This window comes from Aedes albopictus, chromosome 3 (genome assembly GCF_035046485.1).
Source record: "Aedes albopictus strain Foshan chromosome 3, AalbF5, whole genome shotgun sequence".
NCBI classification, from domain to species: Eukaryota; Metazoa; Arthropoda; class Insecta; order Diptera; family Culicidae; genus Aedes; species Aedes albopictus.
Window position 1 is genome coordinate 211472250 of NC_085138.1, and position 72089 is coordinate 211544338.

Consider the following 72089-nt stretch of genomic DNA (forward strand, 5'->3'; position numbering starts at 1 on the left):
CTCCCAATATGCGTGTTGTGGCCTTTCAGTTAGCCAAAACCTTAGCCTCCAATTTTTTGTGGGGGCTTGTGCTTGAAAATCAGATAAATCTAGGAACAAAATTGCAAAATCCGTATTTCATGAATTTTTTCCAGTAAACCAACAATAATTTACAAAAGCTTAGGAGCAATCGCTTCCTTAGGATCCCAGCCAACTCCCAAAATGCGGGTTGTGACCTTTGGGTTTGCCAAAACCTTAGCCTCCAAACTTTTATGGGGGCTTGTGCTTGAAAATCAGATCAATCTACGAACAAAATTGCAAAATCAGTATTTCATGATTTTTTTTCAGTAAACCAACATGGATTTTCAAATACTTGGGCGCAAACGCTTCCTTAGGGTCCCAGCCAACTCCCAATATGCGGGTTGTGACCTTTCAGTTAGCCAAAACCTTAGCCTCCAAACTTTTGTGGGGGCTTGTGCTTGAAAATCAGATCAATCTACGAACAAAATTGCAAAATCCGTATTTCATGAAATTTTTTCAGTAAACCAACAATAATTTGCAAAAGCTTAGGAGCAATCGCTTCCTTAGGATCCCAGCCAACTCCCAAAATGCGGGTTGTGACCTTCCAGTTAGCCAAAACCTTAGCCTCCAAATTTTTGTGGGGGCTTGTGCTTGAAAATCAGATCAATCTACGAACAAAATTGCAAAATCCGTATTTCATGAATTTTTTTCAGTAAACCAACAATAATTTACAAAAGCTTAGGAGCAATCGCTTCCTTAGGATCCCAGCCAACTCCCAAAATGCGGGTTGTGACCTTTGGGTTTGCCAAAACCTTAGCCTCCAAACTTTTGTGGGGGCTTGTGCTTGAAAATCAGATAAATCTAAGAACAAAATTGCAAAATCCGTATTTCATGATTTTTTTTTACAGTAAACCAACATGGATTTTAGAATACTCAGGTGCAAACGCTTCCTTAACTTCCAAACTTTTGTGGGGGCTTGTGCTTGAAAATCAGATAAATCTAAGAACAAAATTGCAAAATCCGTATTTCAAGAATTTTTTTCAGTAAACCAACATGCATTTTCAAATACTTGGGCGCAAACGCTTCCTTAGGGTCCCAGCTAACTCCCAATATGCGGGTTGTGACCTTTCGGTTTGCCAAAACCTTAGCCTCCAAACTTTTGTGGGGGCTTGTGCTTGAAAATCAGATCAATCTACGAACAAAATTGCAAAATCCGTATTTCATGATATTTTTTTCAGTAAACCAACATTCATTTTCAAATACTTGAGCGCAAACGCTTCCTTAGGGTACCAGCTAACTCCCAAAATGTGGGTTGTGCCCTTTGGGTTTGCCAAAACCTTAGCCTCCAAACTTTTGCGGGGTCTTGTGCTTGAAAATCAGATAAATCTAAGAACAAAATTGCAAAATCAGTATTTCATGATTTTTTTTCAGTAAACCAACATGGATTTTCAAATACTTGGGCGCAAACGCTTCCTTAGGGTCCCAGCCAACTCCCAATATGCGGGTTGTGACCTTTCAGTTAGCCAAAACCTTAGCCTCCAAACTTTTGTGGGGGCTTCTGCTTGAAAATCAGATAAATCTAAGAACAAAATTGCAAAATCCGTATTTCATGATTTATTTTCAGTAAACCAACATGGATTTTTGTGGGGGCTTGTGCTTGAAAATCAGATAAATCTAGGAACAAAATTGCAAAATCCGTATTTCATGAAATTTTGTCAGTAAACCAACAATAATTTACAAAAGCTTAGGAGCAATCGCTTCCTTAGGATCCCAGCCAACTCCCAAAATGCGGGTTGTGACCTTTGGGTTTGCCAAAACCTTAGCCTCCAAACTTTTGTGGGGGCTTGTGCTTGAAAATCAGATAAATCTAAGAACAAAATTGCAAAATCCGTATTTCATGATTTTTTTTACAGTAAACCAACATGGATTTTAGAATACTCAGGTGCAAACGCTTCCTTAACTTCCAAACTTTTGTGGGGGCTTGTGCTTGAAAATCAGATAAATCTAAGAACAAAATTGCAAAATCCGTATTTCAAGAATTTTTTTCAGTAAACCAACATGCATTTTCAAATACTTGGGCGCAAACGCTTCCTTAGGGTCCCAGCTAACTCCCAATATGCGGGTTGTGACCTTTCGGTTTGCCAAAACCTTAGCCTCCAAACTTTTGTGGGGGCTTGTGCTTGAAAATCAGATCAATCTACGAACAAAATTGCAAAATCCGTATTTCATGATATTTTTTTCAGTAAACCAACATTCATTTTCAAATACTTGAGCGCAAACGCTTCCTTAGGGTACCAGCTAACTCCCAAAATGTGGGTTGTGCCCTTTGGGTTTGCCAAAACCTTAGCCTCCAAACTTTTGCGGGGTCTTGTGCTTGAAAATCAGATAAATCTAAGAACAAAATTGCAAAATCCGTATTTCATGATTTTTTTTCAGTAAACCAACATGGTTTTTTAAATACTTGGGCGCAAACGCTTCCTTAGGGTCCCAGCTAACTCCCAATATGCGGGTTGTGACCTTTCGGTTTGCCAAAACCATAGCCTCCAAACTTTTGAGGGAGCTTGTGCTTGAAAATCAGATCAATCTACGAACAAAATTGCAAAATCCGTATTTCATGAATTTTTTTCAGTAAACCAACATGGATTTTCATACACTTAAGTGCAAACGCTTCCTTAGGGTCTCAGCTAACTCCCAATATGTGGGTTGTGACCTTTCGGTTTGCCAAAACCTTAGCCTCCAAACTTTTGAGGGAGCTTGTGCTTGAAAATCAGATAAATCTAAGAACAAAATTGCAAAATCCGTATTTCAAGAATTTTTTTACAGTAAACCAACCTGGATTTTCAAATACTTGGGCGCAAACGCTTCCTTTGGGTCCCAGCCAACTCCCAATATGCGGGTTGTGGCCTTTCAGTTAGCCAAAACCTTAGCCTCCAAAACTTTGTGGGTGTTTGTGCTTGAAAATCAGATAAATTTAAGAACAAAATTGCAAAATCCGTATTTCGTGATTTTTTTTCAGTAAACCAACATTCATTTTCAAAAACTTGGGCGCAAACGCTTCCTTAGGGTCCCAGCTAACTCCCAATATGCGGGTTGTGACCTTTCAGTTAGCCAAAACCTTAGCCTCCAAACTTTTGTGGGGGCTTGTGCTTGAAAATCAGATCAATCTACGAACAAAATTGCAAAATCCGTATTTCATGAAATTTTTTTAGTAAATTTTCAAATACTTGGGCGCAAACGCTTCCTTAGGGTCCCAGCCATTAGGGCCTTTCAGTTAGCCAAAACCTTAGCCTCCAAACTTTTGAGGAGGCTTGTGCTTGAAAATCAGATAAATCTAAGAACAAAATTGCAAAATCCGTATTTCATGATTTTTTTTCAGTTAACCAACATAAGTTTTCAAATACTCAGGAGCAATCGCTTCCTTAGGGTCCCAGCCAACTCCCAAAATGCCTTTGGGTTTGCCAAAACCCTAGCCTCCAAACTTTTATGGGGGCTTGTGCTTGAAAATCAGATCAATCTACGAACAAAATTGCAAAATCAGTATTTCATGATTTTTTTTCAGTAAACCAACATGGATTCGGTGTTGAGAGTTGAGATCTAATCAAGCCGTTAGTCTTATCGCTGCGAGTAAATGTTGGAATACTGTGTGCCAAAGTGCTGAAAAATCGTCCGTAGCTCCATATGAGTTGTTAAGTAACACCGTTTCGTGAAACCGTTTACTTTTTGTATGTTATTCCCTGTTTGGATCAATAACTGTGATAATTTATTTACTTGCCGCTCCATCGACGACGCTGCATTATTTCAACATGGATGGAAATACTCTTGGCGGCAAACTATCTGATTGCAAACAATGCTCTGGCTCTATCGATCAACGCTCAAACTGCATCGCATGTGAAGGTTTTTGCCATAACGTCTTTCACGCTGCGTGCGTGAAACTGAGTGATGAGGATCTATTGAAATACCGTGAATCTACGAACTTTTGGTGGATGTGCAACTCTTGTAGTGGTCTAATGATGAAGAAACGCAATGAACGTCATATGCTGTTGGAAGGAGTTAATTGCGAAACTAATACGCCAAAAGGCGACGAGATCACCCGTATTGATGATGATATTGCCAAACTGAAACAACAAATAACTGCAATACAACAGCCTCTTGCAAATTCCGCCGTTGTTTTCTCTCGCGCTGAACCGAACATGAATGCGTCCTCGTCGATCAATTCGTCGATCGTAAATCACGCAATTGCCGAATCGTCACCCGTTTCGCTACCTGTACTTGACACTCAAGTTGGCACAAAAGATACGGATCATCGAAGCTGCGTTGGGGAACAGAGATTCACAAACGATCGTTTCTGGCTTTTCCTAACAAGAATAAAAAACTGCGTTCATGAGCGAGATATTCTCAAGCTAGTCACCGATTCTTTGGGAACTGATGATGTCATTGTGCAAAAGTTAGTTTCAGCGTGGAAGGATCCCCTCTCGATGCCTTTCATATCATTCAAAATCGGAATCAACGTCCGCCTGAAAGGAAAAGCACTGCTCCAGTCCACCTGGCCATCTGGATTGCACTACAGAGAGTTTCACGATAATTATTGGGAACCACTGTAGGAGCTTCAGCGAAAAGGAGATTTTATCGTGTATACATATCAACTAAATTTATATCTTGTTTATTGTCTCTTAATTACTGTGATTGATTTGATGAGTTGTTTGTGTTTGTTATTGTTTGCATAATAGTGTTGATCTCGTTAAATATTGCAAGTATTGTAATAGTTATAATTCAATTAGACCATAAGGTGTCCGTTGAATTTAAGTAAATGAATAAATAAATAAATAAATAAAATACTTGGGCGCAAATGCTTCCTTAGGGTCCCAGCTAACTCCCAATATGCGGGTTGTGACCTTTGAGTTAGCCAAAACCTTAGCCTCCAAACTTTTGTGGGGGCTTGTGCTTGAAAATCAGATCAATCTACGAACAAAATTGCAAAATCCGTATTTCATGAAATTTTTTCAGTAAACCCACACGGATTTTCAAATACCTGGGCGCAAACGCTTCCTTAGGGTCCCAGCTAACTCCTAATATGCGGGTTGTGACCTTCCAGTTAGCCAAAACCTTAGCCTCCAAATTTTTGTGGGGGCTTGTGCTTGAAAATCAGATAAATCTAGGAACAAAATTGCAAAATCCGTATTTCATGAAATTTTTCAGTAAACCAACAATAATTTGCAAAAGCTTAGGAGCAATCGCTTCCTTAGGATCCCAGCCAACTCCCAAAATGCGGGTTGTGACCTTTGGGTTTGCCAAAACCTTAGCCTCCAAACTTTTGTGGGGGTGTCGTGGCACAGTTCTCCCACAAATCTCGTTTCAACATTTCTCGGACTTCATCATAAAACAATATAACTTTCCGTCATAAATTAAACACTTTCTCAGCGTGACACAAAAAACCCGAAACCTCCATCCAAATTCTTTGCCTACCAAAACATGCAGTCAGTAACGAAACCTTTTCCTTGTTTCCATAACCTTCTTAAAGTGCTTCCATATGCGCGCAATAAATTACACGTATATGCAAGACTCGAGTAGTTTACCAAACAACTCTAGCGCGTCGTTCTGCCATTCTTGTTTAACCTACCTACTTCCTATTTTCTGCTGTACTCAAAACTTAGTTCTTAAGTGTCAAGTAAAATAAAATTCATTCCTATTCGTAACTCCACACCGAGTAGTCGCGTTGTGAAGATATATCTCTGTATCCGAAGTCCGACATGCCTCATGGCTGACCGTGACGAGAGATAAGTGATTAAAGTGCGCCTTCGTATAAAATCCATGCGACAGAAGTGCAAAAGTCGTCCAAAAATAATAACCGTCAAAGTGCAGCTTAAGCTATGGGAAACGAATCGTCAACCCCGAAACCGGTGACTCACGAGCAGATCGTGAGTATCATCAACGCCAGCAACGTAAAAGAAAAAGTGCATAGTGAAAAAAACCGCCAAATCGGTAGAATTAATCGCATACATTCTACTAACGGTGATATGTGTAGCCACCTTGTTCCTAGTGTATCGACTCATCGTCAAGTACGAGCGAATCAAAAATCAAAGGGTCGTTGATCGGGCAATAAGCCTAAATAACGTCACCACATCTACGGCACCAGCGCATTAATCGAAGAACAAGAACAGACAGTGGACAAAAGTACGCGAACATTTAGACGCTAAACATAGAGGGAGTCAAATTAGTGAAGAGTGAAGAAGAACGATTTAAGTGAACTGACAACATAAGACGAAATGAGTGAAAAGATGAAGATCTGGCTAAGCGTAGCAATTTTGCTAACATCATTAATAGTGGGATACCTTCTGTGGGTATTCCTAAAGGAAGAATTTAGTGACATTCACATCTTACGATGTTGAACATTTACACAACCAGAACCCGAACATAGTGCAATGCGTGTGTGTCAAACCGCTCGAGAAGCATCGGAAAGGTAGCATTGACCAAGAGCAGACTTATGCCGATGTCAGCTGAAACCGCCGCTCTTCCAGAACCAGCACATGCAGCGAAACAACAGGTGGCGATGGACACTGGCAGTAAACGATAAGTAGAACAAATCTTTATAAATCTCCTAATGTTATGCCGAAAAGGGCCATTATCGAAAAAGTAGGAATTCTACTAAAAATAGAACAGCATTTTAGAAAATCTATAAATCAAAATATTTCCAGTAATACTCTTGACGCACATTTTAATAAGGCTATCATTTTATTCGCTGAAATAGATGAGCTTCTTTTAGAAAACCAAGACGAAATTCCAGATAAAGAATTTTTTACTTTTACTAGACAATCAAGAAACGCAATAGAATATATTAAAGAAAGTGTCCGAGTTAGGAAAGTAACCAAAATTAATAATTTAAAACAAGTGGAAATGGCCACCGAAAATCCTTTTGATGCCAAGCTAGCTGCATCGGTCTTGATGCCATTCGACGGCGATGCCGAAAAACTTTCCGCTTTCATTGACGGTGTAAAATTTTTGAAAAAGGTGTATACCCAAGCACAACACGGAACGTTAAAGCTATTCCTTTTAACGAGAATTTCAGGTAAAGCCCGAGATGCATTACCTAACAATATCCAAGAGACTACTATTGATGCGATGATTGATCTCATCAAATCTGCCTGTGAAAGTAAAACTACTGCAGAACAGATATTGGCAAAAATTAAATCAGTCAAACGCGGATTGTCAAAACAACAATATTGTCAAGAAGTGGAAATTCTTTGCAATAAGCTTACCAATATTTACGTGAGAGAGAATGTTCCTCACGCGACCGCTAAAAAGTTAGCCACCAAAGCAGGTTTGGAAACTTTGATTAACAGTACATCTAACGAGACAGAAAAAATAATACTGCAAGCAGGAACATTTTCGACAATCGAAGAGGCAATCCAGAAAGTAAATGAGCTACCGGATAGTGTCGAGTCCAGTAACAGCATGAATCGTGTATTCCACGTAAATTCAAAAAGAATCATGCAAAAACGACAAACTCAGAACCGAGGGAACTATAATGTTGCTCCTCGTGGTTCCCATCAAAGTAATCAGCGTTACGGATCATACCCGATACGTTTTAATAACAATCAAAGTAGACCGTTCCCAAATAACAACAACTACCGTTACCGAACAGACAACCGTGGTCATGCACGCGGTTATCCGCGACAATTTAACAGAATATATTTTGCTGACAATCAATCGAGCTCACCAATGCAAAACGTTTTTCCCAATCCGCCCCCGGGCGTGCAAAGCCAAGGTCAGCATTTCGCAAACGCTAATACAGTACAACCACCGAATATGACTCAACCAAATCAACCTTTTTTTGGAACAGTAGGGCAGTATACACAATCAATGTAGCTGCCTCCAATTTCATTAATGTGCCAATTAGCGTATCTAATAAAAACTGTTCGTTCCTGGTAGATTCAGGAGCAGACATTTCATTATTGAAAACACGATGTATCTCACGTCCAATATCAATTAATCAAAATAATACTTGCGTTTTACGCGGAATAACACCCGGTGAAGCTACTTGCAGAGGAACAATCAATTGTTTTTCTTATATACAAAATACAGCTGTGAATAGCCTGTTTCATCTGATAGAAGACGATTTCCCGATACCAACTGACGGTATACTGGGAAGAGATTTCCTTACTACATACCGATGTGAAATAAATTACGATACGTGGATTTTAGCAGCATACGTAAATAACATCCGACTTGAAATCCCAATTTGCAATAATCTAAATGGGTCTGCGTGGATACCAGCTAGATCTGAAGTATTTAGATTGATAAACAATTTTAATGTTCATGGAGATGTCATAATTAATTCCGCTGAGCTTGCACCAGGCGTGTTTTGTGCCAACGCCATTGTGAATAGTTCCGCACCTTATGCTAAAATTATAAACACTAATGAATATCCTGTGCAACTTGCAAATTTTAATTTAAAAACTTCCAATCTTAACGACTTTTACATAGCTAAAATTGACTGTAATAATACAGATAGAATCGAAAAATTGAATGCAGAACTAAATTTTAACGATATACCTGCATCCGCCAAACAATCTTTACAACAATTATGTCACGAATACAATGATATATTTAGTTTAAAGGATGATTTATTAACGTGTAACAATTTTTATCAACAAAAAATTAGCCTAAAAGATAAATCACCGGTATACATTAAAAACTACCGGAATGCACAGTGTCACAAGGAAGAAATCTGTCGTCAAGTAGATAATTTAATTGCAAACGATATAATTGAACCTTCGGTGTCTAGTTACAACTCACCATTATTACTTGTTCCCAAGAAGTCAACTACTTCCGAAAAGAAATGGAGATTAGTAGTTGATTTTCGTCAATTGAACAAAAAATTGCTTGCGGATAAATTTCCTCTTCCAAGGATTGACGATATTCTCGATCAACTTGGCAGAGCCAAATATTTTTCGACGCTTGATCTCATGTCAGGTTTTCACCAGATTGAGATCGAGAAAAATTCCAGAGAGTTCACCGCGTTCTCGTTGCAGGAACGTGGACATTTTCAGTATAAAAGATTGCCGTTTGGACTAAATATAAGCCCAAACAGTTTCCAACGAATGATGTCAATAGCACTCAGTGGCTTGAGTCCCGAGTGTGCATTCTTGTACATTGACGATGTTATTGTCGTAGGTTGTTCAATTGAACACCATCTGAAAAACTTGAGGAATGTTTTCGAATGTTTCAGGCAAAGAAACCTGAAACTGAACCCTTCAAAATGTAATTTTTTCAAAGCAGAAGTTACATTTCTAGGTCATAAAATCACTGATAAAGGTATCTTGCCTGATAATTCAAAATTTGATGTAATAAAAAATTACCCACAACCTCAAAACGCAGACCAAGTTCGAAGTTTTGTAGCCATGTGTAATTATTACAGGAGATTTATTCCTGGTTTTGCAAATATTTGTTGTCCTTTGAACAAATTATTAAGAAAAAATACAGTTTTTGTGTGGTCAGAACAATGCAAGTCCGCCTTTGAAACATTAAAGACTATGCTACTTTCACCACAAATATTACAGTATCCAGATTATCAAAAACCATTTATATTGACTACAGACGCATCAGATTTCGCTTGCGGGGCAGTTTTGTCCCAAATGCATGGAAGCAATGATCTACCTGTTTCTTTCGCCAGTCGCGCGTTTACAAAAGGCGAAGCAAATAAGCACATCATTGAGAAAGAATTAGCCGCTATTCACTGGGCTATCATGCATTATCAACCCTACTTATTAGGTCGTAAATTTTTGGTGCGTACTGATCACCGACCGTTAGTTTACCTCTTTGGAATGAAGAACCCTTCTTCAAAGTTGACGCGAATGAGGATTGATCTCGAAGAATTCGACTTTGAAGTAGAGTTCGTCCCAGGTAAAAGTAACGTTGTGGCTGACGCATTGTCTAGAATTAATATTACATCAGATAAATTAAAGTCAATTAACATTTTACAAGTACAGACCAGGTCAATGCTACGCAAACCTTGTTTAGTCAACAATAACATACAAAGCAGAGTACCGGAGCCTGATCAACTCCACGTGTATGAAGCAGTTAGCAATGAACAAATACATAAACAAAAAAAATTGCAATTTTCATTACATCAAAATAAAAATAAATCAACTATGGCAATTCTTCTCGAAAAAAATTTCAAAACGAGTCTAACTCTAGCGTTAGGTCTCACAATTAACAATGTTAACTTGCCAGAAATATTTAAGCTGATTGAAAAGGGTACCCTACAATTAATGAAACAAAATAAAATCGAAAATGAGTGTATTGCTATTTCGACTAGCGATACCATATTTAATTATATAAGTATCAATGATTTCAAAACAATAGGAAATCAAGTTTTGAAAAATATTAAAATTATCATTTATCATCCTCCTAGAAAAATAAACAACCCAAACGAAATTCAAGCTATTTTACAACATTACCATAGTACACCAATCGGAGGTCATGTTGGTATTAACCGATTGTACAAAAAATTGAAAAATTTATATATTTGGTCAAATATGAAATATTTAGTTACTAAATATGTCAAATCCTGCGAAATTTGTAAAAGGAACAAACATTTTTCGTCGGTCCAAAGTAAAATGATAAAAACTTCAACTCCATGCAAATCATTCGACATAGTTGCAATAGATACGATTGGACCATTCACAATGAGTAGCAAAGGAAACAGATACGCAGTTACTATACAATGCGATCTGAGTAAATACGTCATAGCTATACCTGTTCCGGATAAATCAGCTGACACGATTGCCAGAGCAGTAGTGGAAGGATGTATTTTGATATACGGACCAATGAAAGCAATTCGAACAGATCAAGGTACAGAGTACAAAGGTATCTTTGAATCAGTTTGTAAACTGCTCAATATCGATCGCATTCTAGCAACAGCATATCACCCACAAACTTTGGGAGCGTTGGAAAGGAATCACAGATGTTTAAACGAATATCTGAGAATCTTTGTCAACGATCTTAAAGATAATTGGGATGAATGGTTATCTTTTTACTGCTTTAGTTATAATACTACTCCCAACTCGGAACACAATTACAGCCCTTTTGAAATAGTATTTGGAAAGCCCGTAAATACATTTGATCAGATAAATCTAGACCAAATCACTCCTATTTATAACCACGACTCATACGTAAATGAAATAAGATATAAACTACAGCTTATACACAATGAAATCCTAAGAAAAATCGAGAATGTCAAACTATCAAGAACAGAAGAAGCAAATAAAGATGTAACACCAACAAAATTGAGCATTGGAGATAAAGTGTATTTAAAATTGGAAAATAGAAGAAAATTAGATATTGTACAAGATGGTCCCTATATAATAATAGATCTAGATGAATCAAATGCTACTATAAAACATCAAACAACTGCTAATATTTTGAAAGTGCATCGAACAAGATTAATTAAGCAAAAATCCTGAAAAATCAAGAATAACAGAATGCTAAAACGACCGCATAAAGCCTATAATTTGTCTCAAAATTTAGAATGGTTACACCATTCTTCCTAAGGAGGGAGGTGTCGTGGCACAGTTCTCCCACAAATCTCGTTTCAACATTTCTCGGACTTCATCATAAAACAATATAACTTTCCGTCATAAATTAAACACTTTCTCAGCGTGACACAAAAAACCCGAAACCTCCATCCAAATTCTTTGCCTACCAAAACATGCAGTCAGTAACGAAACCTTTTCCTTGTTTCCATAACCTTCTTAAAGTGCTTCCATATGCGCGCAATAAATTACACGCATATGCAAGACTCGAGTAGTTTACCAAACAACTCTAGCGCGTCGTTCTGCCATTCTTGTTTAACCTACCTACTTCCTATTTTCTGCTGTACTCAAAACTTAGTTCTTAAGTGTCAAGTAAAATAAAATTCATTCCTATTCGTAACTCCACACCGAGTAGTCGCGTTGTGAAGATATATCTCTGTATCCGAAGTCCGACATGCCTCAGGGGCTTCTGCTTGAAAATCAGATAAATCTAAGAACAAAATTGCAAAATCCGTATTTCATGATTTATTTTCAGTAAACCAACATGGATTTTAGAATACTTAGGTGCAAACGCTTCCTTAACTTCTAAACTTTTGTGGGGGCTTGTGCTTGAAAATCAGATCAATCTACGAACAAAATTGCAACATCCGTATTTCATGATATTTTTTTCAGTAAACCAACATTAATTTTCAAATACTTAGGAGCAATCGCTTCCTTAGGGTACCAGCTAACTCCCAAAATGTGGGTTGTGCCCTTTCGGTTTGCCAAAACCTTAGCCTCCAAACTTTTGCGGGGGCTTGTGCTTGAAAATCAGATAAATCTCAGAACAAAATTGCAAAATCCGTATTTCATGATTTTTTTTCAGTAAACCAACATGGTTTTTTAAATACTTGGGCGCAAACGCTTCCTTAGGGTCCCAGCTAACTCCCAATATGCGGGTAGTGACCTTTCGGTTTGCCAAAACCATAGCCTCCAAACTTTTGAGGGAGCTTGTGCTTGAAAATCAGATCAATCTACGAACAAAATTGCAAAATCCGTATTTCATGAATTTTTTTCAGTAAACCAACATGGATTTTCATACACTTAAGTGCAAACGCTTCCTTAGGGTCTCAGCTAACTCCCAATATGTGGGTTGTGACCTTTCGGTTTGCCAAAACCTTAGCCTCCAAACTTTTGAGGGAGCTTGTGCTTGAAAATCAGATAAATCTAAGAACAAAATTGCAAAATCCGTATTTCAAGATTTTTTTTACAGTAAACCAACCTGGATTTTCAAATACTTGGGCGCAAACGCTTCCTTAGGGTCCCAGCCAACTCCCAATATGCGGGTTGTGGCCTTTCAATTAGCCAAAACCTTAGCCTCCAAAATTTTGTGGGTGTTTGTGCTTGAAAATCAGATAAATCTAAGAACAAAATTGCAAAATCCGTATTTCGTGATTTTTTTTCAGTAAACCAACATTCATTTTCAAAAACTTGGGCGCAAACGCTTCCTTAGGGTCCCAGCTAACTCCCAATATGCGGGTTGTGACCTTTCAGTTAGCCAAAACCTTAGCCTCCAAACTTTTGTGGGGGCTTGTGCTTGAAAATCAGATCAATCTACGAACAAAATTGCAAAATCCGTATTTCATGAAATTTTTTTAGTAAACCCACACGGATTTTCAAAAAATTGGGCGCAAACGCTTCCTAAGGGTCCCAGCCAACTCCCAATATGCGGGTTGTGACCTTTGGGTTTGCCAAAACCTTAGCCTCCAAACTTTTGTGGGGGCTTGTGCTTGAAAATCAGATCAATCTACGAACAAAATTGCAAAATCAGTATGTCATGAATTTTTTTCAGTAAACCAACCTGGATTTTCAAATACTTGGGCGCAAACGCTTCCTTAGGGTCCCAGCTAACTCCCAATATGCGGGTTGTGACCTTTCAGTTAGCCAAAACCTTAGCCTCCAAACTTTTGTAGGTGCTTGTGCTTGAAAACCAGATCAATCTACGAACAAAATTGCAAAATCCGTATTTCATGATTTTTTTTCAGTAAACCAACATGGTTTTTTAAATACTTGGGCGCAAACGCTTCCTTAGGGTCCCAGCTAACTCCCAATATGCGGGTTGTGACCTTTCGGTTTGCCAAAACCTTAGCCTCCAAACTTTTGTGGGGGCTTGTGCTTGAAAATCAGATCAATCTACGAACAAAATTGCAAAATCAGTTTTTCATGAATTTTTTTTTAGTAAACCCACACGGATTTTCAAATACTTGGGCGCAAACGCTTCCTTAGGGTCCCAGCTAACTCCCAATATGCGGGTTGTGACCTTTCAGTTAGCCAAAACCTTTGCCTCCAAACTTTTGTGGGGGCTTGTGCTTGAAAATCAGATCAATCTACGAACAAAATTGCAAAATCCGTATTTCATGATTTTTTTTCAGTAAACCCAAACGGATTTTCAAATACTTGGGCGCAAACGCTTCCTTAGGGTCCCAGCTAACTCCCAATATGCGGGTTGTGACCTTTCAGTTAGCCAAAACCTTAGCCTCCAAATTTTTGTGGGGGCTTGTGCTTGAAAATCAGATAAATCTAAGAACAAAATTGCAAAATCCGTATTTCATGATTTTTTTTCAGTAAACCAACACGGATTTTCAAAAACTTAATAGCAATCGCTTCCTTAGAGTCCCAGCCAACTCCCAAAATGCGGGTTGTGACCTTTCAGTTAGCCAAAACCGTAGCCTCCAAACTTTTGTGGGTGCTTGTGCTTGAAAATCAGATCAATCTACGAACAAAATTGCAAAATCCGTATTTCATGAAATTTTTTCAGTAAACCCACACGGATTTTCAAATACTTGGGCGCAAACGCTTCCTAAGGGTCCCAGCCAACTCCCAATATGCGGGTTGTGACCTTTCAATTAGCCAAAACCTTAGCCTCCAAACTTTTGTGGGGGCTTGTGCTTGAAAATCAGATAAATCTAAGGACAAAATTGCAAAATCCGTATTTCATGAATTTTTTTCAGTGAACCAACAATAATTTACAAAAGCTTAGGAGCAATCGCTTCCTTAGGATCCCAGCCAACTCCCAAAATGCGGGTTGTGACCTTTGGGTTTGCCAAAACCTTAGCCTCCAAACTTTTGTGGGGGCTTGTGCTTGAAAATCAGATAAATCTAAGAACAAAATTGCAAAATCCGTATTTCATGAATTTTTTTCAGTAAACCAACATGGATTTTAGAATACTTAGGTGCAAACGCTTCCTTAACTTCCAAACTTTTGTGGGGGCTTGTGCTTGAAAATCAGATAAATCTAAGAACAAAATTGCAAAATCCGTATTTCAAGAATTTTTTTCAGTAAACCAACATTCATTTTCAAATACTTGGGCGCAAACGCTTCCTTAGGGTCCCAGCTAACTCCCAATATGCGGGTTGAGACCTTTCGGTTTGCCAAAACCTTAGCCTCCAAACTTTTGAGGGAGCTTGTGCTTGAAAATCAGATCAATCTACGAACATAATTGCAAAATCCGTATTTCATGATTTTTTTTTCAGTAAACCAACATTTATTTTCAAATACTTGGGCGCAAACGCTTCCTTAGGGTCCCAGCTAACTCCCAATATGCGGGTTGTGGATTCAGTTAGCCAAAACCTTAGCCTCCAAACTTTTGAGGGGGCTTGTGCTTGAAAATCAGATAAATCTAAGAACAAAATTGCAAAATCCGTATTTCGTGATTTTTTTTTCAGTAAACCAACATTCATTTTCAAATACTTGGGCGCAATCGCTTCCTTAGGGTCCCAGCTAACTCCCAATATGCGGGTTGTGACCTTTCGGTTTGCCAAAACCTTAGCCTCCAAACTTTTGTGGGGGCTTGTGCTTGAGAATCAGATCAATCTACGAACAAAATTGCAAAATCCGTATTTCATGAAATTTTTTTTAGTAAACCCACACGGATTTTCAAATACTTGGGCGCAAACGCTGTTGGAGGCTAGTCCACCATGGCCACGTGGGCCATAGCGAGGCTAGCTCCATCGATGCCTGTTTCTTAATAATAAATAAAAAGAACGCAAGACATCTTCCATCAAACTAGACGGCTGCCGACTGATACCTCAATCTGCAACCGCCACACTCTTTATTCCATTCAGGTATATACAATTCAACAAACTTCTTCCAAACTACATACCTCTGCCTTCTCTCCAACAATTGTACCTACCAACAATACTGCCGCCGTTCACGTACCTGAAGGTTCGACGCTACCCGAGCGTTCAACGCTACCTAACTTCCGACACTCCTCCTTAGCGTCGCAACCTTCGAAATACGATCACCTCCTCCTGGCTCGAAGCTCCTCCTCACTCCAACGCTTGGCAAGTGGCCCAACTCCGACGCTTGCACCAGCTCTACACCAGGTCCGAGCTCCGACCAGGTCCATCTCCGAGCTCCACCTTTATGTTGTCTTCCGGATCACTCCTCCTGTCGCTAACCTCTTCGTCCAGGTGCGACCACCGAGCTGCATCCGATCTAACTCAACAACCCTCGAGCTCCGTCCGTGACCAGCCAGCAGTTATCCAGTTGACCCGTATCGCCAACATTCCCATGGATCCTGTCCTCCGTTGCAGCCAATCCATCCGCCCAAGGATCCCGTGCTGCGACTCCGCGACTTATGCGGCCGACCCTTCTTCCGGTCGATATGTGCTGTGGAACACGCTCCTGGGGCCATAACCTGTTGGAGGCTAGTCCACCATGGCCACGCGGGCCATAGCGAGGCTAGCTCCATCGATGCCTGTTTCTTAATAATAAATAAAAAGAACGCAAGACATCTTCCATCAAACTAGATGGCTGCCGACTGATACCTCAATCTGCAACCGCCACACTCTTTTTTCCATTCAGGTATATACAATTCAACAAACTTCTTCCAAACTACATACCTCTGCCTTCTCTCCAACAATTGTACCTACCAACAATACTGCCGCCGTTCACGTACCTGAAGGTTCGACGCTACCCGAGCGTTCAACGCTACCTAACTTCCGACAAACGCTTCCTTAGGGTCCCAGCTAACTCCCAATATGCGGGTTGTGACCTTTCAGTTAGCCAAAACCTTAGCCTCCAAACTTTTGTGGGGGCTTGTGCTTGAAAATCAGATCAATCTACGAACAAAATTGCATAATCCGTATTTCATGAAATTTTTTGAGTAAACCCACACGGATTTTCAAATACTTGGGCGCAAACGCTTCCTTAGGGTCCCAGCTAACTCCCAATATGCGGGTTGTGACCTTCCAGTTAGCCAAAACCTTAGCCTCCAAATTTTTGTGGGGGCTTGTGCTTGAAAATCAGATAAATCTAGGAACAAAATTGCAAAATCCGTATTTCATGAATTGTTTCCAGTAAACCAACAATAATTTACAAAAGCTTAGGAGAAATCGCTTCCTTAGGATCCCAGCCAACTCCCAAAATGCGGGTTGTGACCTTTGGGTTTGCCAAAACCTTAGCCTCCAAACTTTTGTGGGGGCTTGTGCTTGAAAATCAGATAAATCTAAGAACAAAATTGCAAAATCCGTATTTCATGATTTTTTTTCAATAAACCAACATGGATTTTAGAATACTTAGGTGCAAACGCTTCCTTAACTACCAAACTTTTGTGGGGGCTTGTGCTTGAAAATCAGTTAAATCTAAGAACAAAATTTCAAAATCCGTATTTCAAGCATTTTTTTCAGTAAACCAACATTCAAATACTTGGGCGCAAACGCTTCCTTAGGGTCCCAGCTAACTCCCAATATGCGGGTTGTGACCTTTCGGTTTGCCAAAACCTTAGCCTCCAAACTTTTGTGCGGGCTTGTGCTTGAAAATCAGATCAATCTACGAACAAAATTGCAAAATCCGTATTTCATGATATTTTTTTCAGTACACCAACATTAATTTTCAAATACTTAGGAGCAACCGCTTCCTTAGGGTCCCAGCTAACTCCCAAAATGCGGGTTGTGACCTTTGGGTTTGCCAAAACCTTAGCCTCCAAACTTTTGAGGGAGCTTGTACTTGAAAATCAGATCAATCTACGAACAAAATTGCAACATCCGTATTTCATGAGTTTTTTCAGTAAACCAACATTAATTTTCAAATACTTGGGCGCAAACGCTTCCTTAGGGTCCCAGCTAACTCCCAATATGCGGGTTAAGGTTTCAGTTAGCCAAAACCTTAGCCTCCAAACTTTTGAGGGGGCTTGTGCTTGAATATCAGATAAATCTAAGAACAAAATTGCAAAATCCGTAATTCAAGAATTTTTTTCAGTAAACCAACATGGATTTTCAAATACTTGGGCGCAAACGCTTCCTTAGGGTCCCAGCCAACTCCCAATATGCGGGTTGTGGCCTTTCAGTTAGCCAAAACCTTAGCCTTCAAAATTTTGTGGGTGCTTGTGCTTGAAAATCAGATAAATCTAAGAACAAAATTGCAAAATCCGTATTTCGTGATTTTTTTTCAGTAAACCAACATTCATATTGAAATACTTGGGCGCAAACGCTTCCTTAGGGTCCCAGCTAACTCCCAATATGCGGGTTGTTACCAGGGATGCCATATATACAAATTTATCTGTATTATACAGATTTTTGAACATCTATACATATTGCTTTTATATGGAATACAGATTTCTCATTTGTATAGGATACAGATTCTCCACCCAAATTTTGTATGGGATACAGATTTTTGAGCGAGTGATACAGAAATTCATCTGGCATCGCTGGTTGTGACCTTTCGGTTTGCCAAAACCTTAGCCTCCAAACTTTTGTGGGGGCTTGTGCTTGAAAATCAGATCAATCTACGAACAAAATTGCAAAATCCGTATTGCATGAAATTTTTTTTAGTAAACCCACACGGATTTTCAAATACTTGGGCGCAAACGCTTCCTTAGGGTCCCAGATAACTCCCAATATGCGGGTTGTGACCTTTCAGTTAGCCAAAACCTTAGCCTCCAAATTTTTGTGGGGGCTTGTGCTTGAAAATCAGATAAATCTAAGAACAAAATTGCAAAATCCGTATTTCATGATTTTTTTTCAGTAAACCCACACGGATTTCCAAATACTTGGGCGCAAATGCTTCCTTAGGGTCCCAGCTAACTCCCAATATGCGGGTTGTGACCTTTCGGTTTGTCAAAACCTTAGCCTCCAAACTTTTGAGGGGGCTTGTGCTTGAAAATCAGATCAATCTACGAACAAAATTGCAAAATCCGTATTTCATGAATTTTTTTCAGTAAACCCACACGGATTTTCAAATACTTGGGCGCAAACGCTTCTTTAAGGTCCCTGCTAACTCCCAATATGCGGGTTGTGACCTTTCAGTTAGCCAAAACCTTAGCCTCCAAACTTTTGTGGGGGCTTGTGCTTGAAAATCAGATCAATCTACGAACAAAATTGCAAAAGCCGTATTTCATGAATTTTTTTCAGTAAACCAACCCGGATCTTAAAATATTTGGGCGCAAACGCTTCCTTAGGGTCCCAGCTAACTCCCAATATGCGGGTTGTGACCTTTCAGTTAACCAAAACCTTAGCCTCCAAACTTTTATGGGGGCTTGTGCTTGAAAATCAGATAAATCTACGAACAAAATTGCAAAATCTGTATTTCATGAAATTTTTTCAGTAAACCAACACGGATTTTCAAAAACTTAAGAGCAATCGCTTCCTTAGGGTCCCAGCCAACTCCCAATATGCGGTTTGTGACCTTTCGGTTTGCCAAAACCATAGCCTCCAAACTTTTGTGGGGGCTTGTGCTTGAAAATCAGATCAATCTACGAACAAAATTGCAAAATCCGTATTTCATGAATTTTTTTCAGTAAACCAACATGGATTTTCAAACACTTGAGTGCAAACGCTTCCTTAGGGTCCCAGCTAACTCTCAATATGCGGGTTGTGACCTTTCGGTTTGCCAAAACCTTAGCCTCCAAACTTTTGAGGGAGCTTGTGCTTGAAAATCAGATCAATCTACGAACAAAATTGCAAAATCCGTATTTCCTGAATTTTTTTCAATAAACCAACCCGGATTTTCAAATACTTAGGAGCAATCGCTTTCTTAGGGTCCCAGATAACTCCCAATATGCGGGTTGCGACCTTTCGGTTTGCCAAAACCATAGCCTCCAAGCTTTTGTGGGGGTTGTGCTTGAAAATCAGATAAATCTAAGAACGAAATTGCAAAATCCGTATTTCAAGAATTTTTTTCAGTAAACCAACATGGATTTTAGAATACTTAGGTGCAAACGCTTCCTTAACTTTCAAACTTTTGTGGGGGCTTGTGCTTGAAAATCAGATAAATCTAAGAACAAAATTGCAAAATCCGTATTTCAAGAATTTTTTTCAGTAAACCAACATTCATTTTCAAATACTTGGGCGCAAACGCTTCCTTAGGGTCCCAGCTAACTCCTAATATGCGGGTTGTGACCTTTCGGTTTGCCAAAACCTTAGCCTCCAAACTTTTGTGGGGGCTTGTGCTTGAAAATCAGATCAATCTACGAACAAAATTGCAAAATCCGTATTTCATGATATTTTTTTCAGTAAACCAACATTAATTTTCAAATACTTAGGAGCAATCGCTTCCTTAGGGTACCAGCTAACTCCCAAAATGCGGGTTGTGACCTTTGGGTTTGCCAAAACCTTAGCCTCCAAACTTTTGCGGGGGCTTGTGCTTGAAAATCAGATAAATCTAAGAACAAAATTGCAAAATCCGTATTTCATGATTTTTTTTCAGTAAACCAACATGGATTTTTAAATACTTGGGCGCAAACGCTTCCTTAGGGTCCCAGCTAACTCCCAATATGCGGGTTGTGACCTTTCGATTTGCCAAAACCATAGCCTCCAAACTTTTGAGGGAGCTTGTGCTTGAAAATCAGATCAATCTACGAACAAAATTGCAAAATCCGTATTTCATGAATTTTTTTCAGTAAACCAACATGGATTTTCATACACTTAAGTGCAAACGCTTCCTTAGGGTCCCAGCTAACTCCCAATATGTGGGTTGTGACCTTTCGGTTTGCCAAAACCTTAGCCTCCAAACTTTTGAGGGAGCTTGTGCTTGAAAATCAGATCAATCTACGAACAAAATTGCAAAATCCGTATTTCATGAATTTTTTTTTAGTAAACCCACACGGATTTTCAAATACTTGGGCGCAAACGCTTCCTAATGGTCCCAACTAACTCCCAATATGTGGGTTGTGGCCTTTCAGTTAGCCAAAACCTTAGCCTCTAAATTTTTGTGGGTGCTTGTGCTTGAAAATCAGATAAATCTAAGAACAAAATTGCAAAATCCGTATTTCATGAATTTTTTTCAGTAAACCAACACGGATTTTCAAAAACTTAAGAGCAATCGCTTCCTTAGGGTCCCAGCCAACTCCCAATATGCGGTTTGTGACCTTTCGGTTTGCCAAAACCATAGCCTCCAAACTTTTGTGGGGGCTTGTGCTTGAAAATCAGATCAATCTACGAACAAAATTGCAAAATCCGTATTTCATGAATTTTTTTCAGTAAACCAACATGGATTTTCAAACACTTGAGTGCAAACGCTTCCTTAGGGTCCCAGCTAACTCTCAATATGCGGGTTGTGACCTTTCGGTTTGCCAAAACCTTAGCCTCCAAACTTTTGAGGGAGCTTGTGCTTGAAAATCAGATCAATCTACGAACAAAATTGCAAAATCCGTATTTCCTGATTTTTTTTCAATAAACCAACCCGGATTTTCAAATACTTAGGAGCAATCGCTTTCTTAGGGTCCCAGATAACTCCCAATATGCGGTGTTAGATCAGCGGGGAGCAGTGGTTCTACCGTTTTGGAATCCGGGGGCAGTAACGGTCAATTACGAAGAGGAAACTGATACACTCTGGATAAAGCCTTGGGAGTTTCTTGGACTGCCGGAGTATTAACTTCACACGCGAATTACTTTAATCGACACTAATTTATTTCACTTAACTATAGTTCAATATATTTCAAAACTCTTAAAATTACAAAATTAATCGTTAGCACTCTATTTCAAAAATTAACTTGTACGGAATGTTGAACGGTCCACTTCTATGACGTCACAGCAGAAAGAGGGCGACACCTTGCAGTAGCCCACCTTTTATAGCCAAGATGAGGCGGAAGAAGGTACGTCGCCATTGTAACCGCCTTAGTGGTGCCGACGTTAGTGTTGGTGTCTCCAGAAGGTTCTCCTTTTGGGCGTTTATCGCATCGATGAACAAGGGGTGATGCATCAGCTCGCAGTTGCCATTCGAATACAGATGGCGCTCTACTTCTCTTTTCGTGACGTTCACGAACATGCGGGTTGCGACCTTTCGGTTTGCCAAAACCATAGCCTCCAAACTTTTGTGGGGGTTGTGCTTGAAAATCAGATAAATCTAAGAACGAAATTGCAAAATCCGTATTTCAAGAATTTTTTTCAGTAAACCAACATGGATTTTAGAATACTCAGGTGCAAACGCTTCCTTAACTTCCAAACTTTTGTGGGGGCTTGTGCTTGAAAATCAGATAAATCTAAGAACAAAATTGCAAAATCCGTACTTCAAGAATTTTTTTAAGTAAACCAACATTCATTTTCAAATACTTGGGCGCAAACGCTTCCTTAGGGTCCCAGCTAACTCCCAATATGCGGGTTGTGACCTTTCGGTTTGCCAAAACCTTAGCCTCCAAACTTTTGTGGGGGCTTGTGCTTGAAAATCAGATCAATCTACGAACAAAATTGCAAATTCCGTATTTCATGATATTTTTTTCAGTAAACCAACATTAATTTTCAAATACTTAGGAGCAATCGCTTCCTTAGGGTACCAGCTAACTCCCAAAATGCGGGTTGTGACCTTTGGGTTTGCCAAAACCTTAGCCTCCAAACTTTTGCGGGGGCTTGTGCTTGAAAATCAGATAAATCTAAGAACAAAATTGCAAAATCCGTATTTCATGATTTTTTTTCAGTAAACCAACATGGATTTTTAAATACTTGGGCGCAAACGCTTCCTTAGGGTCCCAGCTAACTCCCAATATGCGGGTTGTGACCTTTCGATTTGCCAAAACCTTAGCCTCCATACTTTTGTGGGGGCTTGTGCTTGAAAATCAGATCAATCTACGAACAAAATTGCAAAATCCGTATTTCATGATATTTTTTTAGTAAACCCACACGGATTTTCAAATACTTGGGCGCAAACGCTTCCTTAGGGTCCCAGCCAACTCCCAATATGCGGGTTGTGGCCTTTCAGTTAGCCAAAACCTTAGCCTCCAAACTTTTGTGGGTGCTTGTGCTTGAAAATCAGATCAATCTACGAACATGTAGTGACTCCACGCTCGGTAAAATAGCGATACCCACGAACGGGTACTCAGATATGATAGATCTCATGTAACTAGAACAATAAATAAATTGAGTAAGTTGTAGACCATGAATCCGAACGGGCTGATTATTTCCATCCTCAAAGAACGTCTCTTAAAACTCCCGTTTTCATGGTTTCTACTTTGGTTATAACAGTGTCGACGAGGAGAAATATTTGATCTTGCTGTGCGTTTCACGACCGCAGGTATTTAGTACCTTTTGGCGTGATTTTTCCCGGCAAGTTTCTGTTTGGTGATATGCGTGCTAGTGTTTTTTTTTTTATGTTTTGTATATGCTAGTGTCTGAATTTTGCCCGTGATTTTTTTTTTCATTTTGTGGATGGTGCACTTGAAAAATAAGCAACTTTCTCACGACCACCGGTGTAGCAAGCTTTTGGCGTGATTTTTAGTGAATTCGTGCTATTTAATATTTCACATCCGCGTGTTTCACGGCCGCCGGTAAATTAATACTTTTGGCGTGAATTTCGTCGGTGTGATTATTTTTTTTTTTGGAACAGTGCACCAGACAAATTTGAAGTTTTACATTTAATGATCACAACATTCACGACCCCTGGCGTATATTCGTTTTTGGCGTGATTTTGTTTGCTACCTTGTTTGTGATTTGGTATAAACAGTTGTGCATTAAAAAACTGCTAGTACAAAGTGATCCTCTTTCTTAGCATGGCGTAAAAACCGCTTTTGTCTTGGTTTAAGTGCAAACCATTTTGTATTTTGTTTTTATTTGATGAGAGAGGAGCGTAATTTCATCTCTATACGATAATTTACCCATTGAAAATGGAGGCCTTTATTGTGCTTTGTTTTTTGTCATATTTGTTTCTTGACATTTTTATTGAGCACCATTTTCATTTGATCGCAACGATCGCAACACGAAGCCAGTCGCAAGCCCTTTTGGCGATCAACTGTGGCCAGAGACGATGACACTCAATTCGCAGCAGTGTGTGTTATCTCGGTTTTCTCATCTGGTATTTGGACTAAAGCGGAGGAAAGAAGTGCATTTTTTGTTGTTGCTGCGCAATGTTTTGGACGCGGTGCATACTGGATCGGCCTTCTTTCATTTGGTGACACTATCGGCGCACAAGAAAAGCAATGGACTTCCCTACTGTGAGCCGTGGACAGGAGGCCGTGTGATGGAGGATAGCTGAGCCGCCGAGTTTCTAGTGTTTGATTCGTATGTTTTTTTTGCATTTTTTTTGTGATCATTGTAATTGTTTTCCGCCAGGGCTGGTACGGTTTTTTTTTTTTGCAATTTTTTTTTGTGTTTTTGTGTGACAAGTACTCTTTCATTCTTCGTGTAGCATTTTTGCATTTGTTTTCAAGATTTGTTTTGAGTATATAATTTTTCCATTAAAAAGGCAACACATTGTGACAGTAGTAAAAATGCACATTTTAAATTTGGATTCTGTTTAATTTTGCAAGTTTTTTTTTTCGGAGGAGAATTCTGTAAGTCATAGATTATTCAATACGGGAAACATACATAAAAATCTTAAAGATAAGTGAGGGTGAATAACAAACAAAATGTATGTATAATGAACGTGTAGAAGAACATTAGTTCGTTCGAGTGTAAATTGCAAACTATAGTTTGCATTCTGAAAATTTGAAATGATAATTATATTAATTTAGAAATTTCAGAATGTCCTTATATACTAGCCTAAGGGGAAAGGAGTTGTAGTGACTCCACGCTCGGTAAAATAGCGATACCCACGAACGGGTACTCAGATATGATAGATCTCATGTAACTAGAACAATAAATATATTGAGTAAGTTGTAGACCATGAATCCGAACGGGCTGATTATTTCCATCCTCAAAGAACGTCTCTTAAAACTCCCGTTTTCATGGTTTCTACTTTGGTTATAACAGAACAAAATTGCAAAATCCGTATTTCATGAAATTTTTTCAGTAAACCAACACGGATTTTCAAAAACTTAAGAGCAATCGCTTCCTTAGGGTCCCAGCTAACTCCCAATATGCGGTTTGTGACCTTTCGGCTTGCCAAAACCATAGCCTCCAAACTTTTGTGGGGGCTTGTGCTTGAAAATCAGATCAATCTACGAACAAAATTGCAAAATCCGTATTTCATGATTTTTTTTCAGTAAACCAACATGGATTTTCAAACACTTGAGTGCAAACGCTTCCTTAGGGTCCCAGCTAACTCTCAATATGCGGGTTTTGACCTTTCGGTTTGCTAAAACCTTAGCCTCCAAACTTTTGAGGGAGCTTGTGCTTGAAAATCAGATCAATCTACGAACAAAATTGCAAAATCCGTATTTCCTGAATTTTTTTCAATAAACCAACCCGGATTTTCAAATGCTCAGGAGCAATCGCTTTCTTAGGGTCCCAGCTAACTCCCAATATGCGGGTTGCGACCTTTCGGTTTGCCAAAACCATAGCCTCCAAACTTTTGTGGGGGTTGTGCTTGAAAATCAGATAAATCTAAGAACGAAATTGCAAAATCCGTATTTCAAGAATTTTTTTCAGTAAACCAACATGGATTTTAGAATACTTAGGAGCAAACGCTTCCTTAACTTCCAAACTTTTGTGGGGGCTTGTGCTTGTGTAACAAATGTCTTTGTAACATGTGCTTGTTATTATTAAAACAATTTTAAAATTGTTTAAATAATTCTTTTTTTTAATCTGTTCAATTTTGGTTTACCGTGTATGCCCAACAGTTTGTTCGTTTTATCGTTGTGGCGTTTAGAGACACCTAGTGGTAGGAATCGGTATGTCCGCTCGAGTACTAAAACGATAACCTTTAAAAAGCACGTACATTGCATACCCGCAGGCGGAATTCTTTATGCGCTTTTCTTTCGTACTCGAATAATTTGGAAATTCGAGAAGAAGTGCTAGACTATGGAAAGACAACCCGAAACCGGAAACCCTTTTTCCAGCCAATCAAAATTCACTATAAATTTCAAAAGAAAAACCGGAAACCATATTTGGACCAATCAGAAATCAGGAAAGTAGACAGTACTGATCAGTGGGCTGAACCTATAAAAGGGGTTGGGGCACTCATATCAAACTCTCTTTACTCTGGTGGAAACCGTTGTTCAAGGTGGTTGATTTGAAAACGTAAAAGTGTAAGTTGTTGAATCTTAAAACGGTTAATTGATTTTTTGAATAGTTTATTCGGAAGTGGTTCAATAACGTCAAAAAGAGTGTGAAGTAAAATCGGCCGTACTTAAAGGTGGCTAAACCCATTCAACGTGGGTGTTTGTCTGGAGCCCAAAGTACGTGGCCGTCCCACGCTCGGTCGTCGCTAACTGGCAAGCAGCGGTCCACCACCCACGATTCCGGGACAATTTTCCCGAAGAATCTGCTGTGCGGCCTCTTAGAATACGGCGATTCCCGAACCGCTCCGAGGAACTGAAGTGCGTCGACGCCACGTGAAGCCATCCTTCGTTGGAACCCAAGCCAGCTGGCCAGCAAGTAAGCCCGTTTTAGTTTTGTGCACTCGAAGAAGAATGAGCTCTGAAAAAAGTTGGGGGAATTTGTAAAATATTGTAAATACACGTAGTAGTTAAATACCTTAGTTCCTAGTTTTTGCTTTCACACTTTTTCACGAATTAAATTTTAAAAATTGAACTTGAATTTTCTTTAGTTTTTCTTTATTTTCTTTGGGAAGCGTTTTAGAATTAAGTTTTCAAGTTGAATTTCTTTCAATTGCCTGAGTTAATCCTTTTTTTGTAAATATTATTTCAATCATTTTAAGTAACCATGCGTCTCCATCAGTGCTCGAGTTTTTTAATATGAAGTGCGATGATTTTATAGTATTTTAGGTCTCAGTTCTAGCTTCGGTTTTCTGATTGGTTTAAGATTGGTTGGGTTTGGAAAGGGAGATTAAGTGAATTTACGGTGATTGGGAACAACAACCTGCCCTCAGAGAAGAGTCTTTGGCCGGACATAAACAGTGCTAGTGGCCCTTCTGTTGAAGGTGGCGCTTAAGTCACTAGCTACGGGTAACCAGACACGTGGATCGCGGATACTTTCGACCCGAATCCAAGCAATTAGGTTACATTTTGGCGCCCAACGTGGGGCGGGTTTAATTAGTTAGAATTTGTTTCAATTTCTTTTTTGGAAACGTGTAATATTTCTGAATTTAGGGTATTTTTTTAAATTACTTTTATTTAAAATTATTTTTGGAGTTTTTTTTTTCTTTTTGAGAGTGGGACGTGAGAAGAAACCTCTGGTCAATATGGCCAAGTTTACAGCGAACCTTTATCGTATGAATGCGTCACATTTGGAAGAGTGTGAGTTGGAGTATGAGTTGATTTTGCGGGGATTATCGATTTCGGAACACAGACAGGACAATGAGCGTCGTCTTCGGTCTGCCCTAAGGGATGACGAGAAAGTAAATCGCGATTACTTATCATGGCGAGGAATCTCTGAGGAATGTGCGTTCATAGGAAATCGTTTAAAGGAAATTGAAGATAGTATCATATACCAGGCAAACCTCAAATCAAAATCTAGGTTGTACCATTATTATCTCAGGCTTAGACGATGCCAGGTACAGACTCCGCGCGAAGAAGAGAACCGTTACGTCTTAGTAGACGCCATCAAGGACATGTTGTTGAAGTATTTCAATGAACTGATCGAAAATAAGGACGAATTGTACATGCAAATGCCTTTGGACTCTAGTGGCACCGCGGGTAGAAATGAGATAGGACAGACTCGCGCTGAAAGCGTATCGGTTTCAGGTATTAATCAGAGATCGACAGGGGCAATACCTAAGTCAAACGAGCAAGCGCGTCGCGTTGCATTTTCGACTAGGGACGATGAAGAAAGTTTAGAATCAAATGGTGACATTATTGATGATTTAGTAGTCTTGAACTCACCAGTCACAGAAGCGGTAAATCCTTTAATTAGCCCAGAGCGGGTACAGAATACCACTCCGGTCAATATGTCACGCAGGCTAAGAACTGAGGAGGTTCAAACAGGTAATTTCCAACAAGAGGCACGGGGAGGTCAGACGTCCCAAACCTCGCGACCCCCGGTGTTTGTGAGTGCTTTTAGACCAAATTCACAATTGACCAATAATTTTGGACAATCGTCCAGAGATGATTTTGTACATGTGTCACAAATCGAAACTTACGTCCAAAAATGCGTTAGTACAATTTTGGAAAACCAACGAACAGATCGAGTAGGCTCCGATCGGATCAATTTACTCACTGATCAATTACAAAATGCCAATATTCGTGGGGAAGAAAGTCGCTACACTCCGACATTCCAACGAACCCCAGGATCGACACCGTATTCGACTTCCTTCAGAAGGCAAAATGACGTTCAACATTATTCAGTTATCCCTGGTAATTTGAATATTCCTCCCTCACTAACGAGCACGCAGCGGTCCTCAAACGTGATTTTCAATCGATCTTTGCCTCATCAACCAGAAAGGATTTACTCTGATAGGACTTCCTTGACTAGCGGCCCAAATGCTTTGCGAAACCCCTTCGATCCGCCTCAAACACCGAATATGAGAAACGTTCGGAACCCACCGCACCATTTGTGTAAAATCATTGGCACATGGCCAAAATTCTGTGGCGACAACAATATTGTTCCTTTGGTGTCCTTTTTAAGGACAATTGATATGCTCTGCAGGTCTTATGAAATCGATAAGGAAGAACTTAAACCTCATGCTCACCTTTTGTTTACAGGGGATGCATATACTTGGTATACGACCTACGTTGAACGTTTCGTAGATTGGGACACACTGTTGTACTACCTCTCCATTAGGTACGACAACCCTAATAGGGATAGGTACATTAACCTTAGTAAGGTCTTGGGGTCTTTTTTGACCTTTTCCGAATTTCAATTCGCTATAGCTTATGTTTCGAAAGGCCTAGAAATCTGAAATTTTCAGACAATTATTTTTTTGTGAAAAACTTTCATTTCCATTCATCTAAAACACTGGACGACCCCTAGGGGAGCTCCCATAAAAAAAGTTACAAATAAGACCCTGGGGTCATTTTTGACCCCAAACTTTGAACGGCTCTCAAAAATCAGTGGCTGGGCCGATTTTGATTTTCTTTGGCCCAAATGAAAGCCACACATGTCTAGTTTTCAAAACCCCCGGAGAGTTCCGGATTTGGTCACTGTGGCCACCGGGAACCTGCTTCAACTGAAAAAATGCCGCTTTAGAGACCCTAACTTTGGCAAGCTATAACTTTGCAACCAAACAAGTAATCAGGACCGTTCAAGAATCGTTGGAAAGGTATTCACGTGGACTTTGATTAAAGACATTAATATTGACTAATTCTTAAGAACCGGTTCCGGAAATCCGGAACATCCGGAAAGTAATGTTTTTCACGATAATGTGCTAGAAAGCACATTCATATTATTTACAGGATAGAAGTTTTTGCATCAAACTTCTTTAGGCCATAATACAATCTGTCGAGAACTATTTCTGTATGTTTCTGGTTATGTCCCGTCCTTCTGGAACCGGTTCCAGGGATCCCACAAGATGGCCAACGAGTTGACTGTAACGAAATTGAACGGTTTTCCGCGCTAAACACATCTGCGTTGGTTAACTCATGATGAAATCTCAATAATATTACATGCTCCATATTGTTGTGATATGTAAAAATATTGTTGGACATTGTGGTCTTATGTGGCCACCGGAGTGACCACCGGAGAAACCCGTATTGAGGGACTTCCATGTTTTTGCAACAAAGATAGGTATTCGACGGCTCTAACTTCATAATTTTTCATGGCCATGTGGCTTCTGGCATTGAAAAGAAGAATTAACCATTCTGGTCTGTTTTGGCCACCGGAGTGACCACCGGAGAAACCCGTATTGAGGGAGTTTCATGTTTTTGCAACAAAGGTAGGCATTCGACGGCTCTAACCTCATGATTTTTCATGGCCATGTGGCTTCTGGCATTGAAAAGAAGAATTGACCACAATAGTCTGTTTTGGCCACCGGAGTGACCACCGGAGAAACCCGTATTGAGAAACTTCCATGTTTTTGCAACAAAGATAGGCATTCGACGGCTCTAACTTCATGTTTTTTTCATGGCCATGTGGCTTCTGGCATTAAATAGAAGAATTGACCATTCTGGTCTGTTTTGGCTACCGGAGTGACCACCGGAAAAATCCGTATTGAGGGAGTTTCATGTTTTTGCAATAAAGATAGGCATTCGACGACTTTAACTTCATGATTTTTCATGGCCATGTGGCTTCTGGCATTGAAAAGAAGAGTTGACTACAATGCCCTATTTTGGCCGCCGGAGTGACCACCGGAGAAACTCGTATTAAGGGAGTTTCATGTTTTTGCAACAAAGATAGGCATTCGAAGGCTCTAACTTCATGGTTTTTCATGGACATGCTGCTTCTGGTATTAAAAAGAACAATTGAATATTCTGGTTCGCTTTGGTCACCGGAGTGACCACTGGTGAAATCCGTATTGAGGGAGTTTCATGTTTTTGCAACAAATATAGGCATTCGACGGCTCTAACTTCATGATTTTTCATGGCCATGTGGCTTCTGGCATTAAATAGAAGAATTGACCATTCTGGTCCGTTTTGGCCACCGGTGTGACCACCGGAAAAAATCGCATTGAGGGACTTCCATGTTTTTGCAACAAAGATGGGCATTCGACGGCTATAACTTCATGATTGTGTACTATTTTGACTATTCTGGTCTGCTTTGGCCATCGGAGTGACCACCTGGAGAATCACATACTAGGGAACTCCTATGTTTATTTTTAAACGCTCATATTATCTAGATTTATCACCAGAAGCAGTCTTTCGACGGCTCAATTTTCATGCTTCGACACGCGACATATTATCTTTATGCTCAGTTGTTATTCTTATTGTTCAACAAGGTTATTCTGTAGTAGAGGCAATTCATGTTAAAATATACTGCGATTCTTGTAGTCTGATACTGCACTGTCAATGGTAATATGGTTAGTTCGAGAATTGAGGATAGTTTTACTTCGGTTCACAAACAAACCTTTCATCGTATATTTTGGTTAACACCGCTTAACGTTTTGGTCGTCTATGTTCACTGTTCTTGAAAATCACATCGTTTCTTTTCATTATCTTTTTAGATATGTCCACATTATTTGTTAGTACTTGATATGCTTTCTCCTTTCTTGCTGGCTCTATTTTCTTATACTTACGTGAAGTCAGCTTTTTCAGAATGAAAAGTTGTCTTAGTTGGTAGGAGAAGGGCTTTCTTGAGGAAGACAAGAAATGTTTCACTTGAATTAGGGAATTATCAAGTTCTGCAATCGAGGAATTCAGTTACAAATATTATCCATTTAGTGAGTTTTATGAACACTTCGCAATTCTTTAATTTTTTTAATAAAATTAATTCGTCTAGTAGTTTCAACTGGCATACTCTTAAAGTTCCACGGAGGATTCCTTTCGAGTCCGACTGACATCAAGGTATACAATTAATAAAATGTGCATGCTGCCCAGGGGCAGAATTTCAAACCAAGAATCTCATCAATGAAGAATATAGTCTCTCCAAGATTGCAGAATTCTGAGCTATGAGATTTTTAAAATTTGCGTGTTTACTGGTGCCACCTAGAGGCAGAATTCTGTCACAAGTGTCCCATTTTGTGCAAGTCTATGTCATACTGATCAACTTTGCCGAAGACACCATCTTCCTAAGTTATTAGGATTCTGAGCTATACAATTTCTAAAATTTGCAAGTTCACTAGCGCCACCTAATGGCAGAATTGCGAAACAAGGTTTCCGTTATATGTAAGTCTCTGCCATACTGGTCAATTTTGCTGAAGACACCAACTTTCTTAGTTATCGGGGGGAGCGACACTAGTTTTGCTGAGCCGAAAAACTTCAAAAAAAATCGAAAAAACCGGTAAACGCCGCCAAGTGGCAGAATTTTGAAACAAGTGTTTATTTTTATGTAAGTTTATGTCATACTGATCAACTTTGCCGAAGACACCATCTTTCTAAGTTATCAGGATTCTGAGCTATGAGTTTTCTAAAATTTGCATGTTCACTAGCGCCGCCTAGTGGCAGAATTGCGAAACAAGTGTTTATTTTTATGTAAGTTTATGTCATACTGATCAACTTTGCCGAAGACACCAACTTTCTAAGTTATCAGGATTCTGAGCTATGAGATTTCTAAAATTTGCATGGTCACTAGCTCCGCCTAATGGCAGAATTGCGAAACAAGTGTTTATTGTTATGAAAGTTTATGTCATTCTGATTAACTTTTCCAAAGACACCAACTTAATAAGTTATCGGGGGAGCGACACTAGTTTTGCCAAGCCGAAAAACTACAAAAAAGTCGGAAAAAGACGAAAAAACCGGTAAACGCCACCTAGTGTCAGAATTTTGAAACATGTGTTTTTTGTTATGTAAGTTTATGTCATACTGCTCAACTTTGCCGAAGACATCAACTTTCTAAGTTATCAGGATTCTGAGCTATAAGTTTTCTAAAATTTGCATGTTCACTAGCGCCGCCTAGTGGCAGAATTGCGAAACAAGTGTTAATTTTTATGTAAGTTTATGTCATACTGATCAACTTTGCCGAAGACACCAACTTCGTAAGTTATCAGGATTCTGAGCTATGAAATTTCTAAAATTTGCATATTCACTAGCGCCGCCCAGTGGAGGAATTTTGAACTTCGCAACTCATCGTCAGTAAGTTATTGGCGTACCCAACAACTTTTCCGAAGACACTATCCTTCCAAATTATCAGGGTCTTGAGCTGTCGCATATCGTAACGTTTGCTTGACAACCTGATATGGTTTCTGTAGTGCAATTTAGCATCAAACTGTTGATAGTCCCTCTAGCGGCCAAGTTGCCAACTAATCATATGAACCAAAGTTCTAAATGGTAGATCTTATCAAGCCCTAAAACTTTGCCGAAGAAAGTATTGCGCTAACTCTTAACACACCCGAGATAATAGGCCATACCCCCAAAAGGCCGAAAACCCATAAGCTCTTAGTCTCCTATTAAACGGATTCCTATTGCGCCCCCCGACCAGTGATCTTATAAGAGTCTCGACTGTATATACAAAGTTATAAAATAGGTTGAAAGAGACTGGCCAGGGCCAGGGATAAAACCCAGTGCCCAGGAGTAATCAGGAACATTAAACATCAAACCACAAAGTCCGTCAAATGAATCAGAGCCTTAATTCAATAAAGCTTTCAACAACAGTATAGTAAAATTTCCACTACTGTCGTATACACAATATTTGCGCCGATAAATAAATAAGGTATGATGAACATCCAGCTACGCCTCTGACAACATCACGATTGGTAACCCCTAAAAAATTTCTTGCGCCCCGTTGTTGATCCTCATCATCATATGCTCGATCATTATCCTCGTTTCGTTCCAACTACTTTGCGTGGTCTCTCAAAAACCAAACTTTCGTTAATTTATTCTTCATCATCACTTCGTCGTCGTCGTCGTCGCCGTCGCCGTGGACCGAGCCAGTGCCAAAACAGACCAGAATGGTCAATTCTTCTTTTTAATGCCAGAAGCCACATGGCCATGAAAAATCATGAAGTTAGAGCCGTCGAATGCCTATATTTGTAGCAAAAACATGAAACTCCCTCAATACGAGTTTCTCCGGCGGTCGCTCCGGTGGCCAAAACAGACCATTGTAGTCAATTCTTCTTTTCAATGCCAGAAGCCACATGACCATGAAAAATCATGAAGTTAGAGCCGTCGAATGCCTATCTTTATTGCAAAAACATGAAACTCCCTTAATACGGATTTCTCCGGTGGTCACTCCGGTGGCCAAAACAGACCAGAATGGTCAATTCTTCTATTTAATGCCAGAAGCCACATGGCCATGAAAAATCATGAAGTTAGAGCCGTCGAATGCCTATCTTTGTTGCAAAAACATGGAAGTCCCTCAATACGGGTTTCACCGGTGGTCACTCCGGTGGCCAAAACAGACCATTGTGGTCAATTCTTCTTTTCAATGCCAGAAGCCACATGGCCAGGAAAAATCATGAAGTTAGAGCCGCCGAATGCCTATCTTTATTGCAAAAACATGAAACTCCCTCAATACGGATTTCTCCGGTGGTCACTCCGGTAGCCAAAACAGACCAGAATGGTCAATTCTTCTATTTAATGCCAGAAGCCACATGGCCATGAAAAAACATGAAGTTAGAGCCGTCGAATGCCTATCTTTGTTGCAAAAACATGAAACTCCCTCAATACGGATTTCTCCGGTGGTCACTCCGGTGGCCAAAACAGACCAGAATGGTCAATTCTTCTATTTAATGCCAGAAGCCACATGGTCATGAAAAATCATGAAGTTAGAGCCGTCGAATGCCTATATTTGTAGCAAAAACATGAAACTCCCTCAATACGAGTTTCTCCGGTGGTCACTCCGGTGGCCAAAACAGACCAGAATGGTCAGTTCTTCTATTTAATGCCAGAAGCCACATGGCCATGAAAAATCATGAAGTTAGAGCCGTCGAATGCCTATCTTTGTTGCAAAAACATGGAAGTCCCTCAATACGGGTTTCTTCGGTGGTCACTCCGGTGGCCAAAACAGACCAGAATGGTTAATTCTTCTTTTCAATGCCAGAAGCCACATGGCCATGAAAAATCATGAAGTTAGAGCCGTCGAATGCCTATCTTTGTTGCAAAAACATGGAAGTCCCTCAATACGGGTTTCTCCGGTGGTCACTCCGGTGGCCACATAAGACCACAATGTCCAACAATATTTTTACATATCACAACAATATGGAGCATATAAAATTATTGAGATTTCATCATGAGTTAACCAACGCAGATGTGTTTAGCGCGGAAAACCGTTCAATTTCGTTACAGTCAACTCGTTGGCCATCTTGTGGGATCCCTGGAACCGGTTCCAGAAGGACGGGACATAACCAGAAACATACAGAAATAGTTCTCGACAGATTGTATTATGGCCTAAAGAAGTTTGATGCAAAAACTTCTATCCTGTAAATAATATGAATGTGCTTTCTAGCACATTATCGTGAAAAACATTACTTTCCGGATGTTCCGGATTTCCGGAACCGGTTCTTAAGAATTAGTCAATATTAATGTCTTTAATCAAAGTCCACGTGAATACCTTTCCAACGATTCTTGAACGGTCCTGATTACTTGTTTGGTTGCAAAGTTATAGCTTGCCAAAGTTAGGGTCTCTAAAGCGGCATTTTTTCAGTTGAAGCAGGTTCCCGGTGGCCACAGTGACCAAATCCGGAACTCTCCGGGGGTTTTGAAAACTAGACATGTGTGGCTTTCATTTGGGCCAAAGAAAATCAAAATCGGCCCAGCCACTGATTTTTGAGAGCCGTTCAAAGTTTGGGGTCAAAAATGACCCCAGGGTCTTATTTGTAACTTTTTTTTAGGGACTAAGGAAGGTTAAAGAAGAAATGCGAAACCGCAAGCAAAAGCCTAATGAGCTTTTCAGCGCTTTTCTTACTGAAATCGAGTCCTTATCGCAACGTTTGATTAATCCATTGCCAGATATCGAAAAATTCGATTTAGTGGTAGAAAATATGAAGATTTCATACAAGAGAAGGCTGGCTCTAGAAGACATTCGGTCGATTGAAGATTTAGCACAAAAGTGTTATCGATTTGATGCCTTGGAATCAAATCTTTTCAGTCCAAAGTCACGAGGCACTAACGCCGATATTCATGCTTTAAGTGCTGATGAAGAAGAAAGTGATGAGGAGTACGTCAATGCGCTAAATGCCAAAGTTGGTCGTAGAACTAATAGGCAAAATGGAAATAAGTACACAAGCGAGCAAAACAATGAGGAAACGGGAATAATTTGTTGGAATTGCCGTGGAAATGATCATATTTGGAAATATTGTCCTGAAGAAAAAAGGATCTTTTGCCATGTTTGTGGACATAGTGGAAGAACTTCTTTCAACTGTCCTAACAACCATCCAACTAACGCAACATTCGCTAAAGTTCCAAAAAACGAGTTACAGGAGAATGTTTAAGGAACCAATCTTCTCCTTCTGATTCAACAGTGGTTCCCAAAGCTGATCTGACCAATCCTTTTCCTACGTTTTCCGAAGTTTTCGAAATTAAAATTAAGCCACATCGATGTCCAAAGATCAAGGTTCAGGTCTTAGGTTATGAAGTTGAGGCTTTGGCAGACACTGGGGCAGCTATGTCCATCATAAATTCCAGAGATCTTATTGATCAATTGGGACTGAAAGTTCACAACATTAACCTTAAAATTAAAACTGCGGATGGTACTGCTCATCAATGTCTCGGAGGTGTACAGATGCCCTACACATACGGTAACGTTACGAAAGTCGTCCCTACTGTAATCGTAGTGGGAATATCCCAACCTTTGATACTGGGAATGAACTTCCTAGACCAGTTTGGTTTTGAGTTACGTAGCCCTTATGATCCACAACCCTTAAATAGTGATTCAACTGAGGGTACCGTGAACACGATCGACTTGTTTTTTGTTGAAAATTATTTCGAAAATAGTCTCGAATCAATAGTTTTCCTATTGGTACCTAACGAGATGTTAGAACAGGAAGTCACGCCAAAATCATCGGTGGAGTATGAAAATGACCCCAGTTTGGAACTTCCCACATTAGATTTCCCTCAAAACTCTTTTAACCATCCAGATGAAATTATCACCGAACATAATCTCAGTTCAAGTCAACGGTTAGAGCTATTTGAGGCGGTTAAGACATTGCCGTGCACTCAAGATGGTCATTTAGGGAAAACAGATCTTATCAAACACAGTATAGAAATACTTCCTGAGGCACACCTAAGAAGAAAGCAGCCAATGTATAAATATTCCCCGACTGTAGAACGTGAAGTTGACAGTGAAATCGAAAGAATGAAAAAACTAGGGGTTATTGAAGAGTGTAGTGGGCCTGTAGACTTCCTTAACCCAATTTTGCCGGTCAAGAAGGCCAGTGGAAAATGGCGAATATGCTTAGATTCACGAGGCTTAAACCAAATAACCAAGCCGGATGATTTTCCTTTTCCGAGCATGACGAACATACTCCATAGGATTAAAAAGTCAAAATACTTTTCGATAATAGATTTATCTGAATCTTATTATCAAGTTCCCCTCGAAGAATCATCCAAAAACAAAACTGGGTTCCGGACAAATAAGGGATTATACAGGTTTACTGTAATGCCTTTCGGCTTAACAAATGCCCCCGCCACATTGGCCCGGTTAATGAGTGAAGTTTTAGGACATGATTTAGAGCCATATGTCCATGTTTATCTGGACGACACTATCATTGCGACCGATGATTTTGAAACCCACATGTATTACCTGAGAATTGTGGCTGAAAGATTTAGGAAGGCGGGATTGACCATAAATGTCCAGAAATCCAGTTTTTTGTCAACGGAAAATAAAGTACTTAGGCTACATTATTACCGAGGATGGGTTGTCAATCGACCCCGAAAAGATAAAAGCTGTGCTTGATTACCCCATACCAAAATCTGTTAAAGATATCCGTCGATTGCTAGGCATAGCAGGTTTTTATCAAAAATTTATTAATCAATACTCCGACATAACAGCTCCAATCTCGGACCTTCTTAAAAAGGGAAAAAAGGTTTTATGGACAGAGGATGCAAACTGTGCTTTCCTCAAATTTAAATCTGCACTGGTTACCGCGCCCATTTTAGCCAACCCTGATTTTGAGATGCCATTTATTATTGAGACAGATAGCTCTGATCAGGCTATCGGAGCTGTCCTAACCCAAATACAGAACGGCGAACGTAAATGTTTGGCCTATTATTCAAAAAAACTTTCCAGCACTCAACGACGCTATAGTGCAACAGAAAGGGAGTGCTTGGCGGTGTTACTAAGCATCGAAAATTTTAGGCACTTTGTAGAAGGAACCAGATTTGTAGTTCAAACTGACGCAATGAGTTTGACATTTTTAAAGTCCATGTCCATTGAGTCAAAATCCCCAAGAATTGCCAGATGGGCTCTTAAATTGTCGAAGTATGACGTCACCTTCGAATACAAGAAGGGAAGCGAAAACATTTCTGCGGATTTTCTTTCTAGATGCGTCAACTCATTGTCGGTTGAAATGCCTGATGCTTACTTGAACGGTCTACGGGATCAAATTCAAAAAAACCCTGAACGCTTCAAGGATTTCAAAGTCCATGAAGGGAACGTCTACAAATTCATCTCAAATACCACAGAGCTCGAAGATTCTTGCTTTAAGTGGAAGTATGTAGTACCTGCGGCAGAAAGAAGAGGCGTGATGACGCAAATCCATACCGAAGCACATCTAGGGTTTGCTAAGACTTTAGCGAAAATCCGTGAAAAACTCTATTGGCCTAAAATGGCCGTGGACGTAAAGCGATTTTGTAACACGTGTGAGGTCTGCAAAGAGTCCAAAACGGACAATGTTAATGTTACACCTCCTTGCGGCAAACGCAAGCTGTGTTCCAGACCGTGGGAGATGATCTCCCTAGATTTTTTAGGGCCATACCCCCGATCCAAACGAGGAAACATATGGTGCTTAGTCGTCTCAGATTTTTATTCAAAATTTGTGATGGTTCAGTGTATGAGGTCGGCTACGTCACAAGCGGTTTGCACTTTTCTGGAAAACATGGTTTTCCTAGTATTTGGAGTACCGTCGATTTGCATTTCAGACAATACCGTTTTCACCTCCAAACTATTTGAAAGTTTGTTGCATCAATACCAAGTGACACACTGGAACCTTGCCGTGTATCACCCTGGGCCCAATCCTACTGAGCGTATTAACAGAGTGATCGTAACTGCAATACGATGTTCGCTTAATGACAAATCCTCCCATAAAGACTGGGACGAGGACGTTAACAAAATTGCAATGGCAATTCGAACCTCGGTTCATGAAAGTACGGGTTTCACCCCTTATTTTCTCAATTTTGGTAGACATATGATCAGCAACGGACAAGAGTATGAAACACTCCTGACCAGTAACCCTATCGCAGACTATCGCCCTGCAATCCTACCAGAAGACCAGAAGAAACTTCACGAAATTGTCCAACGAAATATCAAGAAAGCCTATGATAAGTACTCTCACCATTACAACCTGAGAAGCAATCCTACAAGACAGTTCACTGAAGGTGAAGTTGTCTACAAAAAGAATATTCACCAGTCGGACAAGTCGAAGAACTTTGTGGGAAAATTTGCCAATTTATACACAAAAGTGAAAATACACAAAGTGGTCGGATCAAATACTTTTATATTGGCAAATTTGAACGGGCAACGCATTCCTGGTACCTATCACTCCTCATTCTTAAAGAAAATCAAAGTCTAAGTCCCTAAAGCTATGTCGGTACACACTAAGTTACATAAACCATCACTCACCAAGAGATTAAAAACACACGTAGTGGTCATCACAATCCAAGGCGTCGCATCCATGCCGCGTCCTGCAGTAGAGCCTCCGGGTAGGAAATGGTCCATAGAGGAAGAGAAATAGATTAGAAGACGGAACAATTCAAACAACCCTTGTAGTCGACGACAAGGCTCCAATCGCGACACCTAACTCAAAGAAAAAAGAAAAGAAAATAGGTTAATATCTTCATAACAAAAACAATAATTAGGTCAGTAAGTTAATTTAGGGTAATAAAGATAAAACATACATAAAAAACTGAACACTTATCTTAATTAAACATCCCGCGTAGATCAGCAAAAAAATCTGCACATAGTAGTCTAAGCTCAATCCAATCGTCAATTTGTTTCATCAGTCCATCTCCAGTTGCAAAAATAGATCCAAAGCAGCAATAGTAGTCCATGTAATCCAGGTCCTTTTTTCGATCCTATAGCCATCAGTCACTTCAGCAACAACTACGCCGTACAGCTTAGTATGTCCAATCAGTACAGCATTCAAATAAACTCTGTAGAGTCTTCATGTAGCACCTGCAGCGTTGAAACAATCTGACAGTTCAAGCCATTCCATTTCTGCCGAACCCATTCTTTTTTGTTACCGTATTCAGTAGAAATTATTCCATCCGCTTTCCAATTGTTTTCCACGTTAGCTACAAATTATAAAGTTTCATGATAAATGGTCACACGAATTAAAATTCACAAGCTTACCTTAAAATTTTGCAGAAAACATGATCGATCACTAGGTTTCCGTTCACAATATTATATTTCATCACAATATATCCGGTACAAAAGGAAAATCTCATTCTTTCACTTCTGACAGTTCAATGTAAATAAACCACCCGTTACCACCCCACCCGTTTTGCGATAGGAATGCTACCACCCATTCCAATAGATTCCAATAAGATACGAAGTTCGAAAACATCCAGTAACCCCAGAAGTTATGCAATAGCCCATGTGATTTCCGAAACGATAATAATGAATGCGTTTAGTAATGTGTACATGAAAGGGGTTAGAATTGGTTAGAAAATAAGTTGAGATTATTTCTTTCATATTTTTATGAAGTTATGCTGGATAAGCAACAGTCGGTAATTATTTCTTTCATATATTTATGAAGTTATTGGATAATAATTTCCATGTCGGTCATTCATTTTCTTCCATTATGTATGGAGTAATTCAAAATTGGGTAAGGGGAGAATTGCCTATTGCGTAGCAATTAAGGCAATCTTAGTATAGTTGTATGAATGTGAGATGGAATGTTTGCGATTTAAGTTGAGGAATCACCAATTAATCTCCAAGACAAGATAGCTACAAGTTGAAACGATTGACACTTGTAAATAGTATTTTTTTTTTTCAAAAAGTTAAATTTAGGTCCGCAGTTGTCACATAAAGATTGTAAATATAGATAAACATTCTAATAAAAAAAAGGTCAATATTCATTTCATAGTTGTTGCGTGAAAGTGTGTAGCGTATTTTTAAATTTGGAAAAATTAGTAGGGGCGAATGTAACAAATGTCTTTGTAACATGTGCTTGTTATTATTAAAACAATTTTAAAATTGTTTAAATAATTCTTTTTTTTAATCTGTTCAATTTTGGTTTACCGTGTATGCCCAACAGTTTGTTCGTTTTATCGTTGTGGCGTTTAGAGACACCTAGTGGTAGGAATCGGTATGTCCGCTCGAGTACTAAAACGATAACCTTTAAAAAGCACGTACATTGCATACCCGCAGGCGGAATTCTTTATGCGCTTTTCTTTCGTACTCGAATAATTTGGAAATTCGAGAAGAAGTGCTAGACTATGGAAAGACAACCCGAAACCGGAAACCCTTTTTCCAGCCAATCAAAATTCACTATAAATTTCAAAAGAAAAACCGGAAACCATATTTGGACCAATCAGAAATCAGGAAAGTAGACAGTACTGATCAGTGGGCTGAACCTATAAAAGGGGTTGGGGCACTCATATCAAACTCTCTTTACTCTGGTGGAAACCGTTGTTCAAGGTGGTTGATTTGAAAACGTAAAAGTGTAAGTTGTTGAATCTTAAAACGGTTAATTGATTTTTTGAATAGTTTATTCGGAAGTGGTTCAATAACGTCAAAAAGAGTGTGAAGTAAAATCGGCCGTACTTAAAGGTGGCTAAACCCATTCAACGTGGGTGTTTGTCTGGAGCCCAAAGTACGTGGCCGTCCCACGCTCGGTCGTCGCTAACTGGCAAGCAGCGGTCCACCACCCACGATTCCGGGACAATTTTCCCGAAGAATCTGCTGTGCGGCCTCTTAGAATACGGCGATTCCCGAACCGCTCCGAGGAACTGAAGTGCGTCGACGCCACGTGAAGCCATCCTTCGTTGGAACCCAAGCCAGCTGGCCAGCAAGTAAGCCCGTTTTAGTTTTGTGCACTCGAAGAAGAATGAGCTCTGAAAAAAGTTGGGGGAATTTGTAAAATATTGTAAATACACGTAGTAGTTAAATACCTTAGTTCCTAGTTTTTGCTTTCACACTTTTTCGCGAATTAAATTTTAAAAATTGAACTTGAATTTTCTTTAGTTTTTCTTTATTTTCTTTGGGAAGCGTTTTAGAATTAAGTTTTCAAGTTGAATTTCTTTCAATTGCCTGAGTTAATCCTTTTTTTGTAAATATTATTTCAATCATTTTAAGTAACCATGCGTCTCCATCAGTGCTCGAGTTTTTTAATATGAAGTGCGATGATTTTATAGTATTTTAGGTCTCAGTTCTAGCTTCGGTTTTCTGATTGGTTTAAGGGAAGATTCAAATATTACGTCCATACATTTTTGGGATTTCTAGACCCCCCCTCCCCCCTCTGTCACGCATTTTCCCATACCTAATACACGTAGTGTCACACTTTTGTAGACCCCCCCCCTCCCCCAAATGATCGACGTAATTTTTGAACGTCCCCTAAGATTGGTTGGGTTTGGAAAGGGAGATTAAGTGAATTTACGGTGATTGGGAACAACAACCTGCCCTCAGAGAAGAGTCTTTGGCCGGACATAAACAGTGCTAGTGGCCCTTCTGTTGAAGGTGGCGCTTAAGTCACTAGCTACGGGTAACCAGACACGTGGATCGCGGATACTTTCGACCCGAATCCAAGCAATTAGGTTACACTTGAAAATCAGATAAATCTAAGAACAAAATTGCAAAATCCGTATTTCAAGAATTTTTTTCAGTAAACCAACATTCATTTTCAAATACTTGGGCGCAAACGCTTCCTTACGGTCCCAGCTAACTCCCAATATGCGGGTTGTGACCTTTCGGTTTGCCAAAACCTTAGCCTCCAAGCTTTTGTGGGGGCTTGTGCTTGAAAATCAGATCAATCTACGAACAAAATTGCAAAATCCGTATTTCATGATATTTTTTTCAGTGAACCAACATTAATTTTCAAATACTTAGGAGCAATCGCTTCCTTAGGGTACCAGCTAACTCCCAATATGCGGGTTGTGACCTTTCGATTTGCCAAAACCATAGCCTCCAAACTCTTGAGGGAGCTTGTGCTTGAAAATCAGATCAATCTACGAACAAAATTGCAAAATCCGTATTTCATGATTTTTTTTCAGTAAACCAACATGGATTTTCATACACTTAAGTGCAAACGCTTCCTTAGGGTCCCAGCTAACTCCCAATATGCGGGTTGTGACCTTTCGGTTTGCCAAAACCTTAGCCTCCAAACTTTTGTGGGGGCTTGTGCTTGAAAATCAGATCAATCTAAGAACAAAATTGCAAAATCCGTATTTCATGATTTTTTTTCAGTAAACCCACACGGATTTCCAAATACTTGGGCGCAAACGCTTCCTTAGGGTCCCAGCTAACTCCCAATATGCGGGTTGTGACCTTTCGGTTTGCCAAAACCTTAGCCTCCAAACTTTTGTGGGGGCTTGTGCTTGAAAATCAGATCAATCTACGAACAAAATTGCAAAATCCGTATTTCATGAAATTTTTTTTAGTAAACCCACACGGATTTTCAAATACTTGGGCGCAAACGCTTCCTTAAGGTCCCAGCTAACTCCCAATATGCGGGTTGTGACCTTTCAGTTAGCCAAAACCTTAGCCTCCAAATTTTTGTGGGGGCTTGTGCTTGAAAATCAGATCAATCTACGAACAAAATTGCAAAATCCGTATTTCATGAAATTTTTTTAGTAAACCCACACGGATTTTCAAATACTTGGGCGCAAACGCTTCCTTAGGGTCCCAGCCAACTCCCAATATGCGGGGTTGTGGCCTTTCAGTTAGCCAAAACCTTAGCCTCCAAATTTTTGTGGGGGCTTGTGCTTGAAAATCAGATAAATCTACGAACAAAATTGCAAAATCCGTATTTCATGATTTTTTTTTCAGTAAACCAACATAAGTTCTCAAATACTTAGGAGCAATCGCTTCCTTAGGGTCCCAGCCAACTCCCAAAATGCGGGTTGTGACCTTTGGGTTTGCCAAAATCTTAGCCTCCAAACTTTTGTGGGGGCTTGTGCTTGAAAATCAGATTAATCTACGAACAAAATTGCAAAATCAGTATTTCATGAATTTTTTTCAGTAAACCAACATGGATTTTCAAATACTTGGGCGCAAACGCTTCCTTAGGGTCCCAGCTAACTCCCAATATGCGGGTTGTGACCTTTCAGTTAGCCAAAACCTTAGCCTCCAAACTTTTGTGGGTGCTTGTGCTTGAAAATCAGATCAATCTACGAACAAAATTGCAAAATCCGTATTTCATGATTTTTTTTCAGTAAACCAACATTCATTTTCAAATACTTAGGCGCAAACGCTTCCTTAGGGTCCCAGCTAACTCCCAATATGCTGGTTGTGACCTTTCGGTTTGCCAAAACCTTAGCCTCCAAACTTTTGTGGGGGCTTGTGCTTGAAAATCAGATCAATCTACGAACAAAATTGCAAAATCAGTATTTCATGAATTTTTTTTTAGTAAACCCACACGGATTTTCAAATACTTGGGCGCAAACGCTTCCTTATTGTCCCAGCTAACTCCCAATATGCGGGTTGTGACCTTTCAGTTAGCCAAAACCTTAGCCTCCAAACTTTTGTGGGGGCTTGTGCTTGAAAATCAGATCAATCTACGAACAAAATTGCAAAATCCGTATTTCATGAATTTTTTCAGTAAACCCACACGGATTTTCAAATACTTGGGCGCAAACGCTTCCTTAGGGTCCCAGCTAACTCCCAATATGCGGGTTGTGGCCTTTCAGTTAGCCAAAACCTTAGCCTCCAAATTTTTGTGGGGGCTTGTGCTTGAAAATCAGATAAATCTAAGAACAAAATTGCAAAATCCGTATTTCATGATTTTTTTTTCAGTAAACCAACACGGATTTTCAAAAACTTAATAGCAATCGCTTCCTTAGAGTCCCAGCTAACTCTCAATATACGGGTTGTGACCTTACGGTTGCCAAAACCTTACGGTTGCCAAAACCTTAGCCTCCAAACTTTTGAGGGGGCTTGTGCTTGAAAATCAAATCAATCCACGAACAAAATTGCAAAATCCGTATTTCATGAAGTTTTTTGAGTAAACCCACACGGATTTTCAAATACTTGGGCGCAAACGCTTCCTTAGGGTCCCAGCTAACTCCCAATATGCGGGTTGTGACCTTTCAGTTAGCCAAAACCTTAGCCTCCAAACTTTTGTGGGGGCCTGATGCTTGAAAATAAGATCAATCTACGAACAAAATTGCAAAATCCGTATTTCATGAATTTTTTCAGTTAACCCAGACGGATTTTCAAATCCTTGGGCGCAAACGCTTCCTTAGGGTCCCAGCTAACTCTCAATATGCGGGTTGTGACCTTCCAGTTAGCCAAAACCTTAGCCTCCAAATTTTTGTGGGGGCTTGTGCTTGAAAACCAGATAAATCTAGGAACAAAATTGCAAAATCCGTATTTCATGATTTTTTTTTTCCAGTAAACCAACAATAATTTACAAAAGCTTAGGAGCATTCGCTTCCTTAGGATCCCAGCCAACTCCCAAATTGCGGGTTGTGACCTTTGGGTTTGCCAAAACCTTAGCCTCCAAACTTTTGTGGGGGCTTGTGCTTGAAAATCAGATAAATCTAAGAACAAAATTGCAAAATCCGTTTTTCATGATTTTTTTTCAGTAACCCAACATGGATTTTAGAATACTAAGGTGCAAACGCTTCCTTAACTTCCAAACTTTTGTGGGGGCTTGTGCTTGAAAATCAGATAAATCTACGAACAAAATTGCAAAATCCGTATTTCAAGATTTTTTTTTCAGTAAACCAACATTCATTTTCAAATACTTGAGCGCAAACGCTTCCTTAGGGTCCCAGCTAACTCCCAATATGCGGGTTGTGACCTTTCGGTTTGCCAAAACCTTAGCCTCCAAACTTTTGTGGGGGCTTGTGCTTGAAAATCAGATCAATCTACGAACAAAATTGCAAAATCTGTATTTCATGATATTTTTTTCAGTAAACCAACATTAATTTTCAAATACTGAGGAACAATCGCTTCCTTAGGGTCCCAGCTAACTCCCAAAATGCGGGTTGTGACCTTTGGGTTTGCCAAAACCTTAGCCTCCAAACTTTTGCGGGGGCTTGTGCTTGAAAATCAGATCAATCTACGAACAAAATTGCAAAATCCGTATTTCATGAATTTTTTTCAGTAAACCAACATGGATTTTCATACACTTAAGTGCAAACGCTTCCTTAGGGTCCCAGCTAACTTCCAGTATGTGGGTTGTGACCTTTCGGTTTGCCAAAACCTTAGCCTCCAAACTTTTGAGGGAGCTTGTGCTTGAAAATCAGATCAATCTACGAACAAAATTGCAAAATCCGTATTTCATGATTTTTTCAGTAAGCCAACATTAATTTTCAAATACTTGGGCGCAAACGCTTCCTTAGGATCCCAGCTAACTCCCAATATGCGGGTTGTGGTATCAGTTAGCCAAAACCTTAGCCTCCAAACTTTTGGGGGGGCTTGTGCTTGAAAATCAGATAAATCTAAGAACAAAATTGCAAAATCCGTATTTCAAGAATTTTTTTCAGTAAACCAACCTGGATTTTCAAATACTTGGGCACAAACGCTTCCTTAGGGTCCCAGCTAACTCTCAATATGCGGGTTGTGGCCTTTCAGTTAGCCAAAACCTTAGCCTCCAAAATTTTGTAGGTGCTTGTGCTTGAAAATCAGATAAATCTAAGAACAAAATTGCAAAATCCGTATTTCGTGATTTTTTTTCAGTAAACCAACATTCATTTTCAAATACTTGGGCGCAAACGCTTCCTTAGGGTCCCAGCTAACTCCCAATATGCGGGTTGTGACCTTTCGGTTTGCCAAAACCTTAGCCTCCAAACTTTTGTGGGGGCTTGTGCTTGAAAATCAGATCAATCTACGAACAAAATTGCAAAATCCGTATTTCATGAATTTTTTTTAGTAAACCCACACGGATTTTCAAATACTTGGGCGCAAACGCTTCCTTAGGGTCCCAGCCAACTCCCAAAATGCGGGTTGTGACCTTTGGGTTTGCCAAAGCCTTAGCCTCCAAACCTTTGTTGGGTGCTTGTACTTGAAAATCAGATAAATCTAAGAACAAAATTGCAAAATCCGTATTTCATGATTTTTTTCAGTAAACCAACATGGATTTTCAAATGCTTGGGTGCAAACGCTTCCTTAGCGTCCCAGCTACCCAGCTAACTCCCAATATGCGGGTTGTGACCTTTCGGTTTGCCAAAACCTTAGCCTCCAAACTTTTGTGGGGGCTTGTGCTTGAAAATCAGATCAATCTACGAACAAAATTGCAAAATCCGTATTTCATGAATTTTTTTCAGTAAACCAACACGGATTTTAAAAAATTTAAGAACAATCGCTTCCTTAGGGTCCCAGCCAACTCCCAATATGCGGTTTGTGACCTTTCGGTTTGCCAGAACCATAGCCTCCAAACTTTTGTGGGGGCTTGTGCTTGAAAATCAGATCAATCTACGAACAAAATTGCAAAATCCGTATTTCATGAATTTTTTTCAGTAAACCAACATGGATTTTCAAACACTTGAGTGCAAACGCTTCCTTAGGGTCCCAGCTAACTCTCAATATGCGGGTTGTGACCTTTCGGTTTGCCAAAACCTTAGCCTCCAAACTTTTGTGGGAGCTTGTGCTTGAAAATCAGATCAATCTACGAACAAAATTGCAAAATCCGTATTTCCTGAATTTTTTTCAATAAACCAACCCGGATTTTCAGATACTTAGGAGCAATCGCTTTCTTAGGGTCCCAGCTAACTGCCAATATGCGGGTTGCGACCTTTCGGTTTGCCAAAACCATAGCCTCCAAACTTTTGTGGGGGTTGTGCTTGAAAATCAGATAAATCTAAGAACGAAATGGCAAAATCCGTATTTCAAGATTTTTTTTCAGTAAACCAACATGGATTTTCGAGTACTTAGGTGCAAACGCTTCCTTAACTTCCAAACTTTTGTGGGGGCTTGTGCTTGAAAATCAGATAAATCTAAGAACAAAATTGCAAAATCCGTATTTCAAGAATTTTTTTCAGTAAACCAACATTCATTTTCAAATACTTGGGCGCAAACGCTTCCTTAGGGTCCCAGCTAACTCTCAATATGCGGGTTGTGACCTTTGGGTTTCCAAAACCTTAGCCTCCAAACTTTTGTGGGGGCTTGTGCTTGAAAATCAGATCAATCTACGAACAAAATTGCAAAATCAGTATTTCATGAATTTTTTTCAGTAAAACAACATGGATTTTCAAATACTTGGGCGCAAACGCTTCCTTAGGGTACCAGCTAACTCCCAATATGCGGGTTGTGACCTTCCAGTTAGCCAAAACCTTAGCCTCCAAATTTTTGTGGGGGCTTGTGCTTGAAAATCAGATAAATTCAGGAACAAAATTGCAAAATCCGTATTTCATGAATTGTTTCCAGTAAACCAACAATAATTTACAAAAGCTTAGGAGCAATCGCTTCCTTAGGATCCCAGCCAACTCCCAAAATGCGGGTTGTGACCTTTGGGTTTGCCAAAACCTTAGCCTCCAAACTTTTGTGGGGGCTTGTGCTTGAAAATCAGATAAATCTACGAACAAAATTGCAAAATCCGTATTTCATGATTTTTTTTCAGTAAACCAACATGGATTTTAGAATACTTAGGTGCAAACGCTTCCTTAACTTCCAAACTTTTGTGGGGGCTTGTGCTTGAAAATCAGATAAATCTAAAAACAAAATTGCAAAATCCGTATTTCAAGATTTTTTTTCAGTAAACCAACATTCATTTTCAAATACTTGGGCGCAAACGCTTCCTTAGGGTCCCAGCTAACTCCCAATATGCGGGTTGTGACCTTTCGGTTTGCCAAAACCTTAGCCTCCAAACTTTTGTGGGGGCTTGTGCTTGAAAATCAGATCAATCTACGAACAAAATTGCAAAATCCGTATTTCATGATATTTTTTTCAGTAAACCAACATTAATTTTCAAATACTTAGGAGCAATCGCTTCCTTAGGGTCCCAGCTAACTCTCAAAATGCGGGTTGTGACCTTTGGGTTTGCCAAAACCTTAGCCTCCAAACTTTTGCGGGGGCTTGTGCTTGAAAATCAGATAAATCTAAGAACAAAATTGCAAAAGCCGTATTTCATGATTTTTTTTCAGTAAACGAACATGGATTTTCAAATACTTGGGCGCAAACGCTTCCTTAGGGTCCCAGCTAACTCCCAATATGCGGGTTGTGACCTTTCGGTTTGCCAAAACCATAGCCTCCAAACTTTTGAGGTGGCTTGTGCTTGAAAATCAGATCAATCTAAGAACAAAATTGCAAAATCCGTATTTCCTGAATTTTTTTCAGTAAACCAACCTGGATTTTTAAATACTTGGGCGCAAACGCTTCCTTAGGGTCCCAGCTAACTCCCAATATGTGGGTTGTGACCAGCGATGCCAGATGAATTTCTGTATCACTCGCTCAAAAATCTGTATCCCATTCAAAATTTGGGTGGAGAATCTGTATCCTATACAAATGAGAAATCTGTATTCCATATAAAAGCAATCTGTATAGATGTTCAAAAATCTGTATAATACAGATAAATCTGTATATATGGCATCCCTGGTTGTGACCTTTCGGTTTGCCAGAACCTTAGCCTCCAAACTTTTGAGGGAGCTTGTGCTTGAAAATCAGATCAATCTACGAACAAAATTGCAAAATCCGTATTTCATGATTTTTTTCAGTAAACCAACATTAATTTTCAAATACTTGGGCGCAAACGCTTCCTTAGGGTCCCAGCCAACTCCCAATATGCGGGGTTGTGGCCTTTCAGTTAGCCAAAACCTTAGCCTCCAAACTTTTGAGGGGGCTTGTGCTTGAAAATCAGATAAATCTACGAACAAAATTGCAAAATCCGTATTTCAAGAAATTTTTTTCAGTAAACCAACATGGATTTTCAAATACTTGGGCGCAAACGCTTCCTTAGGGTCCCAGCCAACTCCCAATATGCGGGTTGTGACCTTTGGGTTTGCCAAAGCCTTAGCCTCCAAACCTTTGTTGGGTGCTTGTACCTGAAAATCAGATAAATCTAAGAACAAAATTGCAAAATCCGTATTTCATGATTTTTTTCAGTAAACCAACATGGATTTTCAAATACTTGGGCGCAAACGCTTCCTTAGGGTCCCAGCTAACTCTCAATATGCGGGTTGTGACCTTTCGGTTTGCCAAAACCTTAGCCTCCAAACTTTTGAGGGAGCTTGTGCTTGAAAATCAGATCAATCTACGAACAAAATTGCAAAATCCGTATTTCCTGAATTTTTTTCAATAAACCAACCCGGATTTTCAAATACTTAGGAGCAATCGCTTTCTTAGGGTCCCAGCTAACTCCCAATATGCGGGTTGCGACCTTTCGGTTTGCCAAAACCATAGCCTCCAAACTTTTGTGGGGGTTGTGCTTGAAAATCAGATAAATCTAAGAACGAAATTGCAAAATCCGTATTTCAAGATTTTTTTTTTCAGTAAACCAACATGGATTTTAGAATACTTAGGTGCAAACGCTTCCTTAACTTCCAAACTTTTGTGGGGGCTTGTGCTTGAAAATCAGATAAATCTAAGAACAAAATTGCAAAATCCGTATTTCAAGAATTTTTTTCAGTAAACCAACATTCATTTTCAAATACTTGGGCGCAAACGCTTCCATAGGGTCCCAGCTAACTCCCAATATGCGGGTTGTGACCTTTCGGTTTGCCAAAACCTTAGCCTCCAAACTTTTGTGGGGGCTTGTGCTTGAAAATCAGATCAATCTACGAACAAAATTGCAAAATCAGTATTTCATGATATTTTTTTCAGTAAACCAATATTAATTTTCAAATACTTAGGAGCAATCTCTTCCATAGGGTACCAGCTAACTCCCAAAATGCGGGTTGTGACCTTTGGGTTTGCCAAAACCTTAGCCTCCAAACTTTTGAGGGGGCTTGTGCTTGAAAATCAGATCAATCTAAGAACAAAATTGCAAAATCCGTATTTCATGATTTTTTTTTAGTAAACCCACACGGATTTCCAAATACTTGGGCGCAAACGCTTCCTTAGGGTTCCAGCTAACTCCCAATATGCGGGTTGTGGCCTTTCAGTTAGCCAAAACCTTAGCCTCCAAATTTTTGTGGGGGCTTGTGCTTGAAAATCAGATAAATCTAAGAACAAAATTGCAAAATCCGTATTTCATGAATTTTTTTCAGTAAACCCACACGGATTTCCAAATACTTGGGCGCAAATGATTCCTTAGGGTCCCAGCTAACTCCCAATATGCGAGTTGTAACCTTTCAGTTAGCCAAAACCTTAGCCTCCAAACTTTTGTGGGGGCTTGTGCTTTAAAATCAGATCAATCTACGAACAAAATTGCAAAATCAGTATTTCATGAATTTTTTCAGTAAACCAGCATGGATTTTCATACACTTAAGTGCAAACGCTTCCTTAGGGTCCCAGCTAACTCCCAATATGTGGGTTGTGACCTTTCGGTTTGCCAAAACCTTAGCCTCCAAACTTTTGAGGGAGCTTGTGCTTGAAAATCAGATCAATCTACGAACAAAATTGCAAAATCCGTATTTCATGAATTTTTTTTAGTAAACCCACGCGGATTTCCAAATACTTGGGCGCAAACGCTTCCTTAGGGTCCCAGCTAACTCCCAATATGCGGGTTGTGACCTTTCGGTTTGCCAAAACCTTAGCCTCCAAACTTTTGTGGGGGCTTGTGCTTGAAAATCTGATCAATCTACGAACAAAATTGCAAAATCCGTATTTCATGAAATTTTTTTTAGTAAACCCACACGGATTTCCAAATACTTGGGCGCAAACGCTTCCTTAAGGTCCCAGCTAACTCCCAATATGCGGGTTGTGACCTTTCAGTTAGCCAAAACCTTAGCCTCCAAATTTTTGTGGGGGCTTGTGCTTGAAAATCAGATAAATCTACGAACAAAATTGCAAAATCCGTATTTCATGAGTTTTTTTCAGTAAACCAACATAAGTTTTCAAATACTTAGGAGCAATCGCTTCCTTAGGGTCCCAGCCAACTCCCAAAATGCGGGTTGTGACCTTTGGGTTTGCCAAAACCTTAGCCTCCAAACTTTTGTGGGGGCTTGTGCTTGAAAATCAGATCAATCTTTTTTTTCAGTAAACCAACATAAGTTTTCAAATACTTAGGAGCAATCGCTTCCTTAGGGTCCCAGCTAACTCCCAATATGCGGGTTGTGACCTTTCAGTTAGCCAAAACCTTAGCCTCCAAACTTTTGTGGGTGCTTGTGCTTGAAAACCAGATCAATCTACGAACAAAATTGCAAAATCCGTATTTCATGATTTTTTTTCAGTAAACCAACATTCATTTTCAAATACTTGGGCGCAAACGCTTCCTTAGGGTCCCAGCTAACTCCCAATATGCGGGTTGTGACCTTTCGGTTTGCCAAAACCTTAGCCTCCAAACTTTTGTGGGGGCTTGTGCTTGAAAATCAGATCAATCTACGAACAAAATTGCAAAATCCGTATTTCATGAATTTTTTTCAGTAAACCCACACGGATTTTCAAATACTTGGTCGCAGACGCTTCCTTAGGCTCCCAGCTAACTCCCAATATGTGGGTTGTGGCCTTTCAGTTAGCCAAAACCTTAGCCTCCAAATTTTTGTGGGGGCTTGTGCTTGAAAATCAGATAAATCTAAGAACAAAATTGCAAAATCCGCATTTCATGATTTTTTTTCAGTAAACCAACACGGATTTTCAAAAACTTAATAGCAATCGCTTCCCCGTTAGAGTCCCAGCTAACTCCCAATATGCGGGTTGTGGCCTTTCAGTTAGCCAAAACCTTAGCCTCCAAACTTGTGTGAGTGCTTGTGCTTTAAAATCAGATCAATCTAAGAACAAAATTGCAAAATCCGTATTTCATGATTTTTTTTCAGTAAACCAACATTCATTTTCAAATACTTGGGCGCAAACGCTTCCTTAGGGTCCCAGCTAACTCCCAATATGCGGGTTGTGACCTTTCGGTTTGCCGAAACCTTGGCCTCCAAATTTTTGACGTAGGACTACGTCTCTCTTTTCTATACCGGGTGTCATTCTAAATTTTCAGAAATCGGCCGCGTTACGTTTAAAGTGGAGATTTTGAGCGTTAACACTCCCACTGCCATGCCTCCCAAACAGTGGGAACGGTAATTTCAACTTGATATAACTCAGCCGTTTTTCATCCGATTTGCAAAATTTTTGAAGCTATGAATTTTCCCAGCTTTCTAGATGAGTATAAAATTTTCAAATTATGGATTTGACCAAAGTTCTATTTTTGAGTACTCAAAAACTCGGAGCAAGTACCTTACAAATGCTGTTTTTCTGGAGCCATTCCGAATGTAAATTAGTTTCCACGCATATTTTAATGTTGAATTGCCCATATTAATAAAGCAAAATTATTGCAAAGAAATATATGAAGATACTCATTATTTAAGACTATAAAATCTTCACAAAATTACGTATAATACAGAAAATTTGTATATTCGATTTGAACTTTGTATTAATCGCAACAACCCCTGTGTTTTATTGCTTGAAACCAATCACGTGCACACGAGAAATCTTTTACCAAATGATTGTGAAAAGTGTGAATCTTAGAAATTACAAAATTTTCATAAAATCACGTATAATACAGGAAATTCGTGTTTTCAGCTTCAACTTCACGTTCATCGCGACAATCCCCATGTTATATTGCTTGAAAACAATCACGTGTACATAAGAATACATTTACAGATGAATGGGGACAAGTGTGAATCATAAAAACTACAAAATCTTCACAAAATTACGTACAATACAGAAAATTTGTATATTCGGTTTGAACTATGTATTCACCGCGACAACCCTTGTGTGTTATTGCTTGAAACCAATCACGTGCACACGAGAAATCTTTTTCCAAATGATTGTGAAAAATGTAAATCTTAGAAGCTACAAAATTTTCATAAAATCACGTATAATACAGAAAATTCGTGTTTTCAGTTTGAACTTTACGTCCATCGCGACAATCCCCATGTTATTATATTGCTTGAAAACAATCACGTGTACATTAGAATACATTTACAGATAAATGGGGACAAGTGTGAATCATAAAAACTGCAAAATCTTCACAAAATTACGTACAATACAGATAATTTGTATATTCGGTTTGAACTCTATATTCATCGCGACAACCCCTGTGTTTTATTGCTTGAAACCAATCACGTGTTCATGAGAAAACTTTTTCAGAACGATTGTGAATAGTGTGTATCTTAGGAACTACATCATTTTCACAAAATCACGTATACTACAGGAAATTTGTATATTCGTTTTGAACTTTGTATTTCGTATAATACAGAAAATAAGTATATTCGGTTCGAACTTCACATTTGCCGTAACAACCCCTCTGTTTTATTGCTTGAGAACAATCGCATGTGCATAAGAATACTTTTTCAAAACGAATGTGAAATGTGTAAATCTTAGGAACTAGAAAAACCACAAAATTACGTGAAATACTGGAAATTTGTATTTTCAGTTTTACACTTCACGTTTGTCGCAACAATCCATGTCTCTCATTGCTTCACAACAATCACATACATACACACCTAGAAAATATCATGTAATTTTAAGTTTCATGAACCTGACATATACGAGCATCTTCAAAAACACAAATTTAAAGGTTGAAACACGTAAATTTACGTCTTTCAAGACACCCCAAAATAAAACTTTATTTAGCGTCTAGCAATCGCTTAAAGCGATTTGACAGACAAAACATAGAAAAGTAAAAATAACGCCATGCATGGGATTCGAACACCGGATCTTCTGATCGTGAGCCACATCTCTAACCCCTCGGCTATTTCACCGAGGTAGAATGTGGTTGATGAACGTGATACTGATTCTACGTTTCTGGTGAAACGAATTTGTTGACATCTAACGCAACCAACCAGCACTTACATGATGCGCGTAAAATTGAGTCCAATTTGGGATTCATTCTTGAAAACGTTTACATTCTTTGGTGATTCCGTTTCATGCAAATTTCAGAATTTCTAAGTGTGTACATAAGAATACATTTCCACAGCGATAGGGAGAAGTATGAATCAAAAAAACTGCACAGTTTTCACAATTTTACGGACCGTCGTGCGGGGTGTCATTGGGCCAAAGTGGGGTGACATTGGGCCACTATTCCGTACATTTAGAGTATGACGGGAATGCATTTTGTGTGCTAAACTGCCGTGTGCAGCATAGTTGTCCCATGTTAATAGGGATTCCCATAGAACATGGGACAACTATGCTGCACACGGCAGTAAACTACTAGAATACATAATTCTAAGATACTTGGCATCCACCATCAAGCTCTCTGACTTATATTGAATCCGTAGGATCGATGGACCAATGTTACCCTCTAGGCCCAATGTCACCCCTAACGACGGTATAATACAGGAAGTTTGTATTTGTGGTTGAAACTCAACATTCATCGCGACAACCCCTGTGTATTATTTTTTTTAAACAATCACATGCGCATGATAAGTATGATTCTTGAAAACTACAAAATCTTCAAAAAATTACGTGAAATACACGGTTTTACTTACACATGTTTTATCTCTCGCTTCAGCTCTAGCAATTGCTAGCTCGACTTTATTTGGGATAGAAGACGTAAATTAGTGTCAAACGGGCCGCTCCTTTTATGTGCATTCAAGTGAACTTAAATTTACATAATTTTTTCTGAGAGTGTACACTTACATTTTGACGACGATGATTCACGATACACTAAAAATTTTCAATGTTGAAAATTGTTTCTTCGTTCTTTAGATAAAATCATAAGATAATATTTTTGAATTGGAAATTCCCCGTATGAAAGAACGAAACTCCCCCCTATGGGGGAATTCCCCCCTGGTTGAAAACCACTGCTATAATGCAAGATAAATGTATTTTAAGTTCGAGCTCAGCATTGATCGTGACAACCTTATTGCTTTTTTGCATGAAAATAATCAAGTACATAAGAATACATTCTCAGAATGATTGTGAGAATAAGGAACTATTAGAACTACAATATCTTCACAAAATTACGAAAATACAGATTTTGTTTTATTTTTTGTGAAAACACAACGTTCGTAACGGCATCCTCTTTGTATAATTATTTTGAAATAACCTTCATTTGAATGGTTCCGAGTACATCCTTGCTGGAATCTCTCTAAAGGTGGTATTATATACCCATATGCACTGCATGCACTAATGGCAGAGCATAATCCTACAGAAATGTCAATGAACGTATTTCCAGAAGAATCCTTAGAAGAATTTAAAAAATCCTAGAGTTTATTCAAAAAAAAAAATGTTTGGAAGAATTTGAGAAGAATTTCCTGGAGGAATTCCTGGTGCATTTCTGAGAGAAATTTCGGGATGAATTCATGGGAGAATTCCGAAAGAGTCTTTCCTGGGTGAATTCCTGAAGGATTCCCTGGAGAAATGTATGAAAGCACTTTTAGCATGCAAATATCTAGATGTTTATATTAAGTCACTGTGACTTCTGCATAATCTAAAACCTGCCCTGCCGTGACTTTTTTGTGGCATGTGTGTTGCTTGGAAGATTCCCTGGAGGACTAATAGTCTCGCTTATTGAAAGAATTACTAATGGAATCGCTGAGTAAACTTCTGAAGAAACTGCTGGAGGGATTACTGAAAGAATCCTTGGATAATTTCCTGGTTCTTGTATGCATCTTTATTAAATTATCTTCCAATACTATTCGCTGCATAAATTCCTCCAGAAATTGTTGAAAAAATAAAAATATATCAAATAATCCTGGAGAAATTCGTGAATGCATCCCTGCAAAAGATGACTGAAGAATTTCTGAAATTTGTGAAGGAACTTCTTACTACATTTTTGAAAAAAAAAACCTGAGAGGAATTTCTGAAGATATCACTTGTAGAATTCCACGAGCAATCCCTGGAAGACTTCCAGGAAAAATGCCGTAAGAATTTCCGAAGGAATCCCTGGAGTATTATCAAAAAACTATATCAAGAGGAATTATTGGATAAAATCAGGGAGGAGTCCTTCGAGAAATTTGTGAAGAAATCTCTTGAGGAATTCCTAGAAGAAATCCTATATAAATTTCATGAGGGTTCCTTGGAGTAATTTCTTAAAAAAAAATCCTGAAGGAATTATGGGAGGGATCCCTAGCAAAGTTTTTGAAGAAATCTATTAAGGAATTCCTAGAGAAAGTCTTGGAGGAATAACTGAAGGAACCTGTGAAGAAATTCTTGGAGTAATCCGTGAAGGAATTTCTGGAGAAATGTCTGAAGCAATTCCTGAAAAAAATCTCTAGAGAGAATCCTGAAGGAATGCATGGAATTCCTGGCGTAACCCCCTGAGGAATTCTTGGATGAGACCCAGTAGCAATTCCTGGATAAATACCTGATGGAGCTCTTGGAGCAACTCCAGGTGAAATATCCAGAGGAATTCTGGAAGGAATTTCTGGAGAAATTTCTAGAAAAATCCCTTGAGAAATTTCAGAAGGATTTCCTGGAAGAATCCGTAGAGGAATTACTGGAGGATTTCCTGGATGAATTTTCGAAGAATTTCCCGGAAGAATCTCTGGAAAAATCTGAAATCTGCAAGATGTCCAGGAGCATTTCCTGGAAGAATTCCTGAAAAAATTCCTGGAGTTATTCCCGGAGGAGTTCCCGGAGAAATTCCTTGATAAAATCCTGAAGGAATGCCTGGAGGAATTCCTAGAAGTATTCCTGTGAGAAGTGTTGGAGGAATCCTCGAAGGAATTCCTGGATGAATCTCAAGAGAAATTCTTGTAAGAATTACTGGATGAATTTTTGGAGATATCTCTAAAGGAAATCCGGAAAAATTATTTTTCTGAAAAAATCCCTTCTGAAGGGATTCCTGGAGAAATTTTCGAAGGAATTACTGAACTAATGCCTAGTGGAATCCTTAGAGAAATTTGTGAGAAATCCCAGGAGGAATTCCTGAAGCAACTCCTAGAGGAATTTCTAGAGGAGTTCCTGAAAGTATCCCTGGAAAAAATCCTGGAAGGATTTCTGAAGAAATCCCTAGAAGATTCTTAGAGGAATTTCTGAACGATTTCCTAAATGAATCTTTGAAGTATTTCTTGGAGGAATCTTCGAAGGATTTCCTGGAGGAATTCTTGAGAAACGCCCTGGAGGAAGTCATGAAGAAATCCCAGGAGGAATCATTGAAACAACACTTGAAACAATATTTGGAGTAATTCCTGGAGAAATTCTTGAAAGAATTCCTAAAAAAAATCCTTAAGGTATTCCTGAAGAATTTCCTGCAAGAATTTCCTAAAGGATTTTCTGGAGAAATTCCTGGAGAAATTGCTGACATAATTACTGAAGAATGTCCAGGAGCAATTTTTGCATCAACTCCTGAAGAAATTCCTGGGGCATTTCCAGGAGATTTTCCTGCAGGAGTTCCTGGAGCAATTCCTAGACTAAATCCAAGAGGAATTCCTGGAGATATTTCTGTGAGAATTTCTGGAGGAATATCTGGAAGATTACCTGGAGGAATCCCCTAGAGAAATCATTGAAATAGTTATTGGATGAATTTCTGGAGGAATCTCTAAAGGAACTCTGGGAGATTTTTTTGTAGAAATTTGTAAAAATCTTGAAAAGTTTCTGGAGGAATTTCTAGAGGAATTTCCGGAGGAATTTATGAAAAAATCCTCAAGGGAATTTTTGAAAAATCCCTGGAGGAATCCTTAGAGAAATTTGTGCAGAAATCCCCGAAGAAGTTTCTGGAAGCATTCTCTTTGCAGAATTCCTGAAGGAATCGCTGCAGCAATTACTGGAGGAAAATCTGGAAGAATTCCTGAAGGAATCCCTGGAAAAATTTCAAAGGGTCTTCCTAGAGATAATCCTTGCAGAATTTTTGAAGGGATCCCTGAAGGATTTCATAGAGAAATTCTTGGATGAATTTATGACAGAATCTGTGGAGGAATTTCTAGATCAATTCCTGGTGAATTTTCTGGAGAATTTTCCTATATTTGAGGAATGCCTGCATGAATTCCTGGAGGAATATCAGAAGGGATCCCTGAAGGAATCGCTGAGAAGAACCCTGGAAAATTTTCTCCATGAATCCAAGTTGGAATCCCTGGAAAATCCCTGAATAAATTTCCCCTGAATAATTACTGGAAAAAATCCTGTAGGAATTCCTAGGGAAATTCCAGATGGAATTCTTGGAGGAATCCCTATTGCAGTTCCTGAAGAAAACTCTAGAGGAATTCCTGAAGAATCCCAAGGAATTCCCAAGAGAATCCCTCAACAGTTCCTGAAGGAAGTACTGAATTTATACCTGGAGAAGTTCCTTAAAGAGTTCAAGGAGAAATTCCTGAAGGAATCCTAAGAAAAGTTACTGGGGGAATTTTTAAAATAAGTTGTTCCAGAAAGAATCACAGAAGGAATTCCCGAGTGAAGCCTTGGAGAAATTCCTGGAGGAGTTTCTGGAAGATACCCTAGAGGAAAGCGTGTAGTGATTTCCTGAGGAATCTCTGGAGAAACTCCTGGAGGAATCTCTACAAGAATTCCTGGAAGCATTTCTGAAGGAATTCTTAGAGGAATATGATAAAAAAGTAGAGGCATTTTAGTAGGATTCCTTGGAGGAGTTTTTAGAGGAATCCCTGTGACAATCCCCAGAGAAATCACTGGAAGAATTCTTAGAGGAATTCCTGAACAAATTCGTGGAGAAATCCCATGATAAGTTCCTGAATAAATCACAGATGGAATTCTTGGAGAAATCCTGAAGTAATTCTAGAAAGAGTGGATGAACTTTTGGATGAATCCCTGTAGCAGTTCCTGAAGGAATCCCTGCAGGCGTTCCTGTAGAAACCCCAGTATGAATCCTGGAAGCAATTCCAAGAGGCGTTCCTAAGGGAATCCATAAAAAGTTCCTGGAGAAAGTACTGGATTAATTTCTGGAGGAATTCCTGAAAGAATTCCAAGAGGAAGTCCTAAAGAAATTCTTAAAAGAGTTCCTGGGGAATTCTTGGAGGAATTTTTAAAATTATTCCTGCAGTTGTTCCTGAAATAAACACAGAAGAAATAATCTCAGGATGAATTCCTGAAGAAATTCAATGAGGAATCTCATAAGCTATCCTATGAGGAATTATTTTTTTTATCTGTATTAACGAGATTTTTAGCCCTTGGCAAGTTCATCTCGGGACCCACGCTTCACTTCCCTTCCGAAGGAAGAACTCACATTGTGTGTGTTTTTTCGGGAGTGGGATTTGATCCCAGGTCCTCGGAGTGAAATGCCTGTGCTTTAACTAACCATCACACCAGGTCCGAGGAATTACTTAGGAAATCCCAGGAAAGTTTTCTCAACAATTCTTGAAAAAAATTCTGTAGGAATGTCCAGAAGAAAAAAAATTGTAGGAATCCATGTTTCCAGTGATCTGTAAATTTATTCTTATATACACGTGATTGCTTTGAAACAATATAACACAAGGATTGTCACGATGAATGTAAAGTTCGAACCGAATATACAACATTTCTGTATTGTACGTAATTTTGTGAAGATTTTGTAGTTTTGATGATTCACACTTCTCACAAATGCTTTGAAAAAGTTTTCCTATGTGCACGTGATTGTTTTCAAGCAATAAAACACAAGTATTGTCGCGATGAACGTAAAGTTCGAACTGAAAATACGAATTCCCTGTATTATACGTGATTTTGTGAAAATTTTGTAGTTACTAAAACACACACTTTTCACAATCGATTGGAAGAAGTTTTCTAATGTACACGTGATTGGTTTCAAGCAAGGGTTGTAGAGATGGACGTGAAGTTCAACCTGAAAAGACAAATGTCCTGTAATACACGTGATTTTGTGAAAATGTTGTAGTTCCTAAAATACACACTTTTCACAATCGTTCGGAAAAAGTTTTCTCATCTACACGTGATTGTTTTCAAACAATGAAACACAGGAGTTGTCGCGATGAATGTAAAGTTCAAACCGAATATACGATTTTTTTTGTATAATACGTAATTTTGTGAAGATTTTTTAATTTTATGATTCACACTTGTCTGTCCCCATTGATCTGTTGATGTATTCTTATGTACACGCAATTATTTTCAAGCAATATAACATGGGGATTGTCGCGATGAACGTAAAGTTCAAACTGAAAATAAAAAATTTCTGTATTATACGTGATTTTATGAAACTTTTGTAGTTTCTAAAATACACACTTTTCACAATCGTTTGGAAAAAGCTTTCTCATGTGCACGTGATTGTTTTCAAGCAATAAACACAAGGGTTGTCGCGATCGACGTGAAGTTCAAACCGAAAGGACAAATTTCCTGTATTATACGTGATTTTATGAAAATGTTGTAGTTCCTAAAATACACACTTTTCACAATCGTTCTGAAAAAGTTTTCTCATGTACACGTGATTGGTTTCAAGCAATAAAACGCAGGGGTTGTCGCGATGAATGTAAAGTTCAAACCGAATATACAAATTTTCTGTATTTCACGTAGTTTTGTGAAGATTTTGTAGTTTTTATGATTCACACTTGTCCTCATTTATCTGTAAATGTATTCTTATGTACACGTGATTGTTTTCAAGCAATATAACATGGAGATTGTCGCGATGAACGTGAAGTTCAAACTGAAAACACGAATTTCCTGTATTATACGTGATTTAATGAAAATTTTGTAGTTTCTGAGATTCACACTTTTCACAATCGTTTGGAAAAAGATTTCTCATGTGCACGTGATTGGTTTCAAGCAATAAAACACAGGGGTTGTCGCGATGAATTCAAAGTTCAAATCGAAAATACAAATTTTCTGTATTATACGTAATTTTGTGAAGATTTTATAGTCTTAAATAATGAGTATCTCCATATATTTCTTTGCAATAATTTTGCTTTATTAATATGGGCAATTCAACATTAAAATAAGCGTGGAAACTAATTTACATTCGGAATGGCTCCAGAAAAACAGTAATTTTTAAGGTACTTGCTCCGAGTTTTTGAGTACTCAAAAATAGAACTTTGGTCAAATCCATAGTTTGAAAATTGTATATTCATCTAGAAGGCTGGGAAAATTCATAGCTTCAAAAATTTTGCAAATCGGATAAAAAACGACTGAGATATTAGCAGTTGAAAAATACCGTTCCCACTGTTTTGAGGCATGGCAGTTGGTGTAAGTGATTTATAGCATGGCAGTGGGAGTGTTAATAACTCAGTCATTTCTAGTTGAATCTTCAAAATTTTGGCACCATTCGATTGAAAATCTTTACACCAATTATGTCCAATAATATTATTTGCTGTTTTTCAATAACAAACTATTGAAAAATAGGGAAAAGTGAACCCATGTTTATTCCAGCCAATCACGATCGAGCACATTTTGGATACTCCCGTCGAATATAAAAGCTACTGCTTCTTCGCATCTTCCGTCATTTGCCTTTGTCGTCTCGAGGTGAACGCATCGAACGAGAGCTGCCCACTTTCTTCGTTTTCGCTCATTCTTCTCTGGCGGCCGTGTCGGCTCGGTATCGATGGTTGTCGGCAAGGGTGTGTTGCACATTCACCTTCTAACCGTCTAGCGCGGCAGACCAGGGAAGTGTTTCGAAAATTGGATTGATCGACGGTGGTGGCAGAGGCAGCAGCAAAATCCACAGAAAGACCCGCCGTGACGGACGAATTTGCGAGTTGCGTCGCTTTTCTTTCCTCGGGGCCTCGATTTGGATTGAGTGACAGCGGCGCATTGCTGATAGCATCAGGATTCGCATCCACGGCAGCAAGCGGCGGGTTAATTTTCGACGGCGTTCAGCATTCAACAAGGAATAAACCAACACGCATTGCATGTCATTGCATGTCATTTTCTGTTCAAAATCGTTCAATATTTAAACGGTTCTTTTCAGGACCATCGAAAATTATTCCTCAAGAGTTGTGAATCAGATAATTATTTCATTCCATCGAACAAGAAAAGTATGGTGTGACCGAAAAGTGAAAGATTGAATGCTTGATGGCCCCGCAACAATGATGATGCCGGCCACCATTGGTTCCATCCGGAATTTAGCAACGCTTTATCCTATCCGGACCATTTTTAGTGGAACATTGTTTAATTATAGCATTTTCGAGTAAAAATGATCTGAATCTTCCAATATTTTGGTTACTTTATTCGTTACATGAAACTTTTCTCATTTCTCGGTTGATAAATCGTTTCAAGCGTCTGGTGCATGTGGGGCGGGGCATGCAAACGAAATAAACTAGAAGCCAGCCAAATGGGAGGAGCTTTATCTGCTAATCTAGAGGTATAAAAGCTGTACCCTCTGTTTTCTTTCGTCATTTTCGTTGGATCAGTCAAGGTGGTTGGTGTCACCTCCAGCCCGGCAGCATCACACACGAACACAGCGATGACTCTGCTCGGCCAGGAATTTCATCCACGGCAGCAAGCTGCCGGTTAGTGTTCGAAGGCATTCAGAATTCAACGTGGCGTAAATTAACATGGCAGGACCACATCAAAATCGTCCATAATACAAACGGTCCTTTTCAGGACCACGGAAAATCTTTCCTACAGAGTTATGAAAAGTGAAAGACAGTTCCGCTTCTCAGCAAAAGTGAAGCCGACCATTAATTTTATCCATAGCAGCAAACAGTGGGTCAGTTTTCGGTTTCCCAGCATTCACCGCGCAGAAACCCAACACGCATTGCGTGGAATGGTGAATTCATGTAATTTTCTCCAGATTCCAGGCCTTATATCATCGATCGGGAAAAGCGTGGTGCAACAAAAAAGTGTAATATTGAATGATTGATGGCTCAGCAACAATGATAAAGCCGGCCACTAATGATTCCACCTGGAATTCCACAACGCATTTTCCAAATAAGACCATTCGTATATTTCATTTCTGGGGTGATTAATGATTTGAAGCGTCTGGGTGCATGCGTGCGGGGCATGCGAACAAAATAAACTGGAAAGGCAGCCAAATGGGAGGAGCTTCATCTGCTAATCTAGGGGTATAAAAGCTTTGTCCTCGGTTTTCTTTCGTCATTTTCGTTGGATCAGTCAAGGAGGTTGGTGGCGCCTCCAGTACGACAGCAGCACACACCAACCCAGCGACGGCTCGGCTCGGCTGGAAATCTCATCCAAGGCAGCAAGCGGTGGGTCAGTTTACGACGGCTTCCAGCATTCAGCATGGAGAAAACCAACACGCATTGCGTGGCGTGGTGAATTCATCAAAATCGTTCATAATATAAACGGTCCTTTTCAGGACCAAATAAAATCTTTCCAAAAGAGTTATGAGTTTGACCGGCAGTGGACTTTGGCAACGCATTATCATATCCGGACCATTTTGTGTGAAAAGTTTTTCAATTCTAACATTTTTCAAATTAAAATGATCTAAATCATCTAATATTTTGGTTACATTATCCGTTCAATGGAAATTTTCTCATTTCTCGGTTGATTAATCGTTTGATGCGTCTGGAGCATGAGGGGCGGGTCATGCAAACGAAATTAACTGGAAAGCCAGCCGAATGGGAGGAGCTTCATATGCTAATCTAGGGGTATAAAAGCTGTGCCCTCTGTTTTCTGTCTTCATTTTCGTTGGATCGGCCAAGGAGGTAGGATGTCATCGCCAGCAAGCAGCCGCATATCGACTGCGATGACTCTCGGCTGATAGCACCAGGAATCTCATCCACGGCAGCAAGCGGCGGGCCAGTTTTCGACGACGCCTAGTATTGAGCGCGGAGGAATCCAACACGCATTGCGTGGCATGATGAATCCATCAAATTCGTCCATTATTCAAACGGTCCTTTTCAGGACCATCGAAAATGATTCCTCAAGAGTTAATTGGAGAAATTTCCACCCTCGATCGAGAAAGGTGTACCGTAAAATGGGGTAACTTTGATAGTTTTTCAGCGAATTTTCTCAATATTTTTACATGTAACAGTATTTCCCCGAGTTTTATATTTTTAAAACAAGTACTGGGGTATCAGTTATCAATTGCAATTAAAAGATTCGACAATCCAAATATTTTGGATAACTTTTAGTTTTTCAAAGAACCGAAAATCAGATTTTCATTTTGGGGTAACTTTGATAATGCCCTAAAAACACATCAAATCTCAAAAAGTAATCACAGATTCAAATCTTAGGAGTATGAACATGATGAGAGAAGGCTTGAGGAATATATTAGATAGAATTTTTATGTCAAAACATTGAATTTTACTCAATTAAACATATAAAAATGAGTTTGTGGAGTATTGAGTGCAAAACACAATAAATTTAGCAACCAAAAATCATTATCTTTGTAATAATAAATGCTTAACGGTACATCAACATATGATTACTTGCTATCCATGGTTAGTTTTCTCTTTTTGGATAGTTTTTCAATGTTTAATTAACAAATTTTGAACAACACAGATTTATCTACATGAAATTACAAGGGCATTGCATACTTTCAGGCGTTTATCAATGTATGGAGATAATATCCCAATTTACAAAAATGCTTCCAATTCGTAAAAACACACTTCGTTAAGAGATTCAAGGCCAGCTTTGGAATCTTCTATGATGCATCTATCGAGACTAAGAGTCTATTCATTGAAAAAATAGTTGTAACGAAGTCGTATAGCAGATTGTTTGAAGGGGTTGGTAAATGACAAAAATATCAACAATTTTTATTTTCTGTCCAAAAAGTTGTATATAAACTAGATTTTAATGAAAATACGTCTAAGATAAACTTTCATATGTATAGAATTGATTTACATTTACCTTTTTCTTAACTGGTTGAAGGAATTATAGTTATAAGATAAATTACACAATGCCAGCCGAACTATCAAAGTTACCCGCATTATCAAAGATACCCCGTTTTACGGTACTTTGTTACCAGCAAGAGTGAAGCCGGTCATTAATCTCATCCACGGCAGCAAGCGGCGGGGCAGTTTCAGGTGGCGTCCATCATTCAGCACTGAGGAAACCAACACGCCTTGCGTGGCATGGTGAATTCATGCCACTTTCTTCCTAAAATCGTCAATTAATCAAACGGTCCTTTACAGGACCACCAAAAATTATTCCTCAAGAGTTGTGAATTGGATAATTTCATTCCATCGAACAAGAAAAGTGTGGTGCAACTATTCAATATTTTGGTTACTTCAGCCGTTCAATGAAAATTTTCTCATTTCTTGGTTGACTAATCGTTTGAAGCGTCTGGAGCATGAGGGACGGGTCATGCAAACGGAATAAACTGCAAAGCCAGCCAAACGGGAGGAGCTTCATCTGCTAATCTAGGGGTATAAAAGCAGTGTTCTCTGTTTTCTTTCAACCCTACTGGCAACATCCGATTCATCGCTGCCTACTGTCCGCGGCAGTGCAAGGACCATGATGGATCTTCCTCTAGCTTTAAAAACGACCTAGCCAAGCTGACAAGGTGCAACACGAAAACCGTCGTCGGTGGAGACCTTAACGCCCGGCATGAAGCTTGGAAAAATTCCAAACGAAATCGCAACGGATGCCTACTATTCGACGATGCTTAACTGGGCCACTACACGGTTGAGTTCCCCGACGAGCCCACGTTCATCTCTCCAGCCGGTGTACCATGTACATTGGACCTGTTCCTTGCAAACTGCTGTATCTCCAAGCCAACAACTGTAAACGACCTGAGCTCGGATCACAACCCCGTGGTCTGTCTGATCAATTCAAGCGCTTCCCAGACTCCGACGCGCTTTCGCAAAGACTACCGCAGCGTCAACTGGGTGGCGTTTCGACGTGTGGTGGACGACTTGGTGGAAGAAAATCCACCGCTCAACAGCACCGAAGATATCGACACAGCGTTGGTGGACCTCCAGAGAGCGATCGACACGGCGGATGAGGCATGCGTTCGACGCCTACAAACTAAGGGTGAGTACCTACAAATCGACCCGCACACCAAATACCTCATCCAAGCACGAAACAGTTGCCGACGCCAGTTTCAGCGCAGCGGGGACCTTAATAAGAAGCACCAGATGTACATGCTCAACAGACTAATCAAAGATCGATTGGAGTCTCTTCGAAAAGAAAATTTTGGAAGAGTTCTTCAAGGCCTCGATAAAAGATCCAAACCTTTTTGGAAAGTCTGCAAAGTTTTGAAGAACAAACCTAAACCTGTCCCCCCGTTGAAACTCGATGATAAAATTTTGGTCACCTCCGCCGAGAAACTTTCTGCCATCGGAAGTCACTTTGTTCGCTCTCACAATCTGGGTAGCACCATGTCAAGTCCCCTTGAACAGGAGGTTGTCCAAAGTATTCAAAACACCGACTGCTCCCCCTCGGCTGTTCCCGAGGAGAAGAAAGTCTCGACTGAGGAAATCTCGAATGCGCTAAAGAGTCTGAAGAACATGAAGGCCCCCGGTTTCGACGGAGTCTTCATTCTCGACCAAGGTTCAAACCATCCTAGCCTCCATATTCAACCGATGTTTGGAACTAAGCTACTTTCCTAGCTGCTGGAAGATCGCAAAGGTCATTCCTATCCTCAAGCCAGGCAAGGACCCATCCTCCCCAAGCAGCTACCGCCCCGTCAGTCTCCTCGCCTCGATTAGCAAGCTATTCGAGCGAATAATACTGGATAGGCTCCTCGAGAACATCAACTCGAACGACGTGCTGCCTCCTGAACAGTTCGGCTTCAGGCGGGGCCACTCTACAGTGCATCAACTCAAGCGGATGGTGAACTGCATCAACAACAACAAGGCCGTCTCCAAGTCAACAGCGATGGCCCTCCTCGACGTAGAGAAGGCCTTCGACAATGTTTGGCACGAAGTCCTTATCTATAAGCTAAATATTTTCAATGTTCCTCTGTATCTAACAAAGATAATCCGTAACTACCTTCAAAAAAGGACGTTCAGGGTGTCGCTGGAAGGTTCAGTGTCTGATAGTTACGCCATCCCGGCGGGAGTCCCACAAGGCAGCTTGCTGGGACCAATCCTGTATAGCATCTTCACCTCGGACCTACCACAGCTACCGGATGGATGTGTACTTTCGCTGTTTGCGGATGACACATCCATTGCGGTAAAGGGTAGATCTCCTCGAGAATTAACCAATAAACTCCAGCGATGCCTTAACGTCCTGGTAGAGTACATGTCGAAATGGAAGATTAAGATCAACTCTACCAAAACTCAAGCGATAATGTTTCTTTATAAGCAATCAGAACGACTCAAACCTGCAAACAATTGCAAAATTATAATCGAAAATAACATGATCGATTGGTCTAAGGAAGTAATTTTACTCGGTGTAACTTTTGATGAAAAAATGTTATTCAGGTCTCACACAGAGAAAACCAAGAACAAATGCTTATTACTTCTAAAATGTTTATACCCCCTAATAAACCGAAAATCAAAACTTTGTATTGAGAATAAACTAGCAGTATATAAGCAAATTGTAGCCTCAGTAATTGAATATGCTATACCTGTCTGGGAAACCTGTGCAATGACACACAAAAGGAAAATTCAAATAGTCCAAAATAAATTTTTAAGGTTGATTCTAAATGCATCTAGATTTACCAGAATTGATGATCTTCATGAACAAGCAAAAATTGACAAAATTTGTGATCGTATTAACAAACACAGTGAAAAGTTTAGAGAAAAAACACAAATATCAAATTATGAGTTGATCAGGAACTTATATTTTTTGTAAATAGTAGTATAAGTGTGTATTAAGTGTATATAGTAGATTTAAGTTGTAAATTTTGTAAACAGTAGTATGTAAGTTTTTAAAACAACACTGGCTTTAGCCAACAAAACAATTAGTTAAGCACTTGTTTAACAAAACTACATAGCATCCAATCAAAATGACTCAAAGAAGAAAAACGTAAGTTGTATCTCTTAACCAAAACTGTAACACTGAATGTAAAAATTTGACAGAAATAAATGGTATCTATCTATCTAATTTCTTTCGACATTTTCGTTGGTTCAGTCAAGAAGGTTGGAGGTGGATGTCACCTCCAGCAAGGCAGCAGCACACCAACTCACCGACTACTCTCGGCTATCGTGCTAATGATAGCACCAGGAATCGCATCCATGGCAGCGGAGCGGTGGGCCAATTTTCGACGGCGTCCAGCATTCTCCGCAGAGAAAACCAACACGCATTACGTGGCATGGTGAATGCATCATAATCGTCCATTATTCAAACCAGTTCTTTTCAGGACCATCGAAAATGAATCCTCAAGAGTTAATTAGATAATTTCCAACATCGATCGAGATGTAGTGCAACCAAAAAGCAAAACACAGAGCATTGTTGCCAGCAATAGTGAAACTGGTCATTATTCTAATCCACGATCGCAATATGATGTTTGGGAAGCTATGGCTTAACGCCTTTCAATATTGTAATCATTTTATCCTTTCGACGAAAATTCTTTCAAACAATGGTTGAACATTTATCTTCAAAATGAAATAATGCTCAACCCCCAAGTGATGGCCAACCACGCGAGTTACGGAAGGTTTAACTAATTAACATCTTATGAATGCGTTCAGTGAAATGAATCATATCGTCGGTTTCCTGCAATAGGGGCACAACTCAAAAAATGTGAATTTTTAGAATGAGCGTTTTAAAATTGGCAACCTTGAAGCACCTCCTGCAAGTTCACTTATTTATCTCATTATTCTACAAAAGTAAACGAATTTCGACTGTTGTATCATGGAGGGGGACTGAAGGACTATCGGTTTCATGAATTTTGGATTACTATTTTTCAATGACTATTGAAAAAGTTGACTGATTTTGAGTTGTGCCTTTATTGCAAAAAAATGGTGAAAATGCAAAAATCTCGAGTTTCTCAACGAATTTCGGAACGAGTCTTTGTGAGATGAAAGTTTGCATAGTTTTTCATCATTTGCCATGACAAATTTTGAGTTGTGCCCCTATTGCAGGAAACCGACGATATAACAACTTTAATCAACACATCACTCCGCCGATTTTAATTTTGCCAGTATACATTGTATAGGCCTTTTATGTGATAAATCCGTTAGGCATTTATTTACGAAGGTCGGACAACAATGACCCGAAAAATCAGCTGATGTAAGACTTCAAATGAAAGGGCCCATTTTAAAATATAAAAATCAGAACTTCATTCCAGCCTTTGTCCTACGTCAACATTGCGGTTATGTCTCAGACATTACCCACCCCTAGTTTTTTAGTAAACCCACACGGATTTTCAAATACTTGGGCGCAAACGCTTCCTTAGGGTCCCAGCTAACTCCCAATATGCGGGTTGTGACCTTACGGTTTGTCAAAACCTTAGCCTCCAAACTTTTGAGGGGGCTTGTGCTTGAAAATCAGATCAATCCACGAACAAAATTGCAAAATCCGTATTTCATGAAATTTTTTTAATAACCCACACGGATTTTAAAATACTTGAGCGCAAACGCTTCCTTAGGGTCCCAGCTAACTCCCAATATGCGGGTTGTGACCTTACGGTTTGCCAAAACCTTAGCCTCCAAACTTTTGAGGGGGCTTGTGCTTGAAAATCAGATCAATCCACGAACAAAATTGCAAAATCCGTATTTCATGAAATTTTTTGAGTAAACCCACACGGATTTTCAAATACTTGGGCGCAAACGCTTCCTTAGGGTCCCAGCTAAATCCCAATATGCGGTTTGTGACCTTTCAGTTAGCCAAAACCTTAGCCTCCAAACTTTTGTGGGGGCCTGATTCTTGAAAATCAGATCAATCTAAGAACAAAATTGCAAAATCCGTATTTCATGAATTTTTTCAGTAAACCCACACGGATTTTCAAATCCTTGGGCGCAAACGCTTCCTTAGGGTCCCAGCTAACTCCCAATATGCGGGTTATGACCTTTCGGTTTGCCAAAACCTTAGCCTCCAAACTTTTGAGGGAGCTTGTGCTTGAAAATCAGATCAATCTACGAACAAAATTGCAAAATCCGTATTTCATGATTTTTTTTAGTAAACCCACACGGATTTTCAAATACTTGGGCGCAAACGCTTCCTTAAGATCCCAGCTAACTCCCAATATGCGGGTTGTGACCTTTCAGTTAGCCAAAACCTTAGCCTCCAAACTTTTGTGGGGGCTTGTGCTTGAAAATCAGATCAATCTACGAACAAAATTGCAAAATCAGTATTTCATGAAATTTTTTCAGTAAACCCACACGGATTTTCAAATACTTGGGCGCAAACGCTTCCTTAGGGTCCCAGCTAACTCTCAATATGCGGGTTGTGACCTTCCAGTTAGCCAAAACCTTAGCCTCCAAATTTTTGTGGGGGCTTGTGCTTGAAAATCAGATAAATCTAGGAACAAAATTGCAAAATCCGTATTTCATTATTTTTTTCCAGTTAACCAACAATAATTTACAAAAGCTTAGGAGCACTCGCTTCCTTAGGATCCCAGCCAACTCCCAAATTGCGGGTTGTGACCTTTGGGTTTGCCAAAACCTTAGCCTCTAAACTTTTGTGGGGGCTTGTGCTTGAAAATCAGATAAATCTAAGAACAAAATTGCAAAATCCGTATTTCATGATTTTTTTTCAGTAAACCAACATGGATTTTAGAATACTTAGGTGCAAACGCTTCCTTAACTTCCAAACTTTTGTGGGGGCTTGTGCTTGAAAATCAGATAAATCTAAGAACAAAATTGCAAAATCCGTATTTCAAGATTTTTTTTCAGTAAACCAACATTCATTTTCAAATACTTGAGCGCAAACGCTTCCTTAGGGTCCCAGCTAACTCCCAATATGCGGGTTGTGACCTTTCGGTTTGCCAAAACCTTAGCCTCCAAACTTTTGTGGGGGCTTGTGCTTGAAAATCAGATCAATTGTAACCGTGTGTTACAAGATTTAAGGATTTTTAATATGTGCTATTTTGTTTGGATACTGTCACGTCTCTTAGGTTAGTAGGTGTTGGGTTAGTAGGGTTAATTAAAATAAAATTGTATGTTTGTTAGTAGGGTTAGTGATTTTTAAATTCAAATGTGTGAAACCTTACAATGGTACAAAGTGGGTACAAGAGACATGTTGAGTCAGTGGGTACAACAACACACATCCTAGCGGGCGTAGAGAGATACAGAAGGGGTGGTGACAATACGCGTCTCAATAAAGAGGAATTGTAATGATTAAGGCGCTAAGAAAATCCGCCATCCCTCAGAAAGTATCTGGCGTTCGTGTGCTTCGGATCGATAATTAAAAGTTAAAAAGTGTCCTAGTATAGTATAAGTGAGTGGTAAAAACGATTTGGGAGAAAATACGAAGTTTACACTCAGTAGCAAAAAAAAAGCCGAGCTGAATTTTTCTCCCAAAATCCGTCATGTTCAATCTGCTGCAACTTTGGCAATTATCAATATTTTTGGCTGAAAATTTTACCACTTCATCATCAATATATTGATGTATGTATGGACAAAATTTCAAATTGATATAAATTATATATTTTGAGTTATAAAAATTTATATGAAAAAGTCCATTTTTGGACATATTATTTTCAAAAATCCGTATTTCAGTGAAAATTTTAAGTAGCTTCATGAAAATTTGACTGCAGCGTCTGTAAATATAGAAAATATTGTGGTCAAAATTTGAAATGTTTTCATTCATCGGTTTGGGCCACAGAAATCGTCAAAG

The 72089-nt window shown here is 39.4% G+C and overlaps 1 long non-coding RNA gene across 1 annotated transcript; it reads right to left on the bottom strand.

The window, feature by feature from the left end:
* Nucleotides 1-23368: 23368 nt before the first annotated feature.
* Nucleotides 23369-44029, bottom strand: LOC109416700 (uncharacterized). The gene is made up of 2 exons (XR_009998996.1): nucleotides 39084-44029; nucleotides 23369-26297 (listed from the first exon to the last, which is right to left on the bottom strand). It is a non-coding gene; the product is annotated as an uncharacterized LOC109416700 (long non-coding RNA).
* Nucleotides 44030-72089: the final 28060 nt, after the last annotated feature.